Raw genomic sequence first — 72,089 nt, forward strand, 5'->3', positions numbered from 1 at the left:
GAAATGGACAAAAACTTTGATTCGAGCCCTCCTTAATTGATGGACTTTACGCACTGGATTCGCGACAAGCTGAGAGTTTCTTTTCTTTCCACTTCTGCGAAAATCAAAATTGATTGAGGAGTGCGGTCTCGGTCCCACACGAGTACGAAACTGTTCACACATTGCCAATTTCGATCAATTTAAAGCATCTCAGTGTCAAAAATAACTGCGGAATTATAGCTTGATTGAATGAGGTTCTGGGGACGTTTAAGCGCCATCAGATTGACGAATTTGGTTTCAAGGAGTATCTTCAGAATTAATTTCAATTCTCAAAAATCATGTTTTTGAATGTTTTAAGGTTTGCTTTAAGGTTTTTAAATGTTTCCTTAACAGATTTCAATCTATTGTTATGTTTTTCATAGCTAATTTCTAGATGAGAATTTTGTCTTCTGGAGGACCACATTATTTCTTTTTGTAATATATTTCACATGATCAATTGATTCAACAAACGACTGCTGAAAAGATTTCGTGGAATAAATTCAGCTTTTTTTATTGATAAATTTGGGTTATTTTTGGAATACATTTTAGGACAAAAATGTTCTTTAGTTTTTTAGTCAGAGTATTATTAATGTTTTGATTTTAGATTAATGTTATGTACTTCGTAATAATGCCAAAATTTAAATTTAGAATTATATTTTAAGTTGAGATTCTGACAAATAAGAGCAGCGTAAACCTGGGAGACATTGATAGGATTTCAAATTATTATTAAATAAAATTAAAGTTTTGTTGGAATTAGTTTTTTTGTGTGTTTCTTGCAAAATTCAGCCTAAAAGTGTACAAAATGGAAAAATACGTCAAATTGATTCTTAGGAAGATAACTATTAGTACACAATTTCCTAAACTTACGATGATAACATTTGAATGTTTACTTACCGTAGAATATAAACATTAAATAAATTTAAATAAATTTGATGTTAATAAAACTAATACCTCCAACTTGCAAGGTTGAACAAAACACATTAAAAATTGTTTTTTTATCATAAAAAAATTTGAATGAACTTTAAACTTAAACTTAAACAAATTTTAGCGCATGATTCATTTTATTTCAAATTCATTTTTAAATTTGTGCTACTGAAAATGCCTATAAAGCTTAATTTTTGAATTCTGTTTGAATAACCCTTAAAACTTGTAGCTAAGAAACTCATTCTAAATGCTCTTAGTGTAAAATTTTCTAAAGAATCCGAACCGTTTTATGGTTAAACTAATTTTCCTTGCAATTTTTTTTTATAATTTCACAATTATACAGCAGATCCATTTGAAGAGAGCTCAAACCAAAACAAAATTGCTTAGACCCGTTTTTTTTGTTTGGGTGATCCAAAAAATGGCTCATTTCGTCGTTTTTCGCAAAAAAACTCATTTTTCAAAAAAACATAAATTTGCGCCATTTTAACCGAATTTAGATATTTTAGACGAAAATGAAAGGTTAAAAGTTGTGCTTATAGGGAAATATTGTTTAATACCCAGAAAGCCTAGCCTAAAATTTGAATCAGTCGTATGCAAACTTTAATGAGCTTCTGTCTAAAAATATTTTTACCAGATTCGTGATATTTTTCGTTACCGTGATTTTATGAAAATATTTTTTTTGTTTTACGACGCACCGCGCTCCAAAACCTAAAATGACGAAAACGAGAAAAAAACGAAGCGAAGACCCATACTTTTTGTAACAAAATTTTCGTTATATAGTTACATTAAAAATGCATTTTCTCAATATTTCATCAACGACATTTTGGCCACCATCGTAAATTTAAAATTTAAAAATCACTTTAGAGCAGGGATGGAATAATCGCAACACAATCTTTTTTGCTTGCGAACTTTTTTCACCCTCGAACGAAATAGGAGACGAAACACGCACAAGAAAATCGCTCCAGATCTTTTTGAAAAAAAAAATCAGTAGAAGATTTTTTGTGAATCTCATTGTTAGCACCACCTCAACAAATTCGTTCCATTTTGTTTACAAACATTGGTCATCTACGAATAGTGACAGGTCATTTTTGGACGTGTGACGTTACACCTGCAAGTGTAGCAGTGAAATCGATGTTGCGCCGAATAATCCAAATGATGATTTTTCTTGTTTCATTTTACCGATTTTTCGTTCGCGAGAGAGGAGAGTCATGTTCCCTTACGATTTTTTTCTATTGGTGAGCGTCAAAAGATTTTTTGGGACCATATATGAGCTCAACGACCCAAAATGAGACAAGACCAAAATGGTGTACAAGATTCGATTATCAGAAGATTCCATTATCTAAAGAACATTATCCGGATTTATTATTTTTCCGAGGAGATCAGTTTATCAAGTCTGAACTGTACAATCAATTAAGCAACTGTGGTGAAATCATTCACGTAATATGTTAATTGAAATAAATTCTGAATAAGAGCGCTGTGATTGAAATCACATGCTAGAGATTCGTTAACGTGTTTTTGCACGTGCTTTTAAGTCGCAGCGCTCGTGTACACAACCGCGACTGCGACACTTCAGTAACAATTTCGTGAAGTTGTCGCGCAACAATAAATGGTTACTTCTGGTACAGCGTGACGTTGCAACAGGTAATTGTCGCAATTTACTATGTGAGACATCTTTGAAGATAATTGATGAGTGAAAAGTGCCAAAATGGGAAATTTAGAAAATTGATGATATCAAGTTTTGGTTATTGGTTTTCAACTTCCTTTTTATTGTAAACATATTTATTGAGCACAAATAGTAATGTTTCTTTTGGTGTTATTGCGTTGCTTGCAAAATAAAAAAAAGATATTTCGAAAATTGCACAAAAAATGTAGATATTTTTTGCATGCTGCTTTTCAACATAAGAAAGATAAGCAAGAGAATGGAAAACGAGACCTCTTTTGTTCCCCTCAAAACCGGCATTCCCCTTAAAACACGTGCAATCCAACGAGCATTCCGTCAACAAAAGCGATCCCTTAATCGCTTCAAATCTAGAACATTCCATTCAAATACACCGACGTCGGCGATCAACAAAAAAAAACCCCCGGAGTACCTGAGTTTGCATGTGCGGAAAATAATGTCACACACGACACAGTACAAGCCGATGCGAAGATCGCCGAACGTGACATTGAATGCCATATTCGTGTTCATGTTGCAGAAAGTGCCGACGCATGCTGTTTCACTAGCCCCCTTGTCGAGTGTGTGTGTGTGCGACTGTTCTCATCTTGCGTCGTCTAAATATTTAAATATTTGCATTCCACTTCCCGACTTCTTACTCAGCACTTTCGATCGGTATTTTAGTGTGCGATTTTATCTCGGTGAATCAAGAGATGAATGTTTTATCTTATCTCACAGTCGAAACAGTCACAGTTGTTCAGCGTGACTTATGAGTCACACAAGGTACACTACCTACCTATAGTGGTGTAAGCGATTGTTTCCGTCGCAATGTCGGCCATCACCCTCAGAGAGTAAACTGGCGCTTTATACAAATTTAGGGGATTGTACTAAAATTAGTACGCGCATCCCTTATTTATAGCCGCGATCGCTGAACTTCTTGGCTTGAATCATGGTTGCTGGTGGGGAGGGAGATGAGCTTAATTGTTGGGCTATTTGAAGGAAAACTTATTTCAATCAGTTGCTTCACATTTTTGCTCAAAATGGCCCGTATTTTGGTGCATTCTTTGTTCGAAAGAGTCAATTTTCAAAGTTCTAAACAATTGTTTAAAAAATCTGTAATTTTTTATGAGATATGACAATTTTTTTTTTCAAATCAATCAGTGTTTCATTTGAATTTAACAGTTCTGCTTCAGGATACAGAATTGCAATTCAGAGATTTTTTGAGGAAATAGCCTAAGGTGTAACAAAAGACTCACGAAAAATGCAGGATGGTATGTCTCTCCTAAAAAAACACAAAAATCATTTACTAAAACTGTTTTCTTACGTCAAAATTTTTAAAAACTGACAGTGGGAATCGATTTCCCAGACAATTTTACATAAAAGTTTCCATAATTACCATTGTCCTATGTCCAATCCGTGTTAAGATACAGTGGTTTTGAAATTAAAAATGTTGAAAAATTGGTTTTTTGATGGTTTTTTTTGCAATTTCTAAATGACAGACTTAATTTTTCAGTTTCGAAAATATTTTTACCGAAAAGCTCCTCCAATTTCCTATAAGTTTGCCTTTGACGGTTTTTGAATGTTTTCACGTTTAGACCACTTTTCAAAAAAAAAAGTTTTAGTAAATGATTTTTGTGTTTTTTTAGGGGAGACATACCATCCTGCATTTTTCGTGATTCTTTTTGCAAAATTTAGGCTATTTCCTCATACATCTTGAACGAAAAAAAAAATCATGACATCACCTTCAAATTTAACTTTTAAACTTAAAAATTGGAAAATCTCATGGAAGTAGCGTGTATTTTTCTTTCAGTGTATTTTTTTCAGAAAGCCCGTCCAATTTCCTACAAGTTTGTCTTTGACCACTTTTTGATACGATGAAACGGCTTTGAGTTACGGTAAATTTTTAAATTACAAAATACAAAAATATTTAAATAACTTACGCCCTTCTCAAATGCCATTTTCGAGTACAATTGGCTCTACATACACAAAAATGGCTTACATAGGCCTAGGATAACATGTCAAAAAAGTTTCATTGAAATCGGAGAGGGTCGGGTACAAAAGTACCAGAAAAATTCATGATTTGAGCTGGAATTGCTCTTAAGTGCTTATAACTTTTGATAGGATAGCCAGATCTTCAATATTTTGGTAGAAAGGACTTTTAAATACCTTCCTAAAAATTTATAAACATGAATGGTTTTCTTACAAAAACGTTTCTTAATCCACCATTAGGTGGTTGGTGCATTCCTCATATTTACAAAGTAATCGAGAAATTAAAAGTGAGAGTGTGTGCGTGCAACATGGAGTTAAACTTTTCCAAGTGTCATGGAAACCTTCACAGCAAGTTTAACTCCATGTTGCACACACTCTCACTTTTAATTTCTCGATAATGAAAATATTGTCCGTTTCTCTCGAAGGTACACGCCGCGCGGCATTTCAGAATGTGCCGCAGACACTGTTGCCAGCGATTTTCTGCACTTTTGGTGCAATAAAAAACATTCCCGGCAACAATGCCATGCAATTCGAAGAAGAAGATCAACATAAACAAAACGCACAGTATGGGATTTGACAGCGCGCATTTGCCGAAAGTGCGGCGCGTCGTTTCGAGGCTGGTATGCCGCGTGTCTTTTTCGGGAATACGCGCAATAAGTTTATGAAAAAATATATACTTGATACTGCCTTTTCCAGAAAACATGCAGACTCTCATTTGAAGCAATGTGGCAACCGGGCGTTTCGCATCTGGCGCGACTCTCGCACGTAAACAAAAAGCCCCGGCCTTTTGAGGTTATGCAAAAAATCACCCTTTTTGTAGATACAAAAATCTTTTTCTTAGCATAACTTTTTATATACTTTACTAAACAGAATAAATTTTAATAGGGTCTTATGGGACCCCAAAACGAAACGAATAAGGCTGTCCCGGCCAAAATCGGTTCAGCCAGTTCTGAGAAAATCGTGTGGAAAAAAATCATGTCTACACACATCCCCACTGACATTTGTTCAGAATTTGATTCTGAGTCGATATGTATACGTGAAGGTATATCTAGAAGGTATATTTAAGAAGTTCAATTTTCGAGTGATTTTATAGCCTTGCCTCAGTGAGGTGAGGAAGGCAAAACCACCCTTTTTACAATCTTTGGGACTTTTTTCGAAATCGTTGTTTAGCATAACTTTTGAAGTACTTAACTAAACTTCATAATTTTCAATAGCGACAAATGAGACCCCAAGACGGATCGAATGAGTCCGAAATGGACAAAATCGGTTCAGCCAGTGCCGAGTTAATCGAGTGGCATTTGCTCGAAATTTGATTCTGAGTCGATATGTATACGTGAAGGTGGGTCTACCAGCTACCAGGCTGCAAACTATTGAAAAACTTGTTTTTTTCGAATGTTCAAAAATGGTAGGGGTCGTACCGCCCCTCCGACAGAATATATCGAAAAATTGACCTAAGATTCGTTTTTAAACATAATTTGGAGGTAAAATGTTGGTCCGTATTTTCTCTATGGCTTAAGCATGGGTTTTCCCCCACACAGAAAAAAATAATGTAAATTTGGAAGCTGTAATTTTGGAAGGTTGAACATTACCTCTTTTATGATGTAATTTTACCTCATTTTAGACTGAAAAAGTGACATTACACCAGAAAAGTGGTAAAATTACACATTTCCAGAGGTAAAATTACACCTTTTTTCTGACATAAAAGATGTACCCCTTCCCAGATGTAATTTTACCATGTTTTTTTTTCTGTGTAAAACATACAAAAAAAACGTTACTTAATCCACCCTTAGGTGGTTGGTGCCTTCCTCACATTTAGAGGGTAATGCTATCCAAAATAGATACAAAAGGGCAACTTGATTCATACCATCAGATTGGGAAGTCAGATCTTCATAATTCAGGGCTCTTATGTGCTTATAACTTTTGATAGGGTTGTCAGATCTGCAATCTATTGAACTCATTGAAAAGGTCTTTTGATTACCTATCCAACGACAAGTCGCATGATAGATCCGGATAACGCTTTTGTCAAAATATCTGAAATCCGGCCTCCCAAAAAGTGTATAAATAACACTTAAGTGCGTATAACTTTAAATAGGGTTGTCAGATCTGCAATCTTTTGAACTCGTTGCAAAGGCCTTTTGATTACCTATTCAACGACAAGTCGCATGATAGATCCGGACAACGTTTTCATCAAGATATCTGAGATCCGGTCTCTAAAAAGTTCATAAATAACACTTAAGTGCTTATAACTTTTGATAGGGTTGTCAGATCTGCAATCTATTGAACTCGTTCGAAAGGTCTTTTGATTACCTATCCTACGACAAGTCGCATGGTAGATCCGGACAACGTTTTCATCGAATTATATGACATCCGGCCTCTAAAAGGTTCATAAATAACACTTAAATGATTATAAATTTTGATAGGGTTGTCAGATCTTCAAAGTCTTGAACGCGTTGGAAAGATCTTTTGATTACCTATCCAACGATAGGTCGCATGAGAGATCCGGACAAAGTTTTAATCAAAATATCTGTGATCCAGCGTCCAAAACGTGCATAAATAACACTTAAGTGCTTATATCTTTGATAGGGTTGTCAGATCTTAAATGTTTTTGACATGTTGGAAAGGTCTCTTTATTACCTTTCTTAAAATGTATAGCATGACGGGTTTTCTTACAAAAACCACCCTTTTTACAATCTTCCGGACTTTTGCTAAAATCGTTTTTTAAGCATAATTTTTGAAGTACTTAACTAAACTTTATAATTTTCAATAGCGACTTATGGGACCCCAAGACGGATCGAATGAGACCAAAACGGTCCAAATCGATTCAGCCAGTGCCGAGATAATCCAGTGCAAATGTTTTTGATCAACATCCCACCACACACACAGGCCTTTCCTCAGTAAGGTGAGGAAGGCAAAACCCCAAAAATTGTAAATACGGATTTTGAGAAAATAATTTTCTGTAAACAAATGTTTGCTTAAGAACAAAAAAAAACAAGTACTGGTTCTTTTTTCAATAGTTATAATCAAAACTTACATCAATACTCAATTCAAATTTTACCAGGACACTAAATCTATCAAAAGATACCCATTTTCGAATATTGAGGTACCAATTTTGTAGGGACAGTTGCCAAAATTGTATGAAGTCTGAAGAGTGAACGACCCAATGCAACAAAATGACTTCTTTGATCATACACCCAAAGGAAAAATATATCTCAAAATCTGCAACACTGGATTTGCTGCAGAAAATGTCACATTTTATAACATTTTTTGCAGCAAGCCCGTAGATCATTTTTGCCCGAGTGTAAACATCTCAGCGATCTGCAGTTCTCACCAACACATATAATGCTGGCCCGTCCCCGAGCAACACTCCAAAGAGAAGAATATGTTGGTGCTCTTTCACTCACATATCATTAAGCGTCCATGGCGCGGTGGTAGCGTGTCGGATCAATAACCAAAAAGTTGATGGTTCAGTCCTCGTTCTGTTAAGGGTTTCTTTTTTGTGAAATACAACCAAAAAGCTGTCGGTAATGTCGATAATTGTCGGTAACAGGCAAAAATGTCATCGCAAAAAAAATGCATGAGGACAGTTTTCATGCAGATTCTGATATACTTTCATGCCGCCATGCATCAAAATCATGCGACCGCCGTTTGGGTGTAGGGAAGGCCTCTACAAAGTTTGAGCCGAATAAAGAAATACAAATAATATTGAATTCCTGTTTTGGCGGAGAATTGCTTTTTATTAAAGCTAAACTATAGATATTACGCAAACATATCATTTAGCAGTAACTTTTAAAACATGTAAAAGGCCCTTAGCGCTTGAGGGTTACAAGAAGGAGTTTAATTAATTGTTTGATTACATATTGCATGCTAATGCTAATCGAATCAAGTGAAAGAGAGGAATGATTCTCACTTTTGCTCAATCACGTTAAAGCTTCGCACTTGCCAAACCATCCTTCACACGTGCTTTTTCAACAACCCGCCTTCTTCGACAATGTCGCAAGCTACGCGACACAACGTCACGTCGCACCGAGTGCGCGCAAATCGCATCTGCATGGGTTGGTGTGTGTGTTTTTGCGTTACGTTGCGTTGCTCGCACTCGGATATCATCGCGACGCAACACCAACCCTCGTTGACCAGGCTTAGACAGAGGGCGGCTCATTCGTGAAGGAAATCTCGTGCAAAACGGACGTTCTTTTTACAACTCTCTCCCCCAGTCGTGAAAGTGCCGCGCGCGTTTCAAGGACTTGCGATTTTTTTCTCGGTTGGAGTTTAAAAGACTTGAAAGTTTGTTAAAAGTGTGACGTTGACTAGATCAAATAACAATTAAAAGACATTTGCTGAAGTGATTTCGTGATTTTAGTAGTGTTTAAAAATATAACAATTGCTGAAGGGGTTTCAAACCAGAATGGATAACTTTAAGAAAAAGACACCGGGACGGCCCAATTTGGAGTACACGGTAAGTCCGCTGCTCTGCTTAGTCTAGGTGGTTCGTCCAAGGTTTCCTAACCTAGACAAAGCTCGATCGAGGAAGAAAGACCGCTCGCCCTCGTTGGTACCTTTCGTTGTAAGAAATTAGACCTGTTGCAACCGTCGTCTTCACGCAAGTTCAGCACTTTGGCATTGATCTTGTTTCAACGGTCAGTCTGCGACGACGGCGACGGCTGTTAAACTTGAGGATAAATTTAGCGTCGCGACGCTCCTCGAAGTGCGTCGTCGTCGCGTGTGTGTGATATAAACACCAGCACAAGAGAATTTATTTCTTTCGGCGAATTTCCGACTTGGGCACGATAAAACGGAAAAGTGATTTTCCGGATTTTCATGCGTTACAGAGGGGGTTTGTAGGGGTGGGGGATCCAAAAATACTGATTCGATTTGTTTGGCTTGCCGCCGGCGTCGGTGGTCGTTGAAGGATGTGATTTATGAGATTGATTCTTGTTTTTGCTCCAGAAAGCAATCAAATTGCGTGGGAAGATGGTGCTGTCTGGTGATGGAATGGTAATCGGATAATGTTGATGGAAAAGTGAAGACGTGTGCATTATTTTAATCTTGAATTCGAGATGCTTCAGTTATGCATGTAAGATCATTTCAAGTATAAGATCGTTTTAATTTGAATAAATTCAAGTTTAATAACAACTATTTTTACAATTATTGTAATAGAATGAGAGTATCGTAACAGTTATAATTTCCAAATTTCTTATTTTTTTTATTTTTGTCGAGTGAAAATTGTGGGAGCTGAATATTTTGAAAGTTATTTTTTCGTTTGGTGGTAAATTAATATTTGATAAATTAAAGAAAACGAGACATAATGTTTTTTTTTTAAATTGATATGGTTTTTACATAGATAAAATGGAGAAGGTGATTATTTTTAAGTTAAATATTTTTTAATTTTATTTACAATAGTGTTCATTCAGCGTGTATGTTTACTATAATGTTAGGTCTTGTTTTTAACATAAAATTTGAGTTCTACGACCCCATTTTAGTTAAATTTGAGTTGTTAAATGCCTTTTTAAAAAAAAATGCATTTTTTCAATATTGCATCACCGCCATGTTGGCCGCCATCTTGGATTTAAAAATTCTTAATAATTTAAGCGTAGTTTAGGGGTCATACCTATGCTCAACAATCAAAAATTAGACAACGAAAAAAAATTAGTTTTTTTCGTGATTCGACTATCCGAAGCGAAATTTTTCCGAGGCCTTCGGATAATCGAGTCTGGACTGTATATTTAACATTCATCAGGACTGGCTTTTTAAAATAAGTAAAGATTTTACGACATGTTTTTGAATTTCTACATGTCTTTAAATTTAGGTTTTCATGAGTAGTATCACATTCTCAACATTAATTACGGATTGCCATTTTACCAAAAAAAAAGTGGAAAAAGTTGAATTGGAAATTAAACGGATTTATCGGAATTATTCATATTTTTATATACAGTCCAGACTCGATTGTCCGAAATTTCAATTATCCGAAGGTTTGTTTGGGACTTAGAATAACCGAATCATAAACAAAAAATATCTTTCTTGTTTTTTTTTTAAATTTCTTGAGCCGTTGCTAATATTTTTCAAAGTTTATGTCGGCCTCTCCCCTTCAAAATTGGTCCAAAAAATCCGGGGGCAAAACATTTTTTTTAAACTTCGAAATTTCCATGAAAATAGAAGTCTAAACAACTGAAAACAACCAAAAATGCATTTTTCTGAATTGATAATCATATTTGAGATGTTTAGGCTTGTGTAAAAATGTTTTGAATTTTTATGAAATTCAGATTTACAACACAACAAAAACTTTTTTTTGCATAAAATAACATTTTCGTCGATACTAAGATATTTTGGAAACTAATGGTTGCAAAACAACTGGACAGGTGTACAATGCATTTTAAAACACTTTTTTCTTTAAAATGTAGTAACCTTGACTCCTTATTTAATTTTTTATAGTTTATTTTTTTTATTTTTTTCAGCGTAGTTAAGCAATCAAAAATAAGATACTTATTTTTTTTTGCACTTAGTTTACCTGAAGATTCCAGTATTCGAAGTAAACTTTTTCTGAGATTATGAGCCTAAACAGAATTTTATTTAAATTTCTTGTATAGTCCCTTTTTATTGTATGAAATTTAAATTTTCATGATTGAGGTTTATTTTTCATTTTGAATATGAAAGAAATTTGCAATTTTGTCTTTATTTTGCATCTGAAATCAATTAGGTTTTTTCTTTAGTTTTTGCACATGAATTCTTAGCAAAACACATAAAAACTTATCAAACTAGCAATAAATTTTTCTGAATTTCCTGCAGATATTTATGAAAATACAAAAATCTTGAAAACATGTTTCAAAGGTCACCCATGTTCAAAAAAATTATTTTTAACAATCTAATTTGTTTTCAAACATTCTCTGACTTCGTTTCTTTAAATTTTAAAGCCCTCTTTAACCCTTAACGTTCCTTGTTTTGTGTTCTTAGTCAATTTATATTATTTTGCATAATATAATTGCGTTTTCGATAAAAGCTACCAGTTAAAAAAAATAAAACATAAAAAATCATATTTTAATGAAATATCCAAGATAAGGAAACAATTATTTACTGAATATTTTAATGATGCTAATAATGAATTAAAAATAGAAACCCACAGCGATGTTGGTGTGATATTACAACAACATTACTGTGGGTTTCACTTTAATGTCCTTTTTCTGGAATCTTCTTTGTATGCTGTGGATTCTTACATTTTAAGATTGGACTTGATTTTATTTATTCAGACCGTTGCAAATATGTACGACGCCTTCTCTTCAGAATTTGCTTCAATATTCAAAGGAATTTCATAGGAAATCGACAAGGCAATCAGCTCAAAACACTTTGAAAAGCATTTTTCTGTGTTCATAATTTGTGTTAGCTTGTTTGGACTAGTTAAAACATAAAATTTTTATAAAATTTAGAAGTACACTTCCTCAAAAAGTGTTTTTTGACAAACTTAGATTTTGTGAAAACTGAAGAGGTATAAATTTCCAAAAATACACAAGTTCGAGTTCGGGAAACTATTCAGGTAAAAATACAATTAATACACGCAGAAAAATGTTTTGAAGAATCAGCCTGTACGATGCTTGAATCAACAATTTTTTTGTTTAATTTAATCAACAAAAAAATTGCGTTGAAACAAACCTTGATTTTATCAATTCCACAAAAGTCATTTGTTGTTTTGAAAAGCTTTGACGTTTAGTGTTGATTCAACAAAAATCATCATTTTCAAATCAACAAAACGTTGTGTTGATTCAAATAACGTCATGATTCGAAATCCGGACACTTAGTAGCATATCATTTTTGTTATAGCTGGCAAAAAATCATGTAATAAGTTGGAAATGTAGAAATATCATCAGGATGTAGTATAAACAGTCAGTTTCAAGAAAATGAATGCAAAATATGTCTTTTCTAACAATTTTTCATCAGAATTTGAAAATTAAAATGACTTGTTGCGCTTCGAATCCCGGACACTGATAAAAGCTGATTCGAAATCCGGACACTTTTGCTTCGAATTCCGGACACTCGATTTTACTTATGAATCACACAAATTTGGACTGAAATGTTAGTGAATGGCATTCTTTAGGTCTCAAATAAGCTGTTAACATCAAAACAATCGATAGTTTATATAAAAATTTGCTAGAATTTGAGGAAATCGAAACCATAAATTTCTGCTTTGCCTTCCCGGTGCTTCGAACGCCTATGAAATATTTCAAGTGAAATGTTTCGCATTTTTGGTAAACTTATAATTTTATTGTATTTAATTGTTTTGGCATTAACTACAGCATTCAAACCAACTTTAAATGAAAGTTGATGTTGGAATTCTTCAAACAACAAAGTTTTGACATTCATAATGCGAACTTATATCCAAATAATTGATAAAACAAGATGAAGTGTCCGGGTTTCGAAGCGTCCGGGAATTCGAATCATGACGTTATGCCTTATTTTTCCGCGTGTAATTAACGTCATGATTCGAATTCCCGGACGCTTCGAAACCCGGACACCTCATTTTGTTTTATCAATTATTTGGATATAAGTTCGCATTATGAATGCCAAAACTGTGTTATTTGATGAACTCCAACATCAACTTTCATTTAAAGTTTGTTTGAACGCTGTAGTTAATGCCAAAACAATTAAATACAATAAAATTATAAGTTTACCAAAAATGCGAAACATTTCACTTGAAATATTTCATAGGCGTTCGAAGCACCGGGAAGGCAAAGCAGAAATTTATGGTTACGATTTCCTTAAATTCTAGCAAATTTTTATATAAACTATCGATTATTTTGATGTTATCAGCTTATTTGAGACCTAAAGAATGCCATTCACTAACATTTCAGTCCAAATTTGTGCGATTCATAAGTAAAATCGAGTGTCCGGAATTCGAAGCAAAAGTGTCCGGATTTCGAATCAGCTTTTATCAGTGTCCGGGATTCGAAGCACAACAAGTCATCTTAATTTTGAATTTCTGATGAAAAATTGTTTGAAAAGACATATTTTGCATGCGTTTTCTTGAAACTGACTGTTAATACTACATCCTGATGATATTTCTACATTTCCAACTTATTACATGATTTTTTGCCAGCTATAACAAAAATGATATGCTACTAAGTGTCCGGATTTCGAATCATGACGTTATTTGACAAGAACACATTTGTTGGGGATCGTTGAAGTGGATAGTTTGACTTTTGACATTTTTTTTATAAAAGACTTTGTATCTGGCCAAGGTTGTTTAAAAATCATGACCAACTTGCAAAATTTAAAAAGCAAAAGTTACACAAAATCGCTATCGTCAAAAATAAGCACAATATTTATTAATTCATTAAAAAAGTTTTTGCCTCGTCTTTTTCAGAACTGTGGGCTCATATTTCGAAATTTTTAAAGCCAGAGCTTTTTAACCTGGGTCAAAATGTAAAAATAATTCATACAAAATGTATTCGAAAAAGTTCACATTCAATTTCACATCTTTCTCCAACTAAAAATAAATAAATGATTTAGAAGTTTACAAAGAAGACACAACATTTTTATTGGCTTTACTAAAAATAAAGAATAAATTTGAAAGCATTATTGTCTTACATTAAGCTGGTAACTGTTTGAAGAATGTTTCAATACGTTTACTTGCTCGAAAAATTGGAATTTGGGACCACAAAAAAAGTAACAAATCATATTTTTTTGGAATTCTTGCTATTTTTTCAGAAAACTGTTATTATGACTGTTGTATTTTTAATTATCCTCTACGGAAAAATAATTAAACAGCATTATAAAATGAGCAGACTTATATTAAATTTCTCCTCCCAAATCCTTTTAAGGTACGTTCACCATTTTGCACATCCCTCCTGCCGTCATTGTTTGTTTGCAGGCCGGTCCGTCGTGCGTCATCCGAAGATCGGCATTTTCTTCTTTTTTTTCAAGAGATAGAAGATCCTGGCAGAAAAGTCACAGTCGCAAAACGGCAATAAGACAAATTTTCCACTGCTGGTTATTTTTAGGGGTCACATTTGCGAAAAATCGCACACACTCACGCACACTCATTGTTGATGTTGATGTTTACGTGTGTGATGTGATGTGATAGAGCGAGCAACTCGCGAGGAATTTTCAAACAAGCGTCTGCTTTTCTATCACGACAACATAAACACTCGTGAAAAATTGACCACACAGACACAATCACGATTTCGAACCAACGATCGCCAGCTTGTCGTTCGAAGAAAAAACGTGGGATAGTATCAACAAAAATATTATACAACCAGAGCGCGCGTTAGTCGGTACTATTTTTAAAATGTCGTTATTTTCCCTGCTGTCTTCGCCCGATCGGATCGTGACCAAAAGGACCACAAATTTATGAAAATGAATGCGAAATTTTTGCGAAGGACCAGCGTCAAAATTATGGCCGAAATGTTTCCACAAAGTTCGACACAAATACGTGCACGAGACCCTTGTTATGAATGGGAAATTTGCCTCTTCTTATATTGCTTCTTTATCTTCTGATGGAAATGTGTTGTGGGTGGGTGGGAGATTGGGAGGAAGGAGTTATTTTCGGGCAAAAGGTTTACGGTGTATCAGTTGCGATTGGGTTAGTGGTATGATTTGAAGAGAGAAAAAAAATCAAAAAGAATGCGGAAGGGAAACATAAACAGAATGTTTTGCCAAATGCAAATTGCGCGTGATGTGAGTAAACTTAGACCAACTTACACACCGGGGTGTAACGGTCATGTTCAAGGGATGAACTTTGTAGAAGGGTTCTCATGGTTTTTGTAAAATAAAAAAAGTTCAAATTTAAACTAAAGCCATTGTTAGTTAAGTCAAATTCCAAACCAACTAATTCTAGCGGGTTATATTTTAAGGATTGCATGTCTAGTCTGAAATAACATAAAAGCCTTATTTTTTCAAAATTTATTGCTTTAAAGTTCCACTTGAAACTATGTTTATGTCTTGTTACGAGATTAAAGAATGAAATGCAAGATTATCGATACAAAATTAATACTAATTTATACAGTAAGAACTTGCTCCGATAAGTATACTTTTCCTCGACAATCACAGCAAAAAATGTGTCAATCTTATCCCTAATTGAATATCTAACCAGATTACCAATAACCACCCAATTATCTAATAGCTGCCGGCGCTATCTCTGCTGCCTGACAAAATTACCCCGTCGGAACCGTACAATTCCAGCCGCACTCGTCGTATACACTCGGTGAATTACCCGGTCTCCCGAAAGGCTACAATTATCATCAATTTACACAGCCCAGCCAGCTCGTGCTAAATGCAACTGGTGCAATTTTTTTATTCTCCTTCTGTTTGCACTAAGGGAATTGCAGTTCTAAGCGGAAAGCAAGTGACGAACCTCGCAATTCCAGCTGAACCAACAACCAACAACGCTAGAATTTGCACAGTGCGAATGAGACAGTTTTGCTTCCCACAGTCTTTTTATTGGATGGTTTTATTTCCACTTTAAGTGCTCATTCGGAAGACACCAAATGTTGGCTGGTGTAACTTGTCCACTGGTCAGCGTTATTTTTTGACTTTGGAGCGCCGGACCTTCATAAAATGTTGACTGTTTGCAAAAGTTGGCAATTTGTTGGGTACAATGTGGTATCTTTATCTGTCATCTTGAGATTTAGTGTTTCAAATGTCAATCCTTGTATACAGTCAAAATAAACACAGTAAAAAATTTGGAAGGTGGATTATTCCCTCTTTTATGTTGTGATATTACCTCAATTTAAATTGAAAAACTGCCAAAACACTGAAATAGTGGTAACTTTTCACATTTTTAGAGGAAAAATAACACATTTTCTATGATCTAAAATAGATGACTATTTTCAGCAAATTTTAGCTACAAATCCAAGCCATCATTTTTTGTAATCACAATTCACTTATCAAATCATAGTCCATTTTTCACTGTTACAATTTACAGAGCTAATATTTAGTAAACATTTACTGCGCCATTTCTTGGCTTAATGGCTTTTTTCCCCAGTAGCACAAAAGCTGATTTAGGGTTCGACCACTTGACGAGAACGTGTGTCTATTTTGATTTTTATTTATGCAGAAAGTAACAATTGTGTTGAAAATGTTCTCGTCCTGCAACGTGACCAATAAATCTCTCTTTTTTTCACCGCACACACTGACTGATGCGATGGGTGTGTTCTGTTTTATTAAAATTTATATTTTGTGCGGCAATACCTTTCTTTTTTCTCTAATGAACAGAGAATCAAATTAAAGACATTTTGTCCTGATAATTGATGATTCTTTTTTGCAGTTTTGTCGTGAAACTACTTACTTTTCCTGGCATTCTCGAACGACGAAACGGCTTACTTTTCTCTACTGATATAAACAGAATCGGAAAGTTATGTTTTTCGATACAAATGCTGAATAGTTCTACTTTTCGGTACTGAAATGGATGCTGAATATTTGAACTTTTCAGTGTACATGTATTACAAAGTATTACTTTTCAATATTGTTTTGATTTTAACGGTGAATTGATCAATTACATGGTAATTTTGACTTTAGTTTTTCTTTTCTTGATTACAAAAAATGTTGAACTGAACTCGTAGCCAATGAAATATTTTTCGGCACTTGTAGTAATTAGAGGAACAGCATCTAACTCCATCGTGCCTCTAATGTTGCCATTTCAGCACTTTGACGTTCAAATACAGCTGAGCAGTTCTCTCAGGTTTCGGTTATTCGATTTTTGTTTTTTTTTTTTTTAATCCGACTGAAATTTTTATGGTGTCTTCGGTATGCCCAATGAAGCCATTTGGCATCATTAGTTTGTCCATATAATTTTCCACACAAATTTGGCAGCTGTCCATACAAAAATGATGTATGAAAATTCAAAAATCTGTATCTTTTGAAGGATTTTTCTTATCGATTTGGTGTCTTCGGCAAAGTTTTAGGTAAATTTTTTTTTATTTAACTTTTTGTCACTAAAAGTTGATTTGCACAAATAAAAACACTATTTTTTATATTTTTTAGGGGACCTTCGATTTTTTGAAAAAATCAGTAGTGATTAAAAAAATCATAATTCGGTCAAAGATTTTTTGCAAAACCTGGAAATTTCTGAAAAGTTGGCATTTGATGTCCCCTAAAACATAAAAAATAGTGTTTTTTTTGCAAATCAAGTTTTAGTGACAAAAAGTTAAAAATCACAAAAAAAAATTTACCATGTATATTTTTTTTCAGGATTGGTCCGTATCCATACCTACAACTTTGACGAAGACCCAAAATCGATCAAAAAATTCCTTCAAAAGATACAGATTTTTGAATTTTCATACATCATTTTTGTATCGACAGCTGCCAAATTTGTGTGGAAAATTATATGGACAAACTAATGATGCAAAATGGCTTCTTTGTGCATACCAAAAGCACCACAAAAGTTTCAGCTGGATTAAAAAAAACAAAAATTAAAATTCTGAAAAAGACCGATTTCGTAGAGAATCGCTCCGCTCATAAAAAGTGTTTTCAACTGAAATCAAGAGAAAAATAGCTCAATAGAAAGCTAGCAAGCTAGTTTCTACCAACAGTTTTACAAAATAAGTTGTATAAAAATTGAAAATCAGCTAATTGGATGGGGTTAGGAGCGAGTGCTCAACCTGCCGAACATATGAGAATTTCCCCTATTCTACTAGGTGAGCCTAGTTGGATAAATGTACAACTCGTGCGGAAAAAATCTTCTTTTTGCAACATCTTGCATTAACTACTATTTAAAAAAAAATAAATGTTGTCTGTTTATAGATAAATTACAAATTCAGATTGTTTCTAAAGTAAAAATTACAAAATAATAAACAATTTTATTCCAATAAAATAATTTTGAAAAAATACAACGTGTCAATTAACAAACATTCTTAAGCTAACATTTGAAAAAAAAGCATGGACGTATTTCAAAGAATCTGTTCTTTTACATGTATTTTAATATTAAACATAATAATTTTAAATTGAAACCAGTTGATTCGATTCATATCGTTAATTGAATCAACTTATCACAAATAGTTTACCAGCTAATGTAACAAACTTTTTTTTAAGCAATTTGCATTGTTTTATCGGGTTTGTGAAATCCGAGTTTTTTGGAAATTTAAATAATCGTTTGATTTGGTAAAAATAATAACTCCAAACAGATATTTAAACACAAAATCATCAACATTTTTTGTTTAAAAAAATGTAACATTTGGTTAACTTTTATATTTATTTTAAGTCACACTTTCCAGTTTCACAAAAAAAAATAGTTAAAAAGATTTTTCCAGGCTATTTTCGTTTATTTTTATTTTACGACAATTTCTTAAAGCTGTTTTTTAAAATTAACAAGTCTAAGATTTTTTATTGTGCATTACCACGTTATTTTGAGTTTTAGACTTAGACCAAAATATTTTCATCTTATAACAAAATTTCCTCGTAATGGGAATCCACACAAAATTTTCCAAAATTTTGAAGATTTTGAAAGTTCCTTATTTCTGATGTTATTCGTTAAATATTTACATTCTATTTTTTTTTCTTGGACCGTTGCAATGAACATAATGTATATAAATTGAAAATTACAATCCATAAAATCAACATTTCAATGATAAAAGTGTTGTAATATGCATTACACACAAAAAAAGGAAATAACAGAAACAAAACTTTGTGCAGTACTGTACATAGAATTCTCAATTGTTATAAAAGTAAATAGCAATGCAAGAAAACATTGTTGGAAATGTTTTTAGTAGATTGAAATTTTGAAGTTTTTTGAAAACATATTTTTTGCCACTAGATTTTTCGGGCCAATTGTTGAGGGGTAAATGGGTGAAATTAACTTTGAAAAATATTTGCATTGGCCTTATTATTTAAAAAAGTATATTGGAGGTAATTCAAGCACTTTTTTGTCATTTATTCCAATAAGCTCTAGTAAAGCAAACATATCATGCTGAACACTAACAATCTTCAAATCATCTGCTCTTGCGATGCAAGAAAATCATATTTGTGATAAAATTATACGTCTGCAACTGCCTCTGTCGTGTTACTAGTTATAGGTCATGTCCTTCTTTGCAGAAAGGTTATAAGTTCCATCAGCTGACTTCTGCTTACTTTTTTTTGCTTGAACATTTATAGATTCTTCAAGGAGCTATTCTGCTTTTCTTTCCATATCTAAGAAATGTTTATCTAACATGTTGAGCTGTTTACTTCTCCACCATAACTAGAAAAAAAAACAAAGCTTTTACAAACAACTCTTATCAAATCATGTCCACATCGATCTCAGCCACAACAAGAAGCAAACACCTTTTTTCCATTTCTGTTGTTTACCATAGATACTAGTATGGAATTTTAAAGCGTCACAGTCACATGCCAAAGCAAACTGGCGAAACTCATATTATAATAAAAATAAACGTAAAATATTGTTATTTTTTATTTCTTTTAAAGTTGTTAATTGAACTTCACTGCCCCTGATCGCATAAATGTCCCATATGCATTTTCATCGATTTCGAGTTATTGATGCAGAATTGTTCAAAAATATGTGCTCTTTCAAAAGAGCCTATAACATCCAGTACTTTGTTCTAGAAATCAGAAAGAAATCCAGTTTTTTTCGCGAAAACTTAACACGTAGCCTTATGTATGGGACAAACTTCTAATGCGTTTTTCTCAGCTTGCTGTTTTTGCATATGGGACATTTATGCGAACATGGGCAGTTCACCGCAACTCGAAACATCAAGTTCACAGCCCCGATATCAAATCAACCGTTCTCCTCACTCACGTGCCGTCGTGACGCCCACTGGGGTGGGTGGGTTGTTTTGGCGCCAGCAAATTACAATCGTGGAGAAAGGATACTCGCGTCACATCACCAGCACCTACGCATACTAGTTTCCCCCCAGCCCACTCACGCCACGTGGTAATTGACAGTGACCTTAATGTGATGCGACAATTTTGGGGTGGAAAATGTGAGGGGGTGGGGGAAAATGCGCGTAACTTTTGATCAACTTGGGGTTATTGGAGGGTCACATTTTGTAAGGGTTAAACATTTATTTGATTTTCTGTTTTTCAACTACTTGAATCTAGTTTTTATAGCTCAGGTACGTCTGGTTAACAAATCATGAGAAATAATTTAAAGAAATAACAAAAAAAAATTGTAGATGTGCCCATATAGAATGCTTTGCTTGAAAATAAGTCCTCAGCAATTTAAGAAACGGAAATGAGCACCATAAACTCATCCAATTCAGGGTGGTTTGAACTTCAACCAAAATTCAAGGTTGATGACGCAGATGGGAAAAGCATCCCTCGTAACAAAAAGTCATGTTTTGGCGGCAGCTGTCGAGCCCCTTTTTTTCGCGAGAAAGAGAGGGCGCAGCTGCGGTAAAATCCTGAATGAATTTCTTTAGCGGGTTTTCCCCCTTTGCGTTTTCTTGTCCTTTTTCTCTTCGAAACGTAAGGATATTCAACCGGTTTTGCGTGGTAGGATATTCAACACAAGCATTAGGGGTAAATCGCTCGTTTTTTTCAAGGTCGGACGAGAAACAAGTAAGACTTCCAGTGATTGATGAAGGTGAAAGGATTGCGAAACTTCTGGAAATTTCGCGAGTTTGACGGCACGTGATAAATTGGATTATTTTATGATTGAACTTTTGGTGTAATTTTTATCAGCTCCAATAACTTCGTTGCACCAATAACCCAATTATCTTGAGTAGCAAGCCTTTTTGACTCCCGATTAGAACCCCAATTTATTACCGATTACCCAACTCGTTATCATTTTCGCTAAGTCAGTTCAATTTCCTGGACACGAAATTCCCAAATGACGACACTTAGCTGTCGTCATCAACTTCATTGAACGGTTATCGCTTGCACTGATAACATTTTGCACCGTAGAATAACCATAAAAAAACAAGATTTCTGATTTGTCTAAGTTCCCAACCTTGAACCACCTAGTACAAATGGCAATTGGATCCACCCAAGAAAGCCGTCGTCTACCCGATAGAACTAGACTAAATTGAAGGGGTTCCTAGTGTGAACCAACTAAGTGGAATGGAAATTTCCACTTTAAACCAGTCGACTATTCAGCCAGCCACGATTGTGTGTTTAAGCAAATGCAGCGTGGTGACACGCTTTTTTGCCAACGTTTGTTTGTTTGCTTTAAAAAAAAGATAAATATATACAATAGAGTGCGAGTTTAAGGTTCGGGGTACCCGAGCAGAAGAGTCGTGAACGCTACACAACAAATTATGTTAGAAGTCATTTGTTACATTTCTTCTCAACTTATCTTCAATGAGATTCTTATGACAAATGAGCGATGTAAAACTTCTACAATGAGCTTCAAATTAAAAATAAACCATAAAATTTACAGTTTTCCCACCTCCTTCTGCTCGGGCTCCCCGAGCCCGGAACCATTTGGTGACTGATGCAATTCGGTTTGCGCGTGAATTGTGCCCACAAAAGTGCATCGGTAAGCAGCAACGACACCGTCTGTTTGTGAGTGTGTAAACAAATATAGAGTGCACTAACAACCCAACCACCCCTGTCGGCCAGAAATATGAGCCATCGTTGATGGATAGCTGACGCCAGCCAAGTCGCGCGCGAAAGTCACGATTTGCATAATTTGTCACCTTGAAGCGCGGGGGAAGCTTACCTGGGTGGATTCTAAGCTGAACTTGGCTGGAAAGTTGACTGAATTGAAATCATTTATCTAACAAAAAAATAATGACTCTTTACTTTTTGAAATCAAAGTTGTCAGTCATGAAGCTGCTGAACTATTTTTATCTCAAGTATTTCCTAAACAATGTAGTACTAATGACGATGAATGGAAGACCCCACCTAAATTGACTACCTTGCGCAACTGGAACAGAGCATGCACCATTACCGAGCACTTCAGATGATAAAGTGGATAAATACACTGCTCGTACTATCGATAACGAGTATATATACTTTCATACTCATTGTAAAGCCCAAATTTTATTTCCGGAAACGGCTTTGATTTTTTTAAGCTTAAATTTAATCATAAAAAAAATTGATCAAATATTATGCATAATATAAATAATTGCTGTTGATTATACTCGAAAAATATACAAATAAATATCAGGAACAGTTTTAAGAAAAGACAAAAAACACGCTAATACTTCATTGGGACCATCCATAAACCACGTGGACACTTTTTTGGGAATCGTTACCCCCCCCCCCCCCCCCTCGTGGACAATTGTCCGTACAAAAAAAAACTTTTTTGTATGGATCGTGGACAATCGCCATACCCCCCCCCCCCTAAAGTGTCCACGTGGTTTATGGATGGTCCCATTTGCGGGAAATTAAAAAAATCAAACAAAATCTTTTCAAAACAATTTCGCAGGCCATTAATATCAACTAGTGGCTAAGCCCAGATAGGCCAATTCATCCACAAACATTACCTAATCAGTACTCGAAACCCTCCCAAGGTACTTCAAAATCCGACTTCCTCACGTAATCCCACCCCGTAGCTGACAACCCATGCTTCTAGAATTCGGTTTGAAGCGGTTACTCGTGGCGCTCCCGTCTGGGAAATGTATAGCACTGTGTGTGCTAATCAGCAAACTTATTTATCAACCAAGCACGTGTGACGAGATTGCTCCAACGCTGGACTGTATACAACTTGCCCAGGGTTGAAGGCGGGCGCAACCTTGTTGAAGGGAAGGTCTATTTTTCCAAGAATGGAAAAGCACACCTGGGTGTGAACTGGGTTTGGTCGGCACATCACTTGATAAAGTGATAATTTTTGCTGTGATAAATGTGCTGCCTTCTGAAGAAGACACTTTTGGCGGCAGTGCTAATTAGCTGTGATAAGAAACTGGCCAGATAAATATTGACCGTATCAAAGAAGTCATCTCGGTGTTGACTCTGTGACTTTGTGTGGAGGGAAAATTACCCCATGAGCACCGGAAATCAGACGGAGATTGACGTGAGAATTGAGTCACCTGCTTGGTGAGCTTGTTCGGATATTCAAGTTCAAATTTGCATAACAAATATACGATCGATTTTTCAACTCAAATAACTCATCATTCAACTTATTTAGTAAAACTTTAAAATTAAGAATTTTTTAGCGATTCCACGTCAAATCAGCAGGATCCAGATCAAAAGTGCTTCGATTTGGGTCAAATTTGGCATGGGAGTTCCTTGGTCAAAGTTAGACCCGTTTTTCTCGGGACCAGAGAGCTTACCTGTGAAATTATTTTCCTGTAATTTTTCAGTTCCAAAAACACTTCGATGGAGAAGGATGGTACTTAAAGTTTGGTTGATATATCGATTTCGGTTTTTTTTTTTCAAGAGGTCATATCCCAGAATCCTGTTAACACTTGTAGCAACAACGGGGTTAAAACGAAGCACCAAGCACCAAGAGGCTCAAAAGTGTTGGAAATGCAACTTCATCCGGTTGTACCTCGGAATATAATCCGGAAGTTGGCAAAATGCTTATCTACCAACGTAGATCCAAAATAGTTGCTACTACTCTAATTTACAGAGGAAAAGGTATTACCAAAAGTTAAAAAAGTTGGAATACAACTTCAATTACATGTAAAAGCTAAACAATCCACTTTAACGACCCCCGGGTCTTTTGTGGTCTCTGTTGCAAGTTACTGCTCATTTCTAGGCGTCCGAAGGTTATGTGTGATGAGTCTCCCAAAACCTCTGTTACGCAAATGTACCGACGTTTTACTTTCCCATCCGATAGAAGGCCAAGAGGATAAGGCGGGAATCGAACCCGCGCCCCATAGCAACTAAGAGATCGGCAGCCGAAGCCGCTTACCTCCGCGCCACGAGGCACCAAATAGATGTATCTCGGGCAAATTCTTTACCGATGTGGATGATTCGTGTTTCATTTGATCCGGAAAGATGTCAAGAATCATGTCCAAAATATATGCCCCTGCTGTATTTTTCATTTTTGGATATGTTATGTAAAACACCCTAAAAATCACAGAAAAATATTTTCAGCTTTGATTTTCACCTTCAATAATCAAACAATGTTTTCATTCAATGTGTAAGTGTATTCAGCTATGTTTTTTTAATGTCTTAGTATTTATTCTTTATAGCACAACTAATCTTCTGAATCGTAGCGAGCTTAAATTAGCTCAGCCGTTCCGGAAATGTAATTATTTTTTTTCAAATGTGGTTTTGCAATTTTTTAACCACCCTGAGTTTTCTGGATCTAGAACATTTCGCCGAATGGTACTTTACACCGAAAGTCATTGCGCCGACTTGCATAATTTTTTTTATTATTTATTTACGCAAGAAAAAAACGCTCCCTCTGAACACAATGGTAGAACTAGAGATTCAAAAAGAGGGATTTATATGGTGCTGCCTCTAGCGGTGGAGAGCTCCAACTTTTATAACAGATTTTATTAAAGATATCTCCGAGGGGTTGATCAACAGCACGTTTGTTTTCTCCAGCCTGAGCAAATAACTCGAAACACAACTTTAGAACTCCTTGACTGATATAAACTGGAATAAACTGTTATACACATAAAGAAAACAAAATCGTAGCTTGCCATGCAAAAAACACTTTTCAAATGTTTACAAATTTTCGGCCATCTCCAGGAACCATTTTTGTTAATATTCCATTGCGTCCTAAAAGCAACGGATTTCCATAAAAAAAACATAATCCGAATAAATGTATTGTGTAATCCAAGGTGTGATCATTGCTTGTTCGAAAACCGGAGAAGTGCCAGCTGAATGGATTGTTATCAGGTGGTTGAGGATAGTTGGATCTGTTACGACTCGTAACATACGAGCTTTATTTTTATGATTCTTGTACCAAGAAGAAGGTAAGGGATCATCCATAAACCACGTGGACACTTTTTTGGGAATCTCAGCCCCCCCCCCTTCATGGACAATTGTCCATACAAAAAAAATATTTTTTGTATGGAGCGTGGACAATCGCTTCCCCCCCCCCCCCCCCTAAAGTGTCCACGTGGTTGATGGATGGTCCCTAAGTTAATTATAAGAAAAAAGTGTTTCAACGATACAATTTAAATGTGCCTTCAAGTGATCACTTCCGTTGTCTTAGTTGATGTCACCAGGCCAAGTTTTTTCAACTTTCAATTTGGAATCTTGTTGTACACAAAACGCTTTACATTGAGTGGGATGGCCAGTTTAACGGAAAGAAAATTTTAGTTGATTGTTAAAAAGATGCAAATCGTGAGCTTGTTTGTTTTGATTCGTTGCTACGAATGTCAGTCTAACTAACTGGTATACATTTTCTTTTATAAGATCGTAGTGTGCTGAGAAATCATCCAGGACAATTTTATCGTAGGACACTATTTGAACTGATTTCTCGTCACACTTTTTCAACAGAAATTTGTTCAGAGTTCCACGGATGTGCTCTGAAGGAGCGGCAAAATAGTAATATAATAAAATAATATCTTTTATAAAAAGTAATGAACTGTAATGAAAATGAAAAATTATATTATGAAAAATGAAAGAAATGCAATTGTTTTCAAGGAAGCAAAAATTCATAGAAATAAAACAAAGAAGATGCTTTAAAAAATCTAAGAATTCTAAAAAAAAAATATTAAAAATTTTATGCTAAAAATTTACGACATTCGGCGAAATGACCTTCAGCGAAATGTCCCGCACCCGAGTTTTCTATCTTCAGTTGAGTAGTTAGTACTTAGAGTTTCCAACTGAACTAAGATATGTATAAGGGTAATTCTCTACCAACTCACACGAAATCGGGAAAAGTTGCCTTGACCCCTCTTCGATTTGCGTGAAACTTTGTCCTAAGGGGTAACTTTTGTCCCTGATCACGAATCCGAGGTCCGTTTTTTGATATCTCGTGACGGAGGGGCGGTACGACCCCTTCCATTTTTGAACATGCGAAAAAAGAGGTGTTTTTCAATCATTTGCAGCCTGAAACGGTGATGAGATAGAAATTTGGTGTCAAAGGGACTTTTATGTAAAATTAGACGCCTGATTTGATGGCGTACTCAGAATTCCGAAAAAACGTATTTTTCATCGAAAAAAACACTAAAAAAGTTTTAAAAATTTTCCCATTTTCCGTTACTCGACTGTAAAAAATTTTGGAACATGTCATTTTATGGGAAATTTAATGTACTTTTCGAATCTACATTGTCCCAGAAGGGTCATTTTTTCATTTAGAACAAAATTTTTCATTTTAAAAATTCGTGTTTTTTCTAACTTTGCAGGGTTATTTTTTAGAGTGTAACAATGTTCTACAAAGTTGTAGAGCAGACAATTACAAAAATTTTGATATAGAGACATAAGGGGTTTGCTTATAAACATCACGAGTTATCGCGATTTTACGAAAAAAAGTTTTGAAAAAGTTGGTCGTCATCGAACATGGCCGTTCATGGTCACCCGCGACAGACACGGACGACGAAACAAAGAGAAACGCAAAAAGTAACTTTTTCAAAACTTTTTTTCGTAAAATCGCGATAACTCGTGATGTTTATAAGCAAACCCCTTATGTCTATATATCAAAATTTTTGTAATTGTCTGCTCTACAACTTTGTAGAACATTGTTACACTCTAAAAAATAACCCTGCAAAGTTAGAAAAAACACGAAATTTTAAAATGAAAAATTTTGTTCTGAATGAAAAAATGACCCTTCTGGGACAATGTAGATTCGAAAAGTACATTAAATTTCCCTTAAAATGACATGTTCCAAAATTTTTTACAGTCGAGTAACGGAAAATGGGAAAATTTTTAAAACTTTTTTAGTGTTTTTTTCGATGAAAAATACGTTTTTTCTGAATTCTGAGTACGCCATCAAATCAGGCGTCTAATTTTACATAAAAGTCCCTTTGACACCAAATTTCTATCTCATCACCGTTTCAGGCTGCAAATGATTGAAAAACACCTCTTTTTTCGCATGTTCAAAAATGGAAGGGGTCGTACCGCCCCTCCGTCACGAGATATCAAAAAACGGACCTCGGATTCGTGATCAGGGACAAAAGTTACCCCTTAGGACAAAGTTTCACGCAAATCGAAGAGGGGTCGGGGCAACTGCTGTGTGAGTTGGCGGAGAATTACCCATAACTAACAGCCTGAATTAATTGGATCATGATTATTCACTAATAAATCCTGAAATGCATTGAAAATTTCAACCAACCTATTTTGGATAGGACCACTCCAATCACCAAACCATAAATACGGGTCTAATTATTTTAGCTAAGGAACTCTCATGCCAAATTTGAGCTAAATCGGAGTACTTTCAATTTGGATCCTGCTGGTTTGACGTGGAATTGCTGATAATTTAGTAAGACATAGGCCGTATATACTAAATCCCGGGAAAAAAGTATTTTTACTCTCAAATCTCCCGTGCATGAAAAGTTATCAAGAAATTATCTCCTAAAAAATCCATGGAATTCCTGAGAATCAGGACGCTCTAGTTTAGGAAACCCTAAGTGATTTTAAATGGGTGTTTTTTTTAAATCTGCAAATAATGTGTATATATTAATCAAAGAAAAATGAGAATAAAATGAACAAAGATATTTGAGCCAGACAATGTTAAGAATGAGAAAAAAAATGTTGAATAAATTTGTCTTCTATTTTGCTTCTTAATGATTGAGTTTAACTAAAGATTTTAGGTTTCGGAGCACCAGATATCTATCATTCAAAAGTTTGAATTCACTGGAGTAATTTATTCAAAATTTTGAGCAATAATTGTCTTTTGAAAAAAAAATCATATTGATGACATTTAGAAACTCAAATTTCGGTCTTTTCAGTGGTTGTGGCTAACAAGAATTGGTTAAACTCTTTAACTTTTTAGGAATTGCGAATGCATTTTTTATTTATTTTGAATAAAAGTTAAATAAGATCATATTTTTTTAGGGAAAAAAAATCATTTGTGAATCAATAGAAACCCATTTGAAACTTCGATATCATTTATTCAATTATAGTTTTTTTTTATCCGAGTCGTTGTCAATTCTGATTAATGTTTTTTGTTGATTCCATTTTTTTATGTGTAACAATCAAATAACAAGTGTCAAATTTTGCAAATTAACAATCACTCATTGCCAAACGGATGACGCCCGACTCTTCACAACAATGAGACATTTGTTTTCCAACAATTTAATAGTAATCTATTTTTAAGTGAAAAACACCCATTTCTCTCAGTTAACACACCCCTCAAATCACGTCATCCATCAATCAGTCCGCGGACAGTTCGATGCGTAGTTTAAGCAACAAAAGTATGCTCAAAAATAATAAACAATTTTTTCTTTGCAAAATGAGTCCCACATTTGGGCAGGGAGACCGCGCGGTCAGCTCAAGTTGCGGCAGGACGCTCGATGGAAGTGAAAATTTACTCACCCCAAAATAGATCCACGTCCATGACGCCAGATTCGATTAGCAAATAAAAAAAATCTCGAGAGGTGAATGATTTTATACTTTGTAGAAGGCATCCCCCTCCCTATGGTCGGACAGATGTTCTTTGAATGTTGGCCACGATTTTAGCATCATAAACACAAGTTCGGGTAACCCTTTTAAGGATTGATGCGTTGTTTTTGGTTTGATCGTATCCCAAATTCCGGAGAAAAAAAATTCAAGAATAAATTAAAACGTTTATTTACAAAAAAACAATCAAAGTAATTTATGTTTAACCTTCAGGTGAAAAGAGAACGAGAATCGAAGGTACTCGAAGGGTTCCGTTCAATTCAGCCTTCCCCGAAACTGAACCGTCTCAACTCAGTCAATTAAGTTCATCTCGTCCGGATCGTTGAATTGACCTTTCCTCGCGGGGTTTCGCGCGGATTCGCGAAACATTAATTGAGATTTTGGCGGAAAATTCGCTGGAATTCCGAGTGTGCTAAATCAGTTGCGAATCGCTGCTGGTCATTTTGAAAGAAAATCTTTTTTTCCGACCAGAGGCCGAGAAAATCCAGCCAAGTGGAAGTGAAATTGATCTCGAAATAACGCGTACTCCCAACCAGAAAATTCAACGTCAAGACATTATTGCCAGCAGTGCAAAAAGGTGAGTGGTGGAAAAATGTGTCCACCGGGCGTGAAATATGGCGTGGGTGACCGGACTCCCGGCTGTTGGCGCTTCAAACGAAATGGAATTTTCTTGCTCGAGAGAGCTCGTTATTTGAGTGACTTTATTTTTGCTTCGAGGGTGAGCGTTTGCACTAATGAAGAAGTCAGCCCCATTTATGGACTCACTTTTCAAACATGGATTGTTTTCGTGGACTGATTGACAATCATAGACCTGTTGATGTTCGTAGAAAATTAGATTGTAATTTTAACTTGAAGCGTGCAACGGAATCTTGAAAATTGAGTCTATGACAACAACAAAAATGCATACTGTGTCAATAATTGTCAACCAATTTAGATAAATTGAAAATTTTGCTAATATCCTCTACAGCAATGTTTGAGAGAAATCATATTGACATGAAACAATGATAAAATAAAAGAACTTTTAAAAGCAATTAATTTAAAAATTAAATATCTTTCAATATTGAAAAACTGCATCATAAATTATGTCTACAAAGCATAAAATCCGATGGTAAAATCGCATGCAAAAGCATCCACATCACCTTTGTAAACAAACACCTTATATTACAGACTGCATGTACAATTTCTGAAACACACAAAAAAAAAGTTAAAACCGATGGAATTCAATTCCAGCACCAACTGCAGAGACTGGCCCCATAGCACGCTCGGCCAAGAATGGAATGGAAAGGATCAATATTAGCATGTAACAAAAATGACTTGTTAGCGGGCATTCAAGGGTTTGTTCCGGTGGGCGTATTGAGCCCAAATCCAAAATATGAGCTTGATTGGACGTAACAGGAGCTGGCGCTTTGCATTTGAATTTTAAATGGGATTTAACCCGTAAAAAAAGATTCGCGAGGTGCGGGCAAGGGTCCTGATTTTCGGTTCAAAGATCAGAAATCACTCACTCATCGCCTAGCGAATCTTTGCCGACTGGAGCTCGCAACCATTCGCAAGTGAACTCTACGCTCAGGCTGCCTGCGATTTGCTCAATCGCTTCTCCCAGCGACACAAATACTTCTTGAATTTCTTTGCCCACTCCGTCCGTCGACCCGAGTCACACACGAATACGTTCAGAGAGGAGAGAATCTAACAACATATCAGCTCGGCGCTCTTTTGGCCTGCACTACCACAGTTTGCCGTAAATTTGTATTTGGCATGATGGAAATTGCTTGTAAATGTGTCTTTGATGTCGTGTTATCAACAAAATTACAAAACACTTTTGATAACATAGATTTTAACCAGTTTTATAAATGAGTAAAACAAAGACGATCGCAAAAGATTTCGACTCAGCGACTGAGCGACAAAACGCAATCGGTCTCTCTGAACCATTCGCTGTTCTACTCGATTGAAGTGAGAGGGAGAGCAAAAAGAGAGTATTCTGTAGCGATTGGTTTGGAAGCGACAAACGGTAGGAAACGGTCAGAGCAGGCTTTTGTCGCTTTCGATTGGTGGTAGCGAGTGAATGAGTCGTTTTGGAGCAATCAGGACCCTTGGGTGCGGGTCAATTTTTCGAAAAAATGCCAAATTTTGAAGGTCTGTACCGAGCTCCAGAATGCTCCAAATTTCAATGTTATATATACCGAAAGATGCGCAAGGATCTGGCCGACACGCCAATGATGTTAAAAATAAACGCTTTAGTTGCCAAAATGCCTCAAAAAGTGGCATTTTTGAAAAAAAAAATTTTACGGTTAAATCCCATTTAAAATTCAAATGCAAAGCGCCAGCTCCTGTTACGTCGAATCAAGCTCATATTTGGGATTTTGGCTTAGTATGCCCACTGGAACAAACCCTTGAATGCCCGCCAAAAAGTCATTTTTGTTACACTCTAATAAATATATGAGCTTGACATTTCGGTCAAGTAGGTTTCCCGTACTAATAGGCTACATATTTCAGGGTGTAATATTACATAAATTTTTTATGAAACAATGCAAAATTGATTTTGCATCCATGCCTTTTAAACGCAGCTGGATTATTACTATTTTTGCTGTGTAGCTAATCAGATTCTGAGATATTTCCAAAAAGGAAGAACAACGTTGGTCCAAAATTGAAATTTCCGTAGCGAAAATTCCCGTTTAAAAATACTTTCCGGATCCCGGGAGTTTGGTTAGTTTCCAAGGAATTTCCGATACTTCATTTAACAATGAATATGTTACATAATTTGAATGAAAGAGAAGAATGTTAACCAACCCCATACTTTTTCGAAAATTTTAAGTTTCCTTTGATAACTAAAATTTCAAGGCTTTGGCCAAAATTGAGCTGTAAATTTCAATCACATTAAACCCCGAAATTTCCCGTTTAAAATTATTTCCCGGATTCCGGGATTTTTGTAAATTTCCCGGGATTTCAAGAAACTTCATAGAAGCAATGAAAATGTATCATTTTCATGCAACTTTAAATTTTAAAGCCGATATTTTTACAATGTCCTTGAATTATACCAAACAAATATATTTTTTCCAATTCCTGATATGAAAATACTCTGTTTTAATGCATTCATAATGCATATACTGCCCCTTATCGCATAAATGTCCCATATGCATTTTCATCATTTTTGAGTTATTAATGCAGTTTTGCTCAAATCGTGTGATCTTTCAGAAAAGCATATAACATCCAGTACTTTGTTCTTGAAATCAGGAGGAAATCCAGTTTTTTCGTGAAAACTTAACACGTAGCCTTATGTGTGGGACAAACTTCAGATGCGTTTTTCTCAGCTTGCTGTTTTTGCATATGGGACATTTATGCGAACATGGGCTGTGTATCTTAACACAAAGTTATTATTTCTTTTGCAAAGCGAATAAGGAACCCTTGATTTTTTTTAAAGTTACCTAATAGTTTAATTTTCTGCAATATTTAAATAAAAAAGTAACGATTTTTTTTTAGAATAAGTTTGTTCTCTAATCGTACAAATTATTACTATATTTATAAATAATATTGAATTTAAATATTTTACAATCGTGCTTTCAAGGCTATATGTTAAAAAAAAACATTCAGCATTTTAAAATCAACTTAAATATTTGAATACTGTAATAACAAATTTGTCAGTCCATACGAATAATCAAACGCATTTGATACTTACTTTTTATGTTGAGAACAATTTTTTCATGAAATGCTAAATCTACATCTGTAAATTAATGAAAAATAGTCTGTTCCTCTCCTGACATATTACCGGCCATAAGCCTTTATGCAAACCCATCTTACTAACCGACCGAACTAGGTTAGTCATCCCTCACATAACCTACCATCAGCTCATCGTTCACGCAGGCGCTCTTTCACAAATTTAAAAGTGTAAAGTTTACGTGCGTAACTGTTTACTGTTTTCCCTCTCCCTTTCTATCTTTCTCCGATCTTCTTCAACCACTTTATATTTTTGCTGACCACCTTCGTGCGAGAGAGACTAAATTTAGAACCCTGGCCGTAAACACGGGCTATCTTTCGTTCGTTCGCTAAACAATTATTTAGTACAAACTTGCGCGGTCAAAACACAGAACTGCTACGTGCACGATCTTCTCTCGTCTGAGCTCGTGCACACGCACGTGCCGACGAATCTCGCGTGCATGGCAGTGGTTCACTCACGATGACCTAGATTCCGGGCGCGAAGATCATCACAGCTTGTGCAGAAGAGTGCACGAGAACCGATTCGGGTTTTTGGGCGGGTTGCCAAGCTTTGTGCTGAGCGCGCTTCCGCACTCCCTACAAATTGGTGAAGGTCGGGGCCAGACGATTTACTGAGACATTTTTTTTCTTCTTCTTGAGAGCGATGACCCACCGACCATGGTGGGGGTGGATTCCATCCGTGTTTTCACCGAAGGAAAAACGCGGAAGCTGACCAAGCTTTAGACTGATTTTTTTTTTTCAAGGGTGGAGGGTGATACATAGTGGCGGCACAGTTCTAGCCTGAGAGTTCATTATAATGTGACGACGACGGGTGATGACAGCAGGGCCGGCGGCTAGAACCGGTTAAGCCGGTAGACACACGCTAATCACATTTACTAGTGGCGGGGTGGCAGGTGAATGATATTAGTAGCTTAACGAGTGCAGTCGTGGCAGGAGTAATTACGGAAAAAATTAAAATAGTTTCCATTGTGAACACGCGGTCGAGCGCAGTGAACTACCCCTTTCTGTAGAGTGGCTCGAATTAGAACTGCGCCAATGATTGACGTTTCAAATTGGGTGTCACGTTTGTTAGTGCTGGTCTGATAAATGTTTATTTTTGCCATTATTGAAGGATTTTATTTGTTGTTTTCTTCTATTATTTTTTTTCCTTATTTTTTGGCTCAAGATGATAGAAAAGATTTATAATCCTGAATTATTTTAATTGAACAAAGTGTGTCTCTCTAAAACTATAACGATTATTTTTTTGGACATTAGAGCCGTATTGTTATACTTACAATTTTGGTGTTTTTTTTTTTTTTAATCATTTCATCGTTCAAAATTAATGACACATGAATGGCAGACATTTGGCAAAGAAGTGTCAATCCCCGCAAAACTTTCACCGACATGGCATGAGAAAACTTACCGCGGATGTGGTTTAAATTCACATAGTTTTGAAAACAATTTTATATTTTGCACAATTCTTGACTTTTTTTTGATAAGGTCCTATAAACAAAAGTAAACATTGAGTGTATCCCGCTTACTCCGATGGACTTTGACATAAGGTGTGAAAGGGATACACTCAATGTTTACATTTGTTTATAGGACCTTATCAAAAAAAAGTCAAGAATTGGAGTTGGTAGCTTTATAATTGCAAGAGTAATGGAATCATATAACGTAATTGATATATTGCCTTCTACACTACAACTGAAGCATAATTCTAGAGTTTTGCTGAAATGGTCCTATTAGGTATGGGATTCCCTATAATTCTATTAACATTTCTTATAACACTCTAGAATTGTAAGATTTTAAAGATTTAACCATGTATGAGAGATTTGCTTTTGATATGTTTGCCTCAACTCAATATGTTAAAGCAATCGTAAAAAATCAATTTCACCTAAGGAAAACCCAATTTTTCTCTCTTTCGAATTGCATTTATACAATTGATTTACACAAATCCAATTTATCCATCAATCAATCGTCAGCTGCGACAATCTATCCCACTTCAAACCCCGGAAACAACTTATTTTTTCCATCGCCATCTAAACGAGTTTTCACCACAGCACTGGTTCTAACTAGTTTAAATCTGGTTAGACACCGTAGTTTCTCAGGAAAACCCCCCCTGTCAAACAGTAGATGTGAAACAATGGAATCTCTCATTACCGCAGTAATTTGTACTTAGCGTGTACCATATCGCATATCAAGGGCCACGTGGGGTTGTATACCTTTGAAGTGTCTCTAACGTGAAACAATTTTTCTTTTTTCTGCGATTTCAGCCCATCCGGCCGCACTGGACCGGCTCGAGCAAGTCCGAGGTGAGCAACTACATCTTCGGCAGCATGAAGTCCAGCATGACGGACGTTCCGGCCCAGACGGCGGCCGGCTCGACCCTGCCCCTGGTGGGGATGCCCCGCGACGACGAGGAATCGGCGCTGTACAACCCGTTCGAGCACCGCAAGTTGACCCATCCGACGTCCAACACGGAAACGCTGGTGCACCTGCTGAAGGGTTCGCTCGGGTCGGGCATTCTGGCGATGCCGCTGGCCTTCGTGAACGCGGGGTTATGGTTTGGATTGGGCGCGACGCTTGCCATCGGTGCGATCTGTACCTACTGTATTCATATTCTAGTCAAGTGTTCGCATCTGCTGTGCCGGAGGGCGCAGATTCCGTCGCTCGGGTTTGCTGACGTGGCGGAAACGGCGTTTTTGGCGGGACCGGAGGGTCTTAAGAAGTACTCTCGGCTGGCGAGGTTCATCATCAATTTGTTCCTGGTGCTTGATCTGATGGGCTGCTGCTGCATCTATATCGTGTTTGTGGCTACCAATGTGAAGCAGGTGGTAGATTATTACACCCACAGTCACTACGATGTGCGGTATTACATCGTGTTGACGCTGGTGCCGCTGATTTTGATCAATTTGATCAGGTACGATTCCCAAAGTTACGCTAAAATCAGGCAAATAATGACAATCTCTCAAAACCCCTTCCAGAAAGCTCAAATACCTCACCCCGTTTTCGATGATCGCGAACGTCCTCATCGGTGCTGGAGTCGGCATCACCCTGTACTACATCGTGATGGATCTGCCGGACTTTTCGGAGCGCAAGGGCATCGCCGATTTGCACCACATGCCAATGTTCTTCGGAACTGTCATCTTCGCTCTGGAGGGAATCGGTGTAGTGATGTCGCTGGAGAACAACATGAAGACGCCGCAGCACTTTATCGGATGTCCTGGAGTGTTGAACACTGGAATGACTGTGGTGGTGGCGCTGTACGCGGCCGTTGGGTTCCTGGGGTATTTGAAGTACGGTGATGATACCAAGGGCAGCGTGACGCTGAATCTGCCGGTGGAAGATATGTGAGTGCGAGTTTTTTGTTGGAGTTGGACGAAGTATTAATAATTTCGATTGTTTTAGCTTGGCTCAAGCGGTGAAAATCATGATCGCGATTGCGATCTTCCTGACCTACTCGCTACAGTTCTACGTCCCAATGGAGATCATCTGGAAGAACGTGAAGCACAACTTCAACGAGCACAAGAACGTTGCCGAGTACGGTATCCGTATTGGACTTGTGGTAAGTTTAAATTAAACTTGATCCAGAAGCCATGATAAACATCGTTTTTCTACACCAACAGTCCATCACGGTGATCATCGCGGCCGCCCTGCCCAACATTGGCCCCTTCGTGACCCTGATCGGGGCCGTCTGTCTCAGCACGCTCGGCATGATGTTCCCGGCGGTGATCGAGCTGGTCACGTACTACGAGAAGCCCGGCTACGGCCGGTTCAACTGGATCCTCTGGAAGAACATCGGGCTGATTCTGTTCGGCGTGGTCGGGTTCATCACCGGAACCTACGTCAGCATCGAGGAGTTCTCCCAGCATCTGGAAGAAGTTTAAGCCTCGACCTCCGGCTCGACGAGCGGCTTTGCCGCGGATACTTCCCCGAGTGGATACCCTCGTGGGAAGTGTGCGCAATCGGGGGGTCGGAGTGGCACACAAATGGCGCACCGCAGAATGTTCCAACTGCTGGGACAGCGGCGCACGTGTCACTCCATCGTCCCCCCCGTAACCTGTTTCCTTTGTGGGAAACGTCGTAGATTTTTGCCTCTTTTTCTAAAGTAAGACAAACTGTTAGCTTTTTTGCAGTTCTAGTTGATAATGAGTTTTTCGAATTAAATTCGAGTTCTTATTGGAAGAAAGAAACAAAACCAAGTATACCTACCATCATCGTCGCTGTAAGCCCTTGAAAATACGGGAACTTCATTGGACATTGCTAGTTTAGTGGTGGATTATTTAGCAGTAGAACCGAAACCATTGTGATTTTGAAACTATCTCTAATTATTTTACCATTAGTTGTGTAAGATACAAGAAAGTGTTTTATTTATATCGCACCAAAAAAAACAGACCTTTTATATTCTCGAAAGCCAGAAAGACAAAATCACACGACTTAAGCTGTTCAAAAGAACGAATCATATCGAACAAAAAATAAAAGATTTTAATTCGACATCGAAATCAAACCAAAATCAAGAAGCAAAAGTCTTCCATTGCCAAATCAGGAAACGAAATCAGAAAACTGCTTAAAGCAGACTCAAAAGAAAAACAAAAAAATGCTTTAAATTTGAAACCAGATGCTAAAAACAAAAACCCACTACAACTCATGAACTGAATGGTTCCTAGTAATCAATGTATATTGCTTTTACAAACATAAAATTAAACAACAAAAAAGATGTTAGCGAACATTGTTCGAGGGCTGTTGTCAGGAATTAAAGATAGTTAAACACACCCATCAATTGGATTTCTCTCAGACAGATTATATCGCATAAAAAGAAACGTTATTTATTAGGACAGATTCTAGCGTGTACGTTTACGGTAAGCTCGTTGTTACGAAGTAAGATAAACAGTTTTTTAAAAGTGATAAAAAAAAATCAATAAACGGTTTAACAATAAGTTGTATTTTGTTTTACTTAACCAAAACTCGAAATGTATTTCTGATTTTCATTTTTTCTAAACTGAAACTCGAAATGAATATCTGATTTGAACAAGGTAGCAAAAGAACATTTCTTCTATTTTTCAATTATCAAATTAAATTCTGGAACTAATGTATTTATATTGCTAATTAAATGTGTTTTCCTAACAATATCTTCCAAAATATTATCAAAACAAAGTTACAAAGCACAAAATATGAAATTGCGTTTTTTTTTAAATATTAAAACAAAACAAAATTGTAAACAATGACAAAAAGGCCTACTTTCAATCGGCAAAAATAACAGTACTTTTCAACATCCATTTGAGTGCTGAAAAGTTGAACTTTTCGTTGCTGTTTTGGTGTTTGACACTTATCTTGACGCATCTTGACGGCAAATAACATTCGGAGGAGAAACAAACGTTTAACAAAACATGATTTTTTAGCATTCGTCGTATTTATACAACTCACTTAATCTCGTGCTGAATATACTATATTTTTACAAACAAATTTATTCTAATTTATTTGAATCAAGCTTCTCGAAACTCCACACGCTGAAGAAAATTTGAATATCTTCCCCTGTTCAACAGCAGTGACACCCCGTGGCGAGCACTGGAAACATGCTCGAAAAGTATTCAACCGGTTGCCTAACGACAGGCGTAAAAAAGGAGGACGAGCTTTTCAAGCTCAACGTTTCCAGTTTTTCGTGCAAAAGCGTCTCTTTCGTATAAGCAGGGGTGCTCAGTGTAAAAGAATTTAAATGAAGCAAATAGGCGATGTTCGTCAAAGAGTTCAATTTCCGCAACAACTTTAAATAACTTTGAATAAAACACTTCTTTTTCTGACATATGGTTCATATATTAAATTATTACAAAAAGCTTGTAAAAATTGGATACAATTTACAAGTAAACTTTTAAGATTTATAAATTCTCTACAATTTCGCGTTTTTTCGAGTTTGAAATCATGATTTTTTTCAATTTGAATGGAACATTGTCCATTGCCTACGTCAAGAGTACAATTTAGGATTATTAGTTTTCCGTACAAGTCTCCATATAATTTTGCGGGCTAGTTATACAAAATAGGCATGTGAATTGGCATGTGAAAATCTGTACCTTAAAAAGGTAGTTTCTAATCGTTTCAGTGTCTTTGGCAAAGCTGTAAGCTATGATTAAGACTTTTGAGAAAAAAATTGTTACACCGAACATTAAAATCACCGATTGTTTTATTTCATTATCAACAAAAAAATTCACGTTTTTTGTTTTATATTTTTTGGCGGTCCAAAACCGGTATCTTTTGCGCTTGAGAAAAGGATTGTACAAATAATTACAACGAATATATACGAATTTTTGAATTAATAATTATTTTTGGAAAATATTGAAAGCATGGTCACACAAAATTTACCAATTCATTTTCAAATGCATAATCAAAATTTTCAATTCAAAACTTTGCTTAGTTTTTATCTTTAAAAAATGCACCATTTCCAAGTTGAGCAAATTGAAGTTTTCTAAAAATCTTCAGTTTTTTGTATTTAATATTTTATCAAGTAAAAGCAACCCTGCAAAAAAATCATATTAAACTGACTGAAAAAAAATCCTGCAAAATAGCATTTGAGACTTAGTTGCTCGATATGCTGGTTGCTGAGGTATAGCCTCTTAATGCTTGAAATTTGCAAAAAAATAGTTAGTCCTCAATTTTTTACTGACGATATTTCGGAAACTATTGGATCAATTTTCAATATAAATTAATGAAACTATTGTAAAATTTTTGCACTTTTCAATAACACAATTCAGATGTATTTTTTAAATAATTTTTTATTTGGAAATTTCCAAAATAAAAAGTTCAAGTTTTATTTTATTTTTTTTTATTTATTTCTAAGATCGATACTGATAAAAACTTATGTTTTTCACAAAACAATCGAACTTTAATAGACTCAGCAACAAGCTGTTTGATTGACTATTTCTAAAAGCCGTAGGAAAGCTTTTCAAAAATAAATATACTTAAAACATTTTTTAAAGCCATGCGCAATATGTTCTAAAAATCATCATTTATAAAAAAAACTAACGCACAATCTTTTGAGATGATTTTTTTGTGATAACCTAAACCATAATAAACATCGAATATGAATAAATACGTTTTTGAGAATTTATCGGACAAAAAGGAAAATAAACAAATTCGAGATTTTTTATCATGACTCTGACCAAAGTGGGCAAAAAACCAAGCATATAAATTACAGGTTTCTACATGGCAATGGAATTTGAAACATACGTAAAATTTCTAATCTTTTCGATAAAAATAAAATCCAAACTCGATTATCCTAAGGCCTCGGAAAAATTTCACTTCGAATAATCAAATTTCGAATAACCGAATCAAGAAAAAAAATGTTTTTCGTTGTCTTGTTTTTGATTGTTGAGCTTCAATATGACCCCAAACATGCTCTAAAGACTAAATAAATATAAATAAATAAAAATTAATGTTTGAAGCAAGAAAATAAAAAATACAATCTTGATGATGATTCGTTTATCTGAAGTCCCATACAAACTTTCACATAGTCGATGTTCGGATAATCGAGGCTTCGGATAATCGAGTCTGGACTGTATTGAAAAAAATCTAAAATTTCAAAAGCATACAAGATTTAAAACTTTTACTTATTTTCCAAAAAAATCCTCAATTACTAAACATTTTGACGATAACTATAACCTGCACCCCTCTCACAGCCAACGACCATCTCCTAACAAGAAAGTGTTGACAAAATATAGTCATTACTCAAGGAAATGCAATAAAAAAACGCACACCCACGCGAAGATGACAACGCGTTGAGGTCTCGTCCGCAGACAAGGAACTACATCCATTACCCAGCGAATTATGATAATTTGATTTAATTTTCGATGTTAAGCTGCGCTTCCCCCTTTCGTGCGCGCGCAAACATGGGTTCAAAGTGTCGTCGTCGTCGTCGAGTTGGAGAAGCGATCCGTGGTCACTTTTTGTCCCCGCGATTTCCAAACCATCACCGGCGATGGGATACAGGGTCGGTTGATGGAGTTCTGATTTTAAGGCCAGAAATATATTTTTCTCTAATTAAAAAAAAACTATCAAAATGATCTGAGTTCTACCTTTAGTACAAGTAAGAAAAATCTCGCAAACATGAATATTTCAAAAATCTAAATATTTACCAAAAACTTTCAAATATCCCTGTTTCTCCCCCGTCCGGGTTGATTTAGTATTCACAACTTATTCAGTCCGCTCACGCGATCGCATTCAAGCGCGCGCGACGCCCGCGAGAAAACAAATAATAACAAACAGATCATCCCGCGAATATCAGTCACCGCGATCACCCCCAGAAGTCAACCTTCTCTGCTGCTCTGCTCTTGGCCCTCCCACAGCAGCAGCAGCATCTCTTTCTCATAATACTACGATGATGACGGCTGCGATATGAGATGGCTATGGGGCTTTTTCCAGAGCTTTGGATCTCCGGTCTGGGGAACTTGTAAAAAGGAGTAATTTAACAATCTTTGTAATGTGCCATCATCAGGGGTGACATTGGGTTTGGAGGGTGAGATTGGGTCATACAAATTTCAGCATTTTTGTACGACCCAATCTCACCCCCCAGACCTAATGTCACCCCTGATGACGGTACCTAAAAAAATATATTTTAACAAGTTTAGTTCTACATCAAGCAATTAACATCTAGACGATAGTATGAAAACAAAATTAATGAAATCTTGATTGAAAACTTAAGTTGGAAAATTAATTTAAAAAACGACTATTCGTAATTTAAAAAATTTATTAGTTGAGTAAAAATCAAAAATTCAAATATTTTCAATCAATAATCTCTTTCAATCTATTTCATTTCCCAATTCCAAGATCCTTACTTTCGACTACAACAAATAAAAAACAGCTAGCGAGCCTTTGTAAAGTGTTTGTCGTGTTCACACTTTTCCGCCAACGCAACTGGCGCACAAGCAGCTGAGCAGACCAGATCAGAGGGGTGGCACCAGGAGGGAGAGCTCTGATCTTGACACGAGGATCTCTTTCCTCACTCAGGTGTCATGGACCGTAGCAGTGCCAGTGCCACACATTCGTTCGGAGACATTTGGGTGAGAAATGGGGTTTAGATACGAAAGAGTGGCTTAATGAACATTAGAAGTTTGAAAGTTTGAAATTTTATATGTTGTAACCGTTAATGGTACTAAAATGTCAAATTATTATAAAATGTACAATTATAACTAAAAAAAAATGCATTAATTTTTTTTAATGTAGCGCTTTGTCAGATAAGCACTTTCATAAAAGGAAAGAAAAGCATAACAACTAAATCGAAAATTTTAAGTTTGATTTTCAGATTTGTCAGATAAGCACTTTCATAAACAGAAAGAAAGGCATAAAAACTAAATCGAAAATTTTAAGTTCGAAACAAGAAGTATAGCAAAATGCTTTGTATATTATTACAGTTTTGTTACTGTAATAAAATTCCAAAATATGAATGAATTTCTAAACAAAACTTGTTATAAAATTTGCAATTAATTTAGCTTAATAAACTAATATTTTAAAATAACGATATAATATTCAGTTTTCAGTAAGCAAAAAAGAGTATAGAATAACGTGGTTGTGGTTTTTTGAGTCCATGACCTAAGGTTTTTATGGATTCTTTTGAAATTTACATCTCAAAGCGTCTAGCACACGAAACAATAAAAGATAAAACATGATTTTCGAATCATTTTTTAGTTAGAATCAATATGGGGAAATGAAACATTTTTTTTAATCATATTATAAACAGTATCATTTCGAGATAAATTCTTGATCCTTCGATTTGCGATGTTCTTAATTTTTTCGAATCCCCACCCAAATCTCGAATTTAGGTGGGTTTTGTAAGTTTTTCTCTAACAAAAGGTTGAAAGATTCCGATAGTAAATTTCTCGAAATTCCATGAAAACTTTGAATCATTGGTTTTTTTTTTGGCCTTCTTGGAAGGTAGTGTAACACTTTTGATTTGAAGAGCGCGCGTAAGGATTTTTTAAATTGGATCAGCGTGGGTGATGCTTTACAGGGTGGTGGGAGGTCGTTATACAGCTTACTTCCGATGTGTGCAATCTTCTTTCGGCCAAATTCTGTTCGAGCTCTGACCAGGTAGAAGTGTCCAGCTTGTCTGCTGGAACGGCCTGTGTGCATCCTTTGCAATACCAGGCTGATGTCAGGAGAGTTAATGTTTTTCCGAATGTGCATTAGCATTTGGAACTCGTGCATTGCTCGAACGGGGAGTATGGAATCGTTTGGGTCATTGTACAACAGACGGGTGGGATAGAGGAAAGGTTTGCGGAGCACAATTTTGAGACATCTGTTTTGGATAACTTGCAATTTTTGAAGACACGACTCTTGGGCATGTCCCCAGTTGGCGATGAGGTATTGCAATCTAGAGTGGATCATTGCAAAGTACAGCTTTTTCAGTGCAGACGTCGGCAGGAACGATGAGGTTTTCCGAAGTATTCCGCAAAATGAAGACAGCTTCCGCTTCAGTAGATCCACATGTGCTGACCAGCTCATCGTGCTGTCCAGCGTTTGACCGAGGAATTCGAAGCTAAATACTTCCTCGACTACTCGGTTGCAGACTACAACAGGATCATGCACAGGGATGGGAATCCAGGGCGAGTGGATCAGCATAAACTTGGTTTTTGTTAGTTTCATTGACAGAAGGTTGGTGCAGAAGTAGTCATTCAGTAGCTCAAGGTCCACTTTAATCCTGTGCTGCAAAGACTCGACTACTGCAGCATACTTTCCACCAACACCGTTGTAGAAGATCGATGTGTCGTCGGCGAACAAGCGTACCTCACCGGTAAGGCCCAGTGACGGGAGGTCGTTTATGAAGAGCAGAAACAAGATTGGTCCTAGGTTGCTTCCTTGGGGCACTCCGGTTGTCACAAGACCCAGCTGACTCCGAGATTCACCAATAGTCACAAATTGGGATCTGTTGTCCAGGTAGCTTTGGATTAGGGATAAGGCAATTCCTCGTATGCCGTACATCTCTAGCTTCTTCAGCAGCAGGTTGTGGTCGATCGTGTCGAATGCTTTTTTTAAATCAATGAAAAGAGCGCCAACTACATTCCGGCTGTCCAGGGCATCGTAGATACTTTCCACTAGGTCACACGATGCTGTGAGGGTGCTCATTCCTTGCCTAAATCCGTACTGGTGCTTGTAGATCAGTCCGTGCTTGTTAGCAAAACCAACAAGTCTGCAAACTATCAGTTTCTCGATAATTTTGTCAAGAACTGACAAACATGAGATGGGTCGATAGTTACTAGGGTTCTTTAAATTGCCAGATTTGTGGATTGGCTCCTGTATCAACGATTTCATTGAAGATATCGGACAGCAGGGCCGCAAACACATTAAAGTGTTGCTTGACAAAAGTAACAGGAATGTTGTCGTACCCAGCGGATTTTTTGGAGTCTAGACCGTTAATCAAAATTGTCGTTTCAGCAACAGTTGCAGGATGTAGAAAGATGGAGAATCGGTGTCTACGTAGGGTTCCAAATCTGTAGATGTCGCGGTCACTATTCAGGGTAGCGGCCAGTTCTGGTCCAATGTTGCAGAAGATAGTTGAAAGATTGACATATTTCAGTCAAATCTGAAATTACACCTTAACCAAACATTACTCATAACAGAGTAATTTTAATATCAAGTTTCTTAGGTTTCTAAAAATTCGGTAATTAAAAAACTTGAGGCGTAATTTTTTTTTTATCTTTATGAAATTTTAAAACAAAAAAATAGCAATATTAAATCAATTGAAGACCAAAACAGCTTTCAATTATTTTGAAATCCCCACTTTTTTCAAAAACTGTTTGATCAATGACCTAATTACGTCATATCAAAATATTTTATCAGCAATTCCTCATGCAAATAGGGAGCAGCTGTGGCTGAATGGTTACAGTGTTTGCTTTGTAAGCGAATGGTTCTGGGTTCGATTCCCATCTGCTCCCATCGAGAAAGTTAAGGACATAGAAATACTTGAAATGCTGAATATGAACGAAAAATCAAAGTCGCTGAAGGCGGGGTTCGAACCCCCGTCCTTTGGATTGGTAAGCAAAAATGCTAACCACTAGGCCATGGCGACTTGGTGAGCCTAGACTGGAATTAGGAATACTGTTACAACCAACCCGCAACGCCTTTCGAGGTGTATCCTAGGGTTCTACCTCTCCTACTAACATTGAGTCCAAAACCTCCCTACAAACATCTATACCACTAAGGTGACGTAGGGGTCCTTGCGCACTTTAGATAGGTGTTTACTAACGATCCTTCATATCCCTGAGGATAGCTTGGACCCGGCCTGGACCCCCTTATGCCCTGGGCTGTATTACACACTCATCAAAAGATGAAGACATGGTATCTCCCGTGTTGGATTATTGTTCCGATGAGGGTCTAACACAACCAGACCAAACAGAGGGATAAGCGTTGTGGAGCCTTCCGGTGGTGGGGCGTCCTCCAAATGCTAATGCTAATGCTAATGCTAATTCCTCATGCAAACAGCACGATTGGGCCCAAAATTGGAATGGGGATTCCTTGGTCGAAATAATTCGACTCAAACACTTTTGTTTTGCCATGAGGGTGAACTTCGCCGTGTCCGAAAAATGTTCGATTTTTTAAAGTTTTAGTAAAACCCACATTTATCGAAAATCGTAACTCCACGCCTTTTCGACAGATTATAGCTTCTTTTAACACAAATGAAAAGTTTTTAGTTAGGCTTTCATTGATAAATAGCTACAAGTTTGAAAAGATGAAAACTATGAAAACTAAAATGCTTTTTTGAAGGACTCTGGACCAAAAAACTTATGTTTGGGAATATTTTCATCGGATTCTTAGTAAAATTTCACATCATAACGTCATGCTTCGAATTCCCGGACGCTTCGAAACCCGGACTAATTGTCAAAATTGTATTATTTGATGATTTCTAGCATAAAAAAAAACAAACGAAATCTAACATCAACTTTTATTTATAATTTGTTTAGAAGCTGCAGTCAATGAATAAAATAAAAATATGAGTTTACCAAAAATACTTACTGAAATATTTCATAGGCGTCCGAAGCACCGGGAAGGCAAAGCAGAATTTTATGATGCTGATTTTCTTAAATTGTTTTGATGTTTACAGCTTATTTGAGACCTAAACAATGCCATTCTCTAAAATTTCAGTCCAAATTTGAGCGATTCAGCAAAAACGATTGCCGGAATTCGAAGCAAAACTGTCCGGATTTCGAATCAGCTTTTATCAGTGTCCGGGACTCGAAGCACAACAATCATTTTAATTTTGAAATTGTAATGAAAAATGGTTACAAAAGACATATTTTGCATGCATTCTCTTCAAATTGAATGTTTATACTACATCCCAATGATATTTCTACATGTCCAACCTATTACATGATTTTTTGACAGCTATAACAAAAATGATATGCTTCTAAGTGTCCGGATTTCGAGTCATGACGTTATATGCAATAATGGTATAGTTTTATAAACAGGATTCCGAGATATGATATGAAATTATAAAATCTGGGGTTTCAACGGAAAATCTGAAAAAATGGCGAAACGGGGAAAAACATTATTTTCACTATAACTGCGAGAACTTTAAAATTATAGGATGAGCTGTACGTTTTCGGATACCAAAAATTTTCGTAATTAAAATACGCAAGTTTTGATTTCCAAAAAGTATAGGTCACTGCTTTAAAATTAGTTTAAAGTTACCGTAGTTTAAGACGAAAAATTTGTTTTTAATCCCATTTTTGCAATTTTCCCGGTTTTTGTTAGTGCGTTTAAAAACCCAGATTTTATTTTCAAAAATCTTATCTTGGAATAGCTTCAATGAAACTAAACTTTTTTTTCAATACTTCCTAATATAGGCTCTTTGGTCTCGAGATCAAAACAGCATTTTAAGTTTTCATAGGACCTTTCCAAATATTGAGGTAGATTTATGGAACAACTAACTATTTTTCTCTTTAAGCCATTTGCGTCCAAGAGAGCTAAAATCGGAGAAAACTTAAATGTGGGTTTTAAGAAAATCGTCAAAAATTACCATTTTTCGGACACGGCGTCTAGTTATGTCTAGTAATTGGGTCCTAAAATTAATCTTAAGCACAACGATAAAGCTTATTTTTCTGAGTACAATGACCCTTTGAACGACCGCAAAGGATTTAAAATGGATTTTTAAATCAATTTAAAAAAAATAACTTCGTGGTCCTTCCTGACAGGAAGGGTGTGTTCTCATAACTCCAGAATTGACGTAAATTCGCAAAAGACGTCTTTGAATTAACGTCGAACCGATTGGTTTGTGTCTTGGGAAAAAGTAAACCGCTAACATTTTTACAGCGGAAAACTCCGCCAGATGGCAGTGATAGCATATTTTCTGTAAGTGCTTAAGTTTTGAAAACGACGAAACTCTGGAATAAATTTTGAAAATGACTTATATTTTTAAAGCCAAAAATAAAAATTGTCAATTTCACTGGTCCGAGTGTTTAGCATGTTATTCCGACGACAGCTTAATTTAAGTTTAGATTGTACATAACCATGAATGGCTCTATCTGACAAGGCATCATCGACTAACGACGATTTAAAATTCTAGTGTAAGTTTTGATTGATTTTGAGCAAGGGTGGTTTATGCCAAGCTGATGCTAGTGAGTATCAAGGAACTATTTAACATATTGGTGTCAAACATTGAGGTAAAGCACCCTACAGCTCAACATAATGTTGGAAAAAGTAACCAAGTAACTGCAAAATCTTCTTCACAGTACTCTAACTCAAGGTGCAACATTTGGGAACTCCAACATAATGCGAATGATCAACATCTGGGTTCACTCTTATGTCCAACACCACCTAATTTTTATTTTTTCTCTATCCAATACAGAAAGTTGAACTTCCTAAATACTTCACCGCGCAAACATTGCTGAAATCATAATTTAACTGAAAGCGAAATACTTCTCATCATTCCCATTTGATTCTCTGTTTGTTATTAAATAACATATATCAAGCAAAACAATGTAAATGGGCCAATGGAAATTTTTAACACACAGTCTATCCTGCTCACGTCAGTAAATGTTTAAATTAAGAATGAGCAAGATAGACTGTTTGTTTACAAATCCACTTTGGCCCTTTGTTTTGGTTGATACATTCCAAAATCATTAGTCCTAGATCAGGGTTGCCCAACACAGGTCAAGCGGGTTTGTTCGGTCCACGACGACCTTAGGAAATTATCAAGAAGCTAAATTCAGAAAATCTTTATTTATTTTCAAATATCAATAAGTTTTTTTTTATAAAAAGCATTTTTGTTATGCGAACGCAGGGCCAAAGGTTGGGCACCCCTGCTAGTGTGGTTTTTATATGCAAATCACAATTCTCACCTACTTGTTGATTCAACTTATCTACATTTGCAGATGGTTTGATATGAGAAATTACGCAAAAAGTCGTTAAACTCGTTTTTTTTGTATTTTTTTTATGGCAAACTCTATTTGCGACTTCCATAATGGAGACTTGCATGCAATTTACGTCCGACGTTAAATCATTCACGTCATGACGTCAATTTAAGTGAAAGACGTTATTAGACCCGAAACGGTTCTTCCACCTGGAAATTTTGAGATGGAAATTTCCAAGATTTTCCGGGAAAATCCTTACAAAAACAACTTTAAATAACTTTTCCTAAGTAAGCAAGCATGTTGACAAAGATTTTGCATGAAAAATATGCGTGAATTGGTGAAAAACTTTTTACGTCTAGAGATGAACCGGTAACGTAAATTCAACGACGTGAATTCAGGAGTTATGAGAACACACCCGAAAGGTCCTACATGACAGCTCGTTCCAAGGGGACCATAGTTGATCCATTGAAAAAATGTTGTCATGTCAATTCATTTCTTTTTTTGCATTGAAATGAAAAAAAAGTGATAAGGAATGATTTTAATCATGTTTTTTACCGTTCTACATAGCTCAAACTCTGCAAACACGTTTGGTATGTTACAACCTTGCGAAAAATATCAATTTGAATATTTCTTCTCAAAATTCACATTTTTGAACACTTAGGTAGAATTTTTTTATGAACCCACAAATTTGAATGCAAACTTGTATCCTTGTATGGAATGGATGATAAAAAAATTGCTCCTTTGGGCATACCACGGAACGAATATTCATCATTTAACGTAGTCTCCAAGAACAGCATTACTGCCCATAATTTAAAATTCGGCTATTATGCCAAATCAAGTATTCCGAGAAAAACGCGTTTTAATGTTAGTCATTAAATCTCCATCAAGGCAATTTCCCATAAGAGTGGCATATTAGCCGTTTGGTTTTTCGCATCGGCAGCCAAATCTATACACTATTTCAGTGAAATTCAAGTTCCAGGAGATGCGTTGGAACATCCTCTACCGCCTGGTGCTAATATCTCGTTTTTGCCAAAAGTGGATATTAGCCGTTTTTTCAATGGTGGGCAGATTAATGAGGTTGAAAAAAAAAATTATAAGCATTTCGAAGGAAAATTTATAAATACAACGTTCCTATAACATTAAAAGTTCACGTAATAAAAATCACCAAAGTAACTTTAAGATTTTCCTTTCTTATTTTTGTGTAAACTGGCCATTCATGCCACTATCCGTCCGGTCTCTTCCGCCAACCATCGCACCTTCTCCCGCGGACGCGTCTCAGTGTCAATCAAAGCGAAATTCATAATCGCATCGTAATAGAGACACAAACTTTCACGTCCCGCCACGCATCTTCTTCCACCTGTGGATGTCCCAAGTCCAAAGGCTCTCCCACGTACCCGCGAAGGAATCTGGTGGTGGGAACCAAAGCATGAATTAACATCTCGTGGGGAAATTTGAATGTCAATCGGCAGATCCAAATCCGATATGATGGTCGGGCGGTGACAAGCCATAACCAATCGAGGACTGATCGACATTGATCGCTATCTGAACGAACTCTCGGAGGGTTGCGGTCGGTTAGCAGGCCAATAACTGTCATTCACTGGGGCGGTCCTGGCCTGGTCCGCGGAGTTACGGACCACGCGCAGTTCTTGGGTGGCATCCCGAACTACGCCCACGCAGGCATGTTTTTTGCCGGGAACACGGCCTGAAAAAAAAATGTGCGCAGGAGGACATTTGAGGAGCCTCGGACGACATTGTCGACGGATCAAGCTGGCGCGTGGTACGGTGGTCACTTGCTTGCATACGAATTGGTTCATCAGCAGCAGCGATGGATCGTTGAAAGATGACTATCGGAAGGCCTCGCGAGGATCGAGACGCGGTGTGTGTCCTCGATTTGAATAAATGTGCGATAAAATTTGATAAGTTATGAAGTGAAAAATTAACGAAATCATTTCCGATATGCAAAACGGAGCCGACCTACAGCGCAGCTTCTGTGGTGGCGGTCGGAGGCAAGTGTCCGGATGGTGCAAAAATAGTTGTTTTTCAGCAACGTAAGCCAATGAATCGGTCTTTTCCGAATATTTAAGACGTCATTGAATCTGTGCCCATCCTTGAGACGTAATGTGCTCCTTATCAAAATGGCGTTGCCGCCACCACCACAAACCATCATCTTCGTTGCCGTCTGCTCTTCATTAATAAACTCATTGAGCGCTGTTCTACGCGTTGCTTCTTCCAAAATAAAAGCAATAAATACAAATCGCCGAATTATCACCGTCGAAACAACACCCGCCAACGATGACGCTCGACGGCTCAGATAGAGCTGCGCGAAATACGCCTTGGCCGCCCCGAAAGATCCGTTCGAACGGATGCTGCCGGGGTCAGCCCGACGTGACACTTCTTATCACGAAAACGGGGTGGCCACTTCGGGTGTCTTTTTCTGCCGACTCATGCTCGAAAGGCAAAGATTTTGATTTTTTAATCAATTTTTGTATTTACCTCTTTGAGTATGGCTTATACTGTTGAGTATGGCTTATACTGTTCAAAAACAATATTTAAAAATGTAATTTGAAAATGTTGCTTTTGCACATAATTGAACACTCACTTAGCTGTTCAACAACTTGATAGATCCGAAAAAAATCAACAAATATTTGTCAACTAAGCTGCCCCAAACTGCTCATCAATCTGAACAAATTACCCGTCATTTGCTCGTTCAAGCTCACCAAACGTGAAAGCAATCCCCTTTGTCAACAGTACCATACCTCTTCCGATCAAAGACCTGCAATAAAGCACAATAAAACCGGCTATCATAGCCCCCTCTCTCTCGCTATAATGTTTACCGATTGGCATTTTCCCACGTGTTTGAATCCCGCGAAGACGATGGCGACGACGATGAGGAGGAGGAGGTATCGAAAGGACTTGAAAGTCGCCCGTTTGTGACCTGGTTTGGTCGTGTTGAGCATTCCAACGCTTCGAAAATAGATGCCAAGGTCTTATCAGTGGGTTTTGAACACTAAAGGCTTGACTTGAGGGGGAGTGACAAATATCGCGCAGCGGAGCGATGATAACAAACCACGGGGATGATAAAACTTTCACACGGGAACGAAAAAAAAGAGGCTTAACAAACGACAGACGGTTGTAGCTATAGTGTATGCTGATTGATTGGTTTTGAGCTGAGTTCGCCATCAGACTCAGATGAAGACGTCAAGCGGTTGGTCGTACATCAAATTTGAATTTTTCTAATTTTGTTGAAATAATTGAATGGGAAGAAAAAAATCATTATTAATTTAAAAAGGCATACTTCTAAAAAATATAGCCTAAAATTAATTATTTTGAAAGATTCCTTAACTTTCCCTTGGTATTACAAAATTACACAGAATGTTTTGAGGTCCTATTCGACCCAAACCTTAAAAAATCGCTATGTTTTGACCAAATCCTGTTCTCTTGGTCTCAAATGAGTGCTTAGGATGTCCCCTTCCCGAAACTGACAAAGGAAACGGAATTTAGTCAACGTGGTTACCGAGCATCAGCAAGAACCTAAAATAAGCCCTTTTTTAGACCACAACTTTGACGACGAGCAGATTCCCGGTGGCTACAGTGACAAAATCTGGTTTTGTAGGTCAATTCCAGAAAGGGGACATCCTATGCATTCATTTGAGACCAACAGAATTGGATTTGGTAAAAAACTGGATTTTTGACGATTTTTTAAAGGTTGGAGTCAAAAAGGACGTCAATACCTTTAAATTATTTTTTTATTGATGCCTCCCAAGGTTTATTTCTTATGGAAATTGTGTATTTTTACTAATTTCCAAAAAGACCGTAAAGAACCCCAATACCTTAGGAAGGTTAACTGAATAGACTTGGCACAAACTTGTATTAATCTTCTCATTGAAAAGTGCCGGCGACAAAATTGGGCGAAAAGTTCACCGCCCGGAGATCGCGAGTTGGCGCGAGCGAATGAACACCGCGAAAAAAGATTCGGGGGTGCATTGGGGTTAAATGATCATTTCGTCATTCGGTTTAATCTAAAAATAATTATTTTTTCGTAAATATCGCTACTTTGATGCGATGTAATTCATTTTTACAGTTAATTAGGCATTGTTACATCAAATTTGACCTTTCAAACGCACTAGAAGGGCCAAATTTTAAAACATCAATGTTTGCCAATTTGACCGTGTTACCCCCAATTCCCCTTGTAGAACAAAAGAAAAGTTCATCCGCGGTCTGTCAGCAGCGCGCTGTTTTGTTTGCTGGATCAACATTTGGAAATGTCGAACGTTGAAGGAAATCGCTCAAAAAATGGAAATTAACCGATTTCAAATGTTATGGCCGCAAATGAAAGGTAAGGGTGGCTAATTTTTTATTCCGATCTGTAAAACTAGTTCTGGCGAGGGTTCTGGGCACTACGGCAATAGATTTTACCGGCGGGTTGCTTCCGGTTGAATTTGATTTGAGGAGAAGGTTTTTCAATCCACCAGGGGCTTATTCGGGGGCAACAGTTTCGGTAATCCGGAACTTCCGGTAAGTTTCATATTTGCAGTGTTTAGCATGAAAAACAAACTTAGACCAATCTTTCAAGTGTGCGCTCTTTTTGAGGAGGGGCGCAAACCGAAGAAGAGTGCAACTCGGGGGAGCGTTATTTCGGGGTTTGAGCGCAAATCGAAGGAGCGTTATTCCGGGATTTGGGCGTAAAATGGGATTTTCTTTTTTAATTTTACTTACAATTAAATGAATCATTTATATAAGGGGTCATCCACAAAACACTGATAATGGGCCATCCTCAAATCTGGGTATCCAAGAACTCCCGGATGTCATGGCCTAGATAGCTACCTGATCAACGGAGGTCTATATGGGTGAATTAACCATCGGTATACACTCAACCCCCGATGGTTGGTCACTTTTTCGTTTGACACTTTTTTAGTTTGTACCCCGTTGGTTGGTCAAAGTCTAACTAAAAAGTGACGAACTGTCACTTTTTACACGGCGCTCACGCACACTATCAAAACACACGTTTGGTAGTGTGCGTGAACTCCGTGTAAAAGGGGTGTCAAACTAAAAAGTGACCCCGTTCGTCTGACAACAGTTGGTGTCAAACCATCGGGGTTTGAGCGTAGCTTCAGTGAACAACGATGGACACACTGGGGTACGTTGGATTGTTATAAGTCTTCTAAGAACTCCTTGATGTTATGACCTGGATATCAACCAGATCAACGGAGGTCTATATGGGTGAATTAACCATCGGTATAGCTTCATTTTGCTTCAGTGAACCACGATGGATACCCTTCGCCATGTTGGATTATTATGGGTCCTCCAGGAACTCCCGGGAGTTATGACCTGATGATCCAAGGCTGTATATCATAGGTACTCACGATCCTGCTTTGCATTAGTGTGAGTGCATGACTCCGTGCCACTAAAACCAAAACAATAACAAACGAACAATGGACCGTGCCAGGAAAAGCAAAACATAAACAATGTCAGTGGCAGTGGAGTGAGAGAGTCAGAGATAACGATTTTGACAACCGCACTACTACACACTCGCGAGTACCTTAGGTAGAAAGCCATGCTGATGATCTACCTAATCAACGGGGGTCTATATGGGTGTATTAACCTTTGTAACTATAAGCTTTTTTAGACTAAAAAAAGTTTTTTATTCAAACCTGGTCATAACTTAAAACTTTGCCAATGGTTGGTATTCAGAAAATCTTATCTCAAGATACAGATTTGCGAAAACTTGTATAGACAGACACCATTTTGTATGAAGAATATGAGGCAATAGTGCACAATAACTATTTTGGTCATAAAAAACATCAATGGACAAGATTTCATACAAATCTGAAAATGCAATCAAAAGTCGATTTGCAATAACGAAAGGAATTAAATACTTTGTTGAATCCAAATTAACGCCTCATTTTTCTGTTTGTTTGTTGTTGTGAAGGTTTGGTTTCAAATATTTCGTTTGATATGTTTCTGTTTCAATTGGGCCCAAAGGTGAAGCTTACATTTGTGATATTATTGTTCACAACGATAAAGCTTATTTTTCTGAGTACAATGACACTTTGTACGACCGAGAAGGATTTAAAATCGATTTTAAATCAATTTAAAAAAAAAATCACAGCTCGTTCTAAGCGGACCTTAGTTGATTCATCAAAAAAAATGTTGTCCTGTCCTATTTTTTGCATTTAAATAAAAAAAAATGATCAAAAATGGGTTTTAATCTGTTTTTGACCGTTGAACATAACAATTGACTCAGGGCTTTAGGACCCTATTGTCTATATGGGTGAATTGATCATCGGTGTGGCTTCAGGTAGTGAACAACGATAGATACTCTGGGGTACGTTGTTATCGATCATCCAAGAATTCCAGGAAATGATGACCTGACGATCTACTTGATCAACGCGAAACTATATGGGTATATCAACCATCGGTATCGCTTCAAAAAGCTTCAGTGGACCAGGATGGACACTTTGCACCATGCTGGATTGTTATGGGTTTCCCAGGAACTCTCGGAAGTCAGGTAAATCATCAGGTCATAAATCCCGGGAGTTCCTGGAGGACCCATAATAATCCAACATGGCGAAGGGTATCCATCGTGGTTCACTAAAGCTATCTGAAGCTACACCGATGGTTAATTCACCCATATAGACCTCCGTTGATCAGGTAGCTATCTAGGCCATGACATCCGGGAGTTCTTGGATACCCAGATTTGAGGATGGCCCATTATCAGTGGTTTGTGGATGACCCCTTATATAAATGATTCGTTTAATTGTAAAAAAAATTAAAAAAGAAAATCCCATTTTACGCCAAAACCCCGGAATAACGCTCCTTCGATTTGCGCTCAAACCCCGAAATAACGCTCCCCCGAGTTGCACTCTTCTTCGGTTTGCGCCCCTCCTCAAAAAGAGCGCACACTTGAAAGATTGGTCTAAGTTTGTTTTTCATGCTAAACACTGCAAATATGAAACTTACCGGAAGTTCCGGATTACCGAAACTGTTGCCCCCGAATAAGCCCCTGGTGGATTGAAAAACCTTCTCCTCAAATCAAATTCAACCGGAAGCAACCCGCCGGTAAAATCTATTGCCGTAGTGCCCAGAACCCTCGCCAGAACTAGTTTTACAGATCGGAATAAAAAATTAGCCACCCTTACCTTTCATTTGCGGCCATAACATTTGAAATCGGTTAATTTCCATTTTTTGAGCGATTTCCTTCAACGTTCGACATTTCCAAATGTTGATCCAGCAAACAAAACAGCGCGCTGCTGACAGACCGCGGATGAACTTTTCTTTTGTTCTACAAGGGGAATTGGGGGTAACACGGTCAAATTGGCAAACATTGATGTTTTAAAATTTGGCCCTTCTAGTGCGTTTGAAAGGTCAAATTTGATGTAACAATGCCTAATTAACTGTAAAAATGAATTACATCGCATCAAAGTAGCGATATTTACGAAAAAATAATTATTTTTAGATTAAACCGAATGACGAAATGATCATTTAACCCCAATGCACCCTCGAATCTTTTTTCGCGGTGTTCATTCGCTCGCGCCAACTCGCGATCTCCGGGCGGTGAACTTTTCGCCCAATTTTGTCGCCGGCACTTTTCAATGAGAAGATTAATACTATTCATTGTTCTAGTGTTGGCTAGCATGGACCAGATTTTTTATTTATTTAACGTTTCAGCCATTTCCTATCCAAAACGTAAAAATATTAGAAATTGCCAAACAAGTTCTTCTTAAAGAGGATTTAGAGTGGATGCAGGTCTGTTTTCAATACTTTTATCAGCTTAATAATTTATATTTAGAATTAAATTTTGTACAAATATTTGTAAAATATTTATCCTCACATAAATCATCTCCAAACGGATTTAAAACAAATCATCAAAAGCATGGATATTAAAAAAAAATGAAGTAAAAATATAGAAATAAAATAACCTAAATCACCTTTAGATGGTTGTTTCCTTCCTATATTTTATATTAAGATTTTTTTTTTGGAGAAGATTCCATAAACCATTTTTTTCTCTTTTTGTGTCTTTTTGATCACCCCTTAACTAACTAAAGGCTGATTCAAACCCCCTCAAAGAGCAAACAAAAATGGTTTATCGGACTTAAAAAAAACTTACGCAAAAGTGTTGTATTAACATATAAATATGCTAAACACTTTTGATAGAATTGTCAGATCTCCAATCTTTTTGGTTTATCTTTAAGGTCTTCTGATTACACGAACTTCATCTTCACCAAAATTGCTGAGATCCTGCCTCTTGTAAGTGTTTTTAATCACACAGAAAAAAATCATGGTAATATTACATTTTGGAAGAGTACATCTTAAACTCAGAAAAACAAAACGAATTTTACCACTAAATATCTTCAACATATATCTTTTCAGTAAATTAAACCATCCAATTTTACACCTGGGTAATTCTCTACCAACTCACACGAAATCGGGAAAAGTTGCCCCGACCCCTCTTCGATTTGCGTGAAACTTTGTCCTAAGGGGTAATTTTTGTTCTTGATCACGAATCCGAGGTCCGTTTATTGGTATCTCGTGACGGAAGGGTGGTACGACCCCTTCAATTTTTGAACATGCGAAAAAAGAGGTGTTTTTCAATCATTTGCAGCCTGAAACGGTGATGAGATAGAAATTTGGTGTCAAAGGGACTTTAATGTAAAATTGTACGCCCGATTTGATGGCGTACTCATAATTCCGAAAAAACGTATTTTTTATCGAAAAAACACTAAAAAAGTTTTAAAAACTTTACCATTTTCCGTTACCTAACTGTTAATTTTTTTTGAAACACGTTATTTTTAGGAAAATTTGATGTACTTTTCGAATCTACATTGACCCAGAAGGGTCATTTCTTCATTTAGAACAAAATTTTTCGTATTAAAATTTCATGTTTTTTTTTAACATTGCAGGATTATTTTTTAGAGTGTAACAATGTTCTACAAACTTGTAGAGCAGACAATTACAAAAAATGATATGTAAACATAAGGAATTTGCTTGTAAACATCACAAGTTATCGTGATTTTACGAAAAAAAGTTTTGAAAAAGTTACTTTCGGCGTCTCTCTTTGTTTCGTCGTCCGTGTCTGTCGCGGGTGACCATGAACGGCCATGATCAACGACGACCAACTTTTTCAAAACTTTTTTTTTTTGTAAAATCGTGATAACTCGTGATGTTAATTAGCAAACCCATTATGTTTTATATCAAATTTTTTGTGATTGTCTGCTCTACAACTTTGTAGAACATTGTTACACTCTAAAAAGTTACCCTGCAATGTTAGAAAAAACACGAAGTTAAAAAATGAAAAATGTTGTTTTAAATGAAAAAATGGGTGCGGGACATTTCGCCGAAGGTAGTTTCGACGAATGGACATTTCGCCGAAAATCGTTTCGCCGAATGGGACGTTTCGCCGATTGGAAATTTCGCCGAATGGACATTTCGTCGAATATAAAAAAAAGAGAAAACGAAAAAGGAAAGAAAAGAAAAAGTACTAGTTTGAGTTTGAGTTAACTTCTGCGAGTTTTTGCATTTTTTCAAACATGAATCGTTCTTTGTTTTAGCTTTTGGTAATTTTGGTTTTTTTATATTTTTGTTTACCTTTAATTTTAATCTTTTTTTAAATTCGGCGAAATGTCCATTCAGTGAAATGTACCAGATTTGAAAAATTGACCCGTTTGGGTCAATGTAGATTCGAAAAGTACATTAAATTTCTCTGAAATGACATGTTCCAAAAAAATTTACAGTTGAGTAACGGAAAATGGTAGAGTTTTTAAAACTTTTTTAGTATTTTTTCGATGAAAAATACGTTTTTCCGGAATTCTGAGTACGCCAATGTTACACAAAAGTCCCTTTGGCAACAAATTTCTATCTCATCACCGTTTCAGGCTGCAAATAATTGAAAAACACCTCTTTTTAGCATGTTCAAAAATGAAAGGGGTCGTACCACTCCTCCGTCACGAGATATAAAAAACGGACCTCGGATTCGTGATCAGTGACAAAAATTACCCCTTAGGGCAAAGTTTAACTCAAATCGAAGAGGGGTCCGGGCAACTGCTGAGTTGTTGGCGGAGAATTACCCACCTTTCAAATTACATATTTTTACTGTGTAACGCTTAAGTGCTCATAACTATTAATAGGGTTGTCAAATCTTCAATCTTTTTTTTTCAATTCCAAGACAATAACATTCCACGCACAGATTTTTTGAGACAATGCACAGAATAGTCAGCCAAACAAAGCGTGTTTGTTATTGTTTACATTGCGTGCTCTTGTTTTGTTTGTTAATTCAATGTCAAACATGAAAACGCTTTTTTTCTCGGAACGTCAAAAAACGACCTGCAACAAGATAGATAGATCACGTCAAAATGCTCAGAATTTTATTCTGGGTAGATAGGTGAAGAAAGGTCTAAGAGGACTATTGAAGAAGTTCATTTTTCGAGTGCTCCTAGTCTTTCCTTAGCGAGAACGCAAAAAGAATGTGCTGAATTGGCAACGTCACCCGCTCACGGTCAGCAAAACCATGTGGAAGTATTATTCGTTCAAACTTGGATAAATAAACCAAAAATTATTAAGAAACTTACAGAGGTTTGGAATATTTCAGTATTTTGTTAGAAGGCTCTTAAATTATCTCCATGGATGTCCCAGTATCAAAACAAAAATCTTACTTTTTCAGAACCATTTACAGTTTATCATTTAAACCACCTCCGACTAATGAATGAATTCCCAGCGCGAGACGACCACTCATTTCAATGGGAGTATCTTCAATTTCCAATTCGTCTTCCCTCGCGCCCTCTCCCACAAGTGTGTGAGATCCGCGGGGGTCGCTCCAGGGCTCCTTATTGCCCCCCTTCAACCACCTGATGCGTACAATTCTTCGATCTCGTTTCGTTCGTCCCGTCCCGACTGGACCAGGCTCAAGCCCAGGGTCTAGTTTTTGTGGCCAACCTGCTGCTGCTGCTGTCCGAACGTCTGGTGATGGGGATTGCGTGCTGGAAATGTTGCCCCGGTTATGGAACACACAGAGCGGTAATGGTGGAAAATTATCATGTTGCGCGGCGAGAAAGGCTGAATGAAGTGAGCGCGTTCTTGGCCAGCAAGAACGTCCGCCGGCAACTCGATGACCGCAAGGATGTGCTGACCGACGACGAGTTGAAGAATACGCACGGACCGGTCTTGCTTCATTCATAAGCGCTGGTTTTCGTGTTTTCTTTTCATTAATACATACCAGAGCAAGGATGGTGGAGGCTTGGTTGGGTGATAAAAACGACCCTTCGAAGACTTCGTCAGAAGAAAAGGAAATCTTTGGAAAAAATGGTAAACTAAAGTCTGTACAATAATATTATAACAAGTCTGAATACCAATTCCCGTTAAGACTTTTATGAAAAATCATCTAATGCCTAATTTTTATTTCGAAAGTTTTTATATTTCCCTTGTTGAGAAGGACATTTTGAGCAACTTTTGTTCTACGGAAAACTTGTTTCTCTTGTTTTATATTTTTTGCCCAATTTTTTGTATTTTTAAAAGCATTCATCATGTTTGGTTTATGTTTGTTTCTGATAGTATTTAATTTATTCTACCATCTCTTATCATTACTTTACCCTATTTATTTTTCAATGATTTTACAGTAACTTTTCCACATTATATTTGTTCTTAATATTTTTTTAGCAATAGAATGAAGCAAAAGTCATTTAAATTGTTTAAAGATTTGAAGAGGCATAGTATAGGACAAAATAAAGATAACTACAAACTTATTTTAACATGAAATATAAAAACTGTTAGTTTCTAAAATTGTAAGAGTTTATTTTCCAATACTTTTTAAAGATAAAAATAATGGTTTAAAAATTGTTTTTTGAAGGATTTTTAGATCGAAGCCCACCTAGAGACGGTTAGTACACGATTGTAAAAATAAATAATATAAAAACGAACTATCAAGCAAAAAAGCAGCTATTAGAATTTTACGAAAAAAAATATCATAATGTTCAAATGAAAGCCTGCCTCGACACGAGTTTTGGGAAAATATCGTAAATAACAAAATGTATTTGTGTTGCAGATAAAAGATAGAATGAAAGAAAACAATCTGTCGAATTCAGAAATGGATTAAGGTTAATGAAAATAATCAAAAAATACATTTTAGGAATTTTCATTCCTGCCAAACTCCATTCATTCCTACCAAACTTTCGTCCTATATTCCGTTTTTTTTTTTTCATTTTCCAAAAACTCGTGTCTAGACAGGCTTCCCATTTCACACTAAAAAACGCAATTTTTTTTTCCAAAAATTCGATTTCATTGCTAATTCACGCAATTTTTTTTTCCAAAAATTCGATTTCATTGCTATTCACCAAATCCCGAAACTGAACTGTGAAATGTTGTAACTCTCCATATTACAAATAATGTGCAGTTTCGTCATTTTTATTATAGATTATTACTCTGGACTCTGGCAACCTTATTAACTCAACACAGCTAAAAAAGTAGTAATCCAGCTGCGCGTATAAGGCCTGGGTGTAAAATAAATATTGCATTATTTTATGCAATTTTATGTGATTTTACACCCTGAAATATGTAGCCATCGGATTTTTTGCTGTGAAATTTTGGGTCAATGCACAACTTGAAAAGTTAAACAATACTTCCGTAGTCATTTTTCAATAGGGCGAAACCTTGGATGTAAACAAACAGCTTATCCCACTCTTACTCAAATTGAACTGTTTGTTTACATCCAAGGTTTCGCCCTTTTGAAAAGTTACTACTTGTTTGGACTTGTTGGACTTGTTTGTTTTTGTTTACATGTTTTGCGTCTTTTAAATGTCAATCATTAAAAATCGTTTTCTTTTTTAATAAATCGATCACGTCGAGGTGAAAAAAAACGCTTTGAAATAATTGAAGTTCAAAAAGTTCATTTATTTTGATTAATGACATACTTTTTTTAACTAAGACGTTAAGGATCAGTCAAACGAGTACTAGTTTTTTTAACATTTAATTATGAGAAGTTTATCTGGATTTTTTTTATTCGAGACTAATGCATGAATTTATTTTTCAATTTTTTTTCTTAGATTGTAGTATTTTCACTGCAATTCCAATACTGAAAACAATGAAAATTCAGAACTGTGCAGTCAGAGTCGTTAAAGTTGAGTTCCTTTTGAGAACCCAGTTTCGGAGTTGGAATTGGAGTCGGATTTGGAGTCTTCAAATTATGAAAAACCGAAATTTTCAGAAATTGGAATCGCAGTTGACTATTTTTTTGTAAAATTTTTAAATGATTACATAGAAAAAATATCTAGATATTCATAAAATAATCTAAATTTTCACAGAGATTCGCCCTTCCAACAGCAAAGCGTAAAATTTTTCGCGAGTGGGTAAGAAGAAAAAAACAACCCTTTGCTGAAGGCAGCTTTCCCACGATTCTTTGCGCAGCGCGTAATCTAGTTGATGGGGTTTACTTAGCCTACCGATTTGCGCACCAAACGCAACGCGCACAGAACAAGGACCAGTAGAACTAACCGGGCCCGATCGGTACAATCCTTTCGTTTGTGTGTGGTGCCTCCGAATGACGTTCTTTATCTGTCGCCCCTGTCTTTGCCGGTCGTTTAGTGTTTACACACTTGTGTGGTGATCGGGTTCGAGTTCTTCGGAGTCTCGGCATAGGTGATAAGAAGGAGGACACCGCGATTGATGCATGTGAAAGTGAAGGTTCGAACGTTTGACTCTTGCAGAGAGGTTCTCACCGATTGGGTTTGTTGACATTTCCCGCACTCTTTCGAAGAAGAGCTTACAATCTGTAACAATTATTCAAAATTTATTACCCGCTTGCGCGGGATGGGTTCTTCTTCGGTAAAGGGGACAGTGCAAAGCAGTGAGCAGTGCTGATAAGGAGGAACTGCAACACGGTACAGCGGACAACATGTGTGTGGGCCACTGAATCCGCTATCTGTTGGTTTAGTTATTTTTTTAAATTATAAAAAAAAAACCTATTTTGAAATGACGCATTTATGTTAGAAGAAGTGTTTAGTCTTATAAATGTTTTATGTGTATCATTTTGAAAATCTTTGATTCACACAAAATTAAGCGAAAGGAAAAATTTAAGTAATCCATCGTTAATAAAGTATTCGTCACTCGATCCATTTTCGCACTAACCTATCCGCCCAACCTAATATCGATGTGTACATAATTGACAAAAGTAAAACACACGCCGAGCCGGTACTCAATCAAACCACACAATCCGGGTACAACACCTCCAACCTAGGTGCCAGTGTTTCGCAACTACACACTTGAGACTCATTCGAACTCTCCGCACAACGATCCTAGTGGCAAGATCGCCGCACGCGATCGTGGTCTGTCCCAACACTTGAGGTGACACTTGCGATACTGGCCCGGAGAGCGTCTCCCACGCAGCCAGGCCTGGCCAACACCCCACGAAATTGAGATTATCTGGTCCGACTGTCCAAACAGTCGTCGTCGAGTTGACACCAACACTCTTGACTCGACCAACCTCCTTCGGAGTTCAGATCTCAACCAGCTATAGATTTGCATCCACGCGAACCAATTTGGGTTGAATTTTTAAATGAAATTATAGATAAAAGGCAGCACTCTCCTAATAAAGTCGTTTTCTTAGTTTTTGCCTCGTCGCGCGGGACTGATTTTACGACCGCGAGATTGTGCGTTTTAGTATAAGTTTTTGTTTTCAACACTCGCCGTACCGATATGAGTCAGATTTTTTCAGAAAAAAATGTCGACCGAGGGTCAAAACGATCATTGGTGTGTGGTTTTTAACTGAATTGGGGGAAAACGAGTGTAATCCGAAATTTATAGCGGTGATTTGAAACTTAATCCGGTGTTCTCTGTTGGTCGCTGATTAAGTTGTCAATTTACGTCAGGTGGGGTTAAGGTGCATCGATTTTATTCGATGGTGTCCCAGTCAATTAGGGGTATCGAATGAAAAAGACAGTTTCAGGTTGAATGTTTTCTTTTTGTTGATGAGCGTGAACTAGCTGAAGTTATGGCTCATTTCACAAATTTTGAAATTACTATGTAATCCGGACCAATTAAAGATTACCAATGCCAAGGTTTCTAGATAAATTATATTTTTTTTAATTCAATAATTTAAAGTTATAGCACAATTCAATTTAAGTACATAACTTTTAAAGACTCGAAAAGTATTGATAGCTCATTTATTTATTTTCTAAGCATATTAGGCCGTTGCAAATATTTTTCAAAGTATTTGTAATTATTGGAAAGCAACTGGACGCGTGTATTATGCATTTTAAAACACTTTTTTCGCTTGTGATTTCAATTTTGACCTTGACTTTGGTCAGAGCCGAGGGACATAAACTTCAAAAAATATTTGCAACGGCCTTATTTTAATATGTACAATTTTCTCGAAATCATTTTTGAAAAAAAAACATTTTTTTAAGCTAAGACTTCAAGTATGATTAATATGTTTAAAATTACCAATTGTTTATTAAAAATCACGATCCTCAAAAAACAATTAATGCATTAATGCATAAAAATCATAACATTCGCAATGGTTTAGAAAGTTTAAGTTTCACACAACAAAACCTTATTTCGTAAAAAAAAATACAAATATTTTAAGATTTTGTTTAACATGTTTTGATGACCTTCATGCTAAACCATCACAGTGTATTTTTCCAAAAACATTATGTTTGTTTTACGAAACACATCGTGCCATAAAAAACTAGGGGAACAGCACCTAATTCCAGCGTGCCTCTAATGTTGGCAGGTCAGAACTTTGACATTGAATTAAAGCTAATTAAACGCGTTTTCAACTGAAATCGAGTGATAGATAGCTCAATAAGAAGTGAGCAAGCAAGTTTCTATCAAAAGTTTTGCAAAATTAGTTGTTTAAATAGTGAAAATCAGCAAATTGGATGGAGTTAGGAGCGAGTGCTTAACCTGCCAAACATACGAGAATTTCTCCTACTCTTGTTTAATATTTAATTCGAATTCAGCAAAATGTCATAGAAATCAAAAATAATATTTTTTTTCACTTACAAAAATTGAAAAAAAATCAATCTCTTGCGAGCAATTCCAGCTCAAATCAGGAATTTTTCGAGTACGTTGTACCCGACCCTATCCGATTTCAATAAAACTTTTTAGACATGTTATCCTAGACCTATATCAAAATTTTCAAAAACCGATAGTGAGAGTCGATTTCCCAGACAATTTTACATTAAAGTCTCCATATTGACCATTGTTCTATGTCCAATCATTGTGAAGATGCAGCCGTTTTAAAAATAAAAATGTTGATAAAATAGGTTTTATGATGGTTTTTGGCAATTTCTTTATGACACACTTGATTTTTCAATCTCGATAATATTTTTACCGGAAAGCTCGTCCAATTTTCCATAAGTTTGCCTTATGTACAGTAAAAAATCCTTTAAAAAGTACCAGGAAAATTCCTGATTTGAGCTGGAATTGATCGAAACATTCTCATAACTCATGGAAATCCTTCAAAAATCATGAAATGCTTTTGTTTAAAAGAACCTGAAAACTCAAATTATTTCTCTTCTAAAAAACTAAGTACAGCTTATTTTGTAAATCTTAAGCAAAAATATTGAAAAATTGCTCATGTTTTAATATGAAAATTGACAACAATTGAGGAATGACATTTTTAGTTTTTGTTAGCTATATCTTTGAACATCTTCAAAGCTGTTAAAAACACTAATTTCACAAGAAATTCAAAAATTAATTATGTGTATTGAAGTTTCACAGAAAGTGCCAAATAAGTATCGAGGATTTTGGAATTAACATTTCAAGAACGTTGAATTTCCAATGCGTTTATTTATTTTATTTTTTTTTTTTTCAAAAGGGGAATAATCCTAAATGACTGAAAACCTTAGACAGAAAGTTTGAATAATTAAAACGAGGAAGCTTTTTGATTTAATTAAAAAAAAAAAACAAACTGGATGGTAAAAAAAATTAAAAACATGTTAGGAATGAAGAGATTTTTTTGTGTTAGTTATACGATATTATCTTTCATCCGCAATGTATTGATATAAAGGGACTTAACGCAAGACATTATGCAACATTAAATGTTCAAAAAAGCATACCGAAGTTTTCATAGCAAAGAGAGTTTAGAAAAGATGAAATTTGAATTTCAGGCTAACATTTTTTAGTTCGAAACAAAACAAAAAAATAAAATAACTATTTGATGTGTAAATGCTGTTCATATTTTATTATAAAATACCAAAATCAAAAAAAAAAGAAAAAAAAGTGATTTGTTAGGTAACACCTAGTTTTTGTGCTCTGCGTTTTTCACCGATTTTCTACGATTTATTGCGCCTACGCCATGCGTAACAGAGGCCGTGGACGTGGCCACTCGAGTTCGGCTCGTGGACGCGGCCAAAGCAGCTTTCTGCACCGCATCCAGAAGAACTCCTCGTCAGCGGCAAAAAACCCAGCTATTCACCTTACGGCTGCTGACCAGACGACGATTCCGCTACTGCCACGTAGCCCCGTTAGAACCAGAGCATCCGGCAAGAAGGTCCAAGGCTTTGGATGTTTTCAAGGCCAATAACGTGAAATATTTCACGTACGACCGCCGTGACCAAAAAACGGTCAAGGTTGTGCTCCAGGGACTGGCGGAGATGGATATTTCCGAGGTCACGATGGAGCTGCAGGAACTCGACATCACGCCCCGAGAGGTAAAAGTTTTGTCCAAGAAGACCACATCGACAGGTACACATGTGTTGTACCTGTTGTATTTCGACAAAGGCAGTGTAAAAATCCAGGACCTCTGACTGGTGAAGTGCCTTTCTGGATACTTGGTGAGGTGGAGGTTCTTCACCAAGCGGCCAACCGACGCCGCACAATGCCACCGTTGCCAGAAATTTGGCCATGGATCCCGCAACTGTAACCTGCCCCGCGATGCGTCAAGTGTGGCAAGGATCACCTCACCGAAGGCTGCCCTCTACCCCGGAAGGCGACGCTGAAGGATACCGGAAACGCTGAGCAGCATAAGCCTAGTGTGAAATGCGCTAATTGCGGCGGTAACCACAACGCCAACTTCGTGGGTGCACGTCCCGGAAGTCGTACATCGAGCAGCAGGAGAAGAAAAGGAAGCCGCCTGCCAGTTCACCGACCACACCCGCAGCTGACCGCAGTACGGTGCATCATCCCGGATGGTCGCGAAAGTACGCAAGCGTAGCAGCAGCCAACCTAGAACCAGCCCCGGTGCAGGTCGATTCTGCCGATGGCGACCTGTTCTCGCTTTCGGAGTTCCTCATCCTCGCGAGGGACATGTTTCACCGTCTGAGTAGCTGCCGTAATAAGCAGCAACAATTCTTGGCTCTATCGGAGCTCATGATGAAATATGTCTGCATTGTTTGAGATCTCAACGACACATCGATCCACGCCGTCAACATAATGTTGTCTTTATTTACTTTGATATACACAGAAAAAAATATGTAAATTTACACAGCACGTAATTACTGTTTCTTATGTAAACTCACTCAATGTAATGTTGAAATATGATGTAAAGAGTAAAAAGTCATGGAAATTACTCCAATGTAAATCTAAATCTAATGTAAATCATGAATCTAATGGAAACGCTGAGCATGGAAACTCAAATCTGATGGATTTCTACCCGTGTTCGGCTTCCTGTAAATTCCTATTCAATGTAAATCATATATCCGATGTATTTCTGCCAAACGTTGACTTCAAAACTACCCGAACTAAAAATAGTTATATTTGATTCTCTTTCTATCGCTCTCATACTTCGCTGGCCCACTGCCTGAGCCTCGACCTGAACAAGTTGATGCTTTTGCCGCTCGTTTATAAAATGCAAAGATGGCTCAGTCGGCAGCGGGTAGCAGCAGTAACACCGAACATCCTACCCGTCGTCCGTTCGATTCCAGTCCAGCGTTATTCCACTTGGCCGTCGACGAGAAAGCGTCCCCTACCTGTGAAACAACTTTTTAAAATCGGAATTTCCTTTTGCTGCCCGCTTCAATAATTTTAAAATAGAACATAGGCCACACCCTTTTCCTACTGCAATCCAAGTCGAGCTTCTCATTCCCATTGGCTAATTAGATTTAGTTGATTTGAACTAATGTTCCAAAAGTAATGTAAATTCCAAAACTAATGTAAATTTTCAAAACTAATGTAAATTTCCAATGAATCTAATGTAAATTTCCGATGAACCTAATGTAAATATACATCATTTATCATGATACCTTTTGGTACATGATAAATAATGTAAATTCACAGGAATATTTTTTTCTGTGTAGTCCTAAGCTTTCCCTTCCCCTATCCCCCCTTCCTTAGTAACTGTTGCAGTTTTTTGTGAACTTTCTCTGCACTTGCTGACCCCATTATCATTGAAATTAAAGAAAATATTCGATTATTGTATAAGGCCGTAGATGAAAGGATCTCCATAACACTACATTATGTAATTAGTTAAACAAAAAATTGTACAATGATAAGCATAAAATAAAATAAATATGAAAAATAAATATGAAAAAAATAAATGCTCAAGATCATTTCAAACATATTTTCCAAGCCATATTAGTTATAATCTTCATTAATGTTTTGATTTTTTTTATCTCTCACTGTATGATTAATAAAAAAATCATTTATCAAAAAATAATAAGTTAATTAAACATAAAAAATCTTGACTTTTTCAGGAAAAACAATTTTTATGAGATTTTTGTTTAAAGATTCAACAATATTGCACTTTTTAATATAAAAATCTTTTTATAAATTCATCTAAATAAAAAAATAATACTCGAAAAGAGTGGCCAAATGTTTCAAGCAACACAGATGGTTCAATCCAAATATACTTGCACTAATTTGTACAACTCGGTTATAACTCAAAAACAAAAAATAAAGCTCTGATGTCTGATTTGACAGTAATAAAAAATTTCTGCAGTAAATTGAAGTTCAGAACTTCAGAAAAAGTTCTACATATATGTTAGATAAGTTATCTTAAACTTGTTCTCATTATGTTGTTTTTTTTTTGCAGACAAGTTTTTTTTTCTATTCTTCTGCCATTCACTGAAAGCACATACTTAAAATTTGTTTGAAAATGGTTCGAAGAATTTGGAAAGAGAGCAAATGGCTTTTTACAAATTTGTCCCAAAATAATTACATTGTTGTTATTGAACACAGCTTTTAAAACATAAAATTAAAATGAAGTTTTTATGTATTTTGCCGATAACGTTTAGGAAAAACTCATTATCCATTCCCATGACGGACTCGATTATTAACCACACCAACCAAGTTCATAAAACCAACCCAAATCCAACAAAAGCACTTCACCAATCGTTCAATATTTATTCGCCCAAAATTGCTCACCGACAACAGTAGTGAGCAAATCTTGTCTAATTACTAAAAGCTATAATCGCTTCTTTTTATGGGAAATTACCACCGATCTGGGCTCCACTTCTTCTGCTGTCCAACGTCCACGTCCGGTGATCGGTTTCTGTTTGTGCAAACCGCCTCCAAAGCAAATGTTTGAAAACAATCCAATATCTATTATACCGAATGTGTCCCGTCCAGCTCCACCCATTAGCTGGAGTTGAAGTAGGAGATCTGCGCGCGCGCGGAGGAAGGCAAACAGAACGCTCTGTTTTCATTTCTGTTTTTGGACCTCTTACCCCGCAGAGTACGTGCGACCTGTTGATGTCGCTGGGGTTGATCGGCGCGCAAGTTGGAGCGCAGTGGCGTAGATGTTTGTATGTGCAAGTTTGTTTAAGCCTTAGTTTTTAAAGTAATTTCTAGCAAGTTCAGTTTAAAAATAATAATCTACTTTAAAAATCTTAATTTTTTTACCAAAGTCCACGCCAATGACCACCATTTAAACAAACCACTCCAAATTGCTCCTACACTCACTTCAAAGTGAGAGACCTCAAAAACTTTATGGTGGGTAAGTCCACGGCGACTCTACACACCCTGGACAAGGCTTAACGCTTTCTACTCGCCATCAGTCCCCGACGTTTGTAGATTTGGGAGTCTATTTATCTTTCAATAGGTTTGCTCACTTTGTCCACATACTCCCCCGCCACCATGTCTCTTAAAGCTGTTCCGTTTTTGCAATAACTCTGCGTGTGTTTTTCTTCTTATTTTTATTTTCGGGTAAATGGCATTCGGCTTCTTCAGTGGCTGACGACATTTTTGTTTGATAAATATTATGGCTAATCAAACAGAAGGGGAAATAATGTGCCAAGCCGTGGGATTTTGGAGACTTGTCCGAGTCGGAGTCGTGGGTGAGTCGCCAAGATTTGGTCCCGCGACGTTGGTTCGTTTGGCAAATTGCACCTCAAAGGGTTGGAAAACGAGTTCCCATGGGAGCTCGGGCGGTACAAAAACCTTAAGGACCAACCTCGGTCGGACCCCGAAGGAACCGAACGAACGAAGAGGGAATGTTAAATGTGCCTCCAGGCTACGGATGTGGCTAAATGCCTTTCAGATATGTTGGTATTACTCTGGCCAACCGGCCGGCCAATGATCGGTTTCTTGGTTCTTGCGGTGATCCTTCTGCTTGCTTCTTCGCTCTTCTTCGTAGAATCAGTGCGTGGTTCTGTTTTTGTTGTAAAGTTCTTATCTGCTTTGCGTTCGTTGCGTTTCTCCGTCAGAGTGATGACCGAACGACTGGAAAAGGATGCTCGAAAGAGACATGAGTTGAAAAAAAAAATGCTGTGGAACGTAAGAAGATAACATTATTAATTACATTGAACAGTGGTGAGGCTCTTGTAGAAGTGGTTCATGAAATGATTTAGGAATAAACATTTATAGATTTGGTAGTAAAATCTATAATAGCAGTAGAATTTGAAAGATCTCTTACTGGTTGCCCATCATAAAATACAATCCGTCTTCAACCGGAAAAATATAAGCCTGTTAAAAAATGAAAAAAAAAAGTGTGAATTTAGTCGACATTGAAAAGATAAATCTCAAGTAAACTCAGTTGATGTAAACTAGAGATTTGACGTAAACGGTTGAATCACATGCAACAAAATTGACATCAAATTGCACTAAAATTTAAATGTTTAATGACGTGAAAATGTCTAACATCAAAAAATGCTGTAACATTTAGGAATATTTGTGTGTGTGAAGAAATCGTTTGTTTATTCGCAATATCTGCTAGATTTTTCTGTAAAGAAAACAATCATTAGGGTTAGTGATTTTTCACTAAACTGTGTAACCCGCAAATTTGCCCTTGGCCGTGAAATTGTGTAGATACCTTGAACTGCCGCGCAGATCGTAAAAAAATACGATTAATTGCTTCCTCAGTGTAAATCTTTTTATCAAACATCTCACGATATTCAAAAATTCAATGAACGAAAACGCAAAGCAATTTGAGCTATTTTATTTTTAAACCTCTTATTTTTTTATTATCTCTTATATCTTATTACACTAACGAAGACAAAAACGAGAGGAAAAAAATGTAATCATTTTTTTTTGTTTTCTTTTTATAGTTATTCATGATTTTTATGCAATTACTATTTATGTCAAATAGCTATATTTTGTATCTTGAACTGCTGTTAACTTTGTAAACAAATGATACATTTTTGCGTTTATTTAATGGAACATCCAACAGTGTTTCTTGTTCGAGGGAATCGTACTGACATGCTACAATGTTTGAAGTAGAGATTTTCAATCATTTGGGTAGTTTTCGAGCAATTCCAGCAAAAATATTAGAAAAATGATTTTTCGAGAGGTCATTTTTGGCCAAAAACGTACCTCAACTTTAGACAGCTGGCAAATAACAGGATTTGTTCTAGGAACGAGATTTTTTTTAGCGAAGTCTTCTTAAGATGTCCCCTACACAAACAGAATTTAGTTTCATTGAGAAGAATCTGAGATATTGTATAATCCGTAAAAAATCACTTTGACCCAATCTCACCCCCCAGACCCAATGTCACCCCCACTGACGGTACCTTAAAATTGCCGTGTAATTGAAATGTTTTGTAATTGGCATGCCGCGAAATTTTTCTGTCATGAAAAATCACAAGCCAATCAATTAATTTATAGGCTTTCAAGTCAAAACACGTTGAAAAAAACAATATGTTCAAGATTTGTACTTTTGGTCTTTAAAAGTCCATTATTTTCTTAAAGGTTTGGTATTAGGAGATTATTTTGCATGAATTTATTTCAAACTGATTTTTTTGGTTGTTGCCACTTACAGCTGAAAGTAATTACATTGGAACTTCAGAACTATAGGGCTTCTTGAAAGAGGCCAATTTGCCGTTTGTTTTACGATAAAATTTACGATGATTTTTCCAAGTCTTGCCAGCCATTTTGCTTTTTTTTTTTTTAAATCTTGTACATGGAGTTTGAATGGGGACCAAAATCGCTATTTCTGAAATCAAGTGACCTTTTTGTTTTTTTTTTATTGCCTGCCAAATTGTTTTATGGCAAATAATAATATTTAGTGTTTTTTTAGTTTAATTCCTACAAAAAAACACATGTTATCACACGAACTACCCGAGCAGACGGAAATAACTTGGGAATATTTTTTTATGATATTTGAAAATACTAGGCCAATAACATTTTATGTTATTTATAACAAGATTTGTTATTCGTCGTTATGATTTTTTTTTTATTGGATTGTTGTTGTAATAACAGACTAATAACATTTTAAGTTTTTCTTCGAACAAATCTTTGTTATTATTTTTTGTTATTTTAACAACTAATCCGATCATCCCAATAACAGTTGGAGTTATTCTTCCATAACAAAAAATGTTATTCCAACGTTGTTTTGGCTGTCAACCAATATCAGATCAATAACAAATTTTGTTAAGATAACATAAACTGTTATCAAACCCTTATGTAAAAATGGATTTTTCAAGAAAATTCCATAACACTTTCTGTTATTTTAACTGTATTTGTTATTAAAATGGCATGAATTTTGTTAGTACCGTCTGCCCGGGTATAAATATTTTTTAATGTATGCAATTTAACCAAATCGAAAAAAATATGTGAATGATTTAACTGCTGCCAAATAATAATGACATTGAAGTTGGAATTTAACGACCGCGTTGAAAATTATTAAGAAATAAAATAACGCCATCAGGGGTGAGATTGAGTCATACAAAAATTATGATATTTGTATCACACCCCAGACCCAATGTCATCTCTGATGTTGGTACTGCTGAAAATCCTACAACTGTGCAAGATTTTAAAAAGTGTTTCCGGAAAGAAGTTGGAAAAAAGCGTCCAATTTCCCGGGA

General features: G+C 36.5%; 1 protein-coding gene across 1 annotated transcript; it reads left to right on the top strand.

Annotated features, from left to right (window-relative positions):
* The first annotated feature begins 8,731 nt into the window (after positions 1-8,731).
* LOC120420805 (proton-coupled amino acid transporter-like protein pathetic) lies at positions 8,732-37,530 on the top strand. The gene is made up of 5 exons (XM_039583926.2): positions 8,732-9,038; positions 34,867-35,513; positions 35,578-35,943; positions 36,002-36,158; positions 36,220-37,530. The coding sequence occupies exons 1-5, from the start codon at positions 8,988-8,990 to the stop codon at positions 36,478-36,480; spliced, it is 1,482 nt and encodes a 493-aa protein (XP_039439860.1). The 5' UTR covers positions 8,732-8,987; the 3' UTR covers positions 36,481-37,530.
* Positions 37,531-72,089: the final 34,559 nt, after the last annotated feature.

The sequence above is a fragment of the Culex pipiens genome, chromosome 2 (assembly GCF_016801865.2).
Source record: "Culex pipiens pallens isolate TS chromosome 2, TS_CPP_V2, whole genome shotgun sequence".
NCBI classification, from domain to species: Eukaryota; Metazoa; Arthropoda; class Insecta; order Diptera; family Culicidae; genus Culex; species Culex pipiens.

Excerpts from the sequence above, each read along its gene's own strand:
- LOC120420805 (XM_039583926.2), top strand. The coding sequence starts at position 8,988 with ATGGATAACTTTAAGAAAAAGACACCGGGACGGCCCAATTTGGAGTAC. Across the intron at positions 9,039-34,866 it reads GGCCCAATTTGGAGTACACG|CCCATCCGGCCGCACTGGAC; the intron begins GTAAGTCCGCTG and ends CTGCGATTTCAG. Across the intron at positions 35,944-36,001 it reads AATCTGCCGGTGGAAGATAT|CTTGGCTCAAGCGGTGAAAA; the intron begins GTGAGTGCGAGT and ends CGATTGTTTTAG.